The following is a 71,872-nucleotide window of genomic DNA, read 5'->3' as shown; positions in this document are numbered from 1 at the left end:
TCCGGTTTGGCCAATGTATATGGCAAAGGGGTATTGTTGGCACATGATGGCATATATCACGTTGGTAGATGTGCAGGTGAACGAGCCCCTGATGGCGTGGCTGATGTGATTAGGTCCTGTGATGGTGTCACTTGAATAGATATGTGGACAGAGTTGGCATCGGGGCCACTATGGATGTAGAAGCCCTCTACACCAACATTCCACACAAAGATGGACTACAAGCCATCAGGAATAGTATCCCCGATAATATCACGGCAAACCTGGTGGCTGAACTTTGTGACTTTGTCCTCACCCACAACTATTTCACATTTGGAGACAATATATACCTTCAAGTCAGCGGCACTGTTATGGGTACCCGCATGGCCCCACAGTATGCCAACATTTTTATGGCTGACTTAGAACAACGCTTCCTTTGCCCTCATCCCCTAATGCCCCTACTCGCGCTACATTGATGACATCTTCATCATCTGGACCCATGGAAAAGAAGCCCTTGAGGAATTCCACCATGATTTTAACAATTTCCATCCCACCATCAACCTCAATGCTGATCATGGTGGAATTCCTCGAGGGCTTCTTTTCCATGGGTCCAGATGATGTAGATATCATGACAGCCAAACTAGTAGCAATAATGCTAGCATGGAATTAGATCTGGGATGTACTCCCCAGCAGCAGCGATAATTTTTTCAGATTCAATCTCAGGCCTTCTGGCAATAAAAAAGAGTGTCTCAGTACGCAGAAGTGATTTAATCAATGAAATGATATTTCTAATAACAGAGTTAGCACAGATGGACATACATGTAGCATTAGCTTGGATCCTAGAGCATATTGGGATGACAGGGAATGAAATGGTGGACAAAGCAGCTAAAACTGCTGTAAGAAATGGAAGGCTGGACATAGAAATGCCCTTGAGTAGCAGAAATTCAAAAGCCCAGCACAGAAAAATGTAAAAGACGAATGGCAGAAATTTGGATTAATGAAAAGAGAGGAAGAAGAATTTTGGAATTGTGCCCTGAAATTGAGGACTACGCCAACATACTTCAGGGCCTGGATAGGACTAATGAAGTGCTTTTGTTTAGAGTACTAATCGACCATAGTGGCTTAAACAAAAATCTTTTTCAATAAATAGACAGAAAGATGGCCTATGCATACTCTGTAAGGTAGAAGAAACAATTGATCACAGTTTATGGGCATGTAAGGGCTTTGGTAAAGAAAGGGAAAATATATTTGAGCAATTCAGACATTTTAAGATAAAAAAAATTACATTATTTGATTTAGTAAAAACATTGGGAAAGTGGAGTATTATTAAAAAGGGGCTGTTACATTACTTGAAAGACACAGGTCAGAGTGAGAGGATAAAAACCTCTGAGAAATGAGGGATTATAGTTGGTGGCTACTATAAACTATTCAGTCAAGTCTGCTTCACCATAAAAAAGAGAAGAAGAAGAAGGAAAAGAAAGAAAGGGGGCTTCAGAGAGAGAGTTTAGAGTTGCTCTCTGGGCACAGAGAGGGTGGGTAGGAGGAAACCCAGGGGGAATTAAAAGCCCTGGGATCCTGTTCCTAATGGAAGGGGTTTACCCAGTGGAGTTGTGGGGAAGAAAGCCTGTGGAAGGCAGAGTAGGAAGAAGCCCAGGGAAAAAGCAGCAAGGGCTGAGACTGTGTAGACCTTGGCTGCTGAGGACAGGGTCCCTGGGCTGGAACCTGGAGTAGAAGGTGGGCCCGGTTTCCCCCACCAGCCACTGGGAAAGTGGCTCTGGACGGACCAGAAGACTGACTGACGTGGCATACAGACAGTTTGTCCAGTGAGACTCTGACATCCCGAAGGGGAGGACTAAATAGTGGCCTGGCCGAAGGGCTGACTCACGAAGAAGGAGCACCCTGCATTCCAGAGAGAGAGGACACTGTGTGAGCAACTGATGGAAAGGGCCACCAGAGTGGGTGAGAACTTATCCCCAGACCCAGCCACAAGGGGGCGCCCTAGCAGTGAGTGCACCCTGTTACAAATTGGTGGAGAAGTGGGCATGACAATCATTCCTGATACAAGGGAAGTGTGAGGGACTCTACAAGACACCCACTCAACAGGAGGGTGATTTACCCTAGGAGAAAAGTGAAGGGAAAGAGACAATGGAGCCACAGTGTGTAGAGGCCCTTGTTGCTGAAGACAAGTACACTTCCCCAAGTTGGACCCCAGAGTTGCCTCGCCCATGATAAACAACTAAAAGGGATCCAGGCACTGTTTACGCAAGTCTTAGGGTATGTCTACACTGCAATTCAAAACCCATGGCTGGCCTTTGCTAGCTGACTTGGGCTAAGGGGCTGTTTCATTGCAGGGTAGATGTTTGGGCTCGGGCTGGAGCTGAGTTCTGGGAAAAGGGCAAGGCTGAGGGAGAGAAACAGAAGGGAGTGCCAGTGGGGGGAGTTAGTCTTGATTGATAAAGTACTACTTGCTGATAAAGCCCCGCTGGTGGAGAAGCCAGGTAAGGTATAAAGCCAGGAAGTTTGCAGCAGAAAGGGGACTGCAGGGAGAGAGTCTGCAATCACTCTCTGGGCACTGAGAGGCAGGTAGGAGGAAACCCAGGGGGAAGCAAGAGCCATGGGTTCCTGTCCCTAGCGGAAGGGGTTTACCCAGAGGAGTTGTGGGGAAGAAAGCCTGTGGAAGGCAGAGCAGGAAGAAGCCCAGGGAAAGAGCAGTAAGGGCTGAGACTGTGTAGACCTTGGCTGCTGAGGACAGGGTCCCTGGGCTGGAACATGGAGTAGAAGGTGGGCCCGGTTTCCCCCACCAGCCACTGGGAAAGTGGCTCTGGAGCAGGATGTGGACCAGAAGACTGCCTGACACGGCACATGGACAGTTTGTCCAGTGGGACTCTGACACCCCAGAAGGGGAGGACTAAATGGTGACCTGGCTGGAGGGCCAAGTCATGGACAGGGAGCACCCTGAGTCCCAGAGAGTTCACTGTGCGAGCAACCCACGGAAAGGGCTCCCAGACCAGATGAGAACCAATCCCCAGATCCAGCCACAAGGAGCCGCCCTGGCAATGAATGTACCCCATTGCAATGCCCCAATCTTTCACCCTTTGGAAAACAGTACAGCTCCCCTGGTTTTGTAAAAATGGGGGGAGGGCAGATATGTAACTTCAACTTCTAACATATTCCAACTTCTTCAGAAGACATCTACTGTACATGCTGTGCTACTGAATAAGCTAATTATTTAGAGTTATTGAAGATACACTTAGAATAAAACAAACTTGGAAGACATATTTCATGTACACTAAAATGACGGAGAGGCATTTCTCAAGTCAATCTAGTTAGTCTATTTGGGAGTCTTCCAGGCTGCACGGCCAGAGATGAGTCTCTTTCACGCTCGGAGATCTCACCAGAGGCATTGCTTTCTGTGGACATGGGTCAGTTAGGCATCATTTGACTAAAAGCTTGGGAAATGTTATCTTGGGTCTGAAATGGTTGGTAACTTTTGTTCTGGGTGATTTTGGTGTAATCAGTCTCACTGAAAAGCAGATTTATTTTCTTCTCTGTGACAAGTGGCCTTGGATGTTTGACTTTATGTATTAAAAAGACCCAACAACGTTGGATGATTTGGAACCATTCACTGTTATCAAGCTGTGCAAGAGCTAACCTGTGTGACTAAGGGACCTCATTGTTTTGTTACTCAAGTCCTCCCTGAGCTGCAACTGTTTACCACAAGCACTTGTATCTTGCTTCATAGTATAAACTAGGTGTCTTAGGGGTGGGGACCACGTCTCTCTCCGTAGAACGCCCAACACAATAGGAATCTGAGGCCTTTTCATGCTACACAATTAAATGTTACTATTATTTTTATTATTACAACACACTCGCTGTTTTGTACATGGCTGCTGTGATTGAGTCAGGTGTGGCCAGCGTTCTGTTTGGCTCAGCCTCCAATTGTATCTTGTTGTTTTTCAGTTGTCCTGTCATCTAATTTCACTGTGTTGGTGATGTGCATTGATACAAGTCTGTCAATGGTATACTGAGTAGCTACACTACCAACTATGTAACAGCTGATGAGATTTGTGAAAGAATGATGGCTTTTATGAGAAAAGGATGAATTTTGCCAGAACCTTAGGGTAGGACCCAATAAAGATTTTCAGGTCTGGGGCCATTGCCATCTCATACAATGCTGGCTGTGGCAGCCATTTTAAATTCCGAATGCATTTTTTGTCTACTGCTGTTTTTCTGATGCTGATTGTTTATGGTATTAAATCATCCCAGCAGGTTTTTATTTTTGTACTTCTGTATTCCCATTGTTTTAGGTATCCTAACAACTAAAGCAATGAGTTGTGATGACTTGAGATTGTACAAAAATATTAAGAATTAACATGCTCTAGTAAATTCTTCCTGGTGACACACTACAAAGTATTAATTGCACAGAAAAATAACACAATAAGTTTACAAGTTTCCATTTAGGAACAGAAAGTTATATTTCATATGCATAACAGGATATTGCCCTGTCTCAAAAAGACTGAATGGGCAGCTTACATAAATATGTAGCCAAAAATGTAAATTATGAATTATGTCTTTCACGGTCTTCAATATATTGAAACAACGCATTGTGCACCATTTTTCAAGGAGAGCTGCACTTTGGTCTTGGAGATGTCCCTTGCAGGAGGCTTGCTGTACAAGGAGAGTTTATTTTCCTTGATAGGCTCTGTTAATGGCTTGGTTTTATCGTGCAATCTGTGCTACAAATACGGTGTAACAAGGAGACAATCACAGAAGGGTTTGCAATGTCTTTGGTGTCTAGTTTAACAAAGTCTACACTCTTTTCGGAGAAGGGGTTGCCCACGTCTTCTATGACCTCAACCAGTAGCTTGACATGTTTTGCAAAGGAAGCCTGGACACTTTTCACCAGCTCATGGTATTTTGTGTTAGACCCTTTCTCTGCTGCGGCTCCAAACTCCTTTCAACCTGGCCACCTCTGGTCCTGCTCTCATCCAGTGCTGAAGAGCCTCTGGATTTTGTGATAGACCAAGTGCCGCCATCCCCCTTCACTATGGCATTATTTTGCTCATGAGCTTGGTCAAGGATGATTGCAGAGAAAGCGTGCTATGTCTGGCAAACTGTGAAGTTCCCCTTTCGGAACTCTTTAGCTATGTCTGGATGCACTGTGTGAAGGCTTACCGTAACTGGGAGGTAAACAGGCACCTAACAAGTGAAATTAGTATCATCTAATGCAAAGAACCAGGGTCACAGCTTCCCAAGGCGTTCAGTGTAGAGAGGGAAGTTTGCCCGGCAGATTGACAGCACGTGGGTCAATAAAAGAAGCTCCAGATGAAGTGTGCTATGCCAGAACTGGGACATTGGGTTTTCTAGTTTTTGCTTATCACACAATGTATCATACCCCATTCTGACATATCAGGTACAATCCAGACTAATGAGCCACTGTGCTACCCCTGCCCTGCAAGCTTGGGTGCCTTACAATGCCTTGCTGAAGTAGCTCCCACTTAGGCCATTCACAAACAGCCTTCTAGCATGCAAGCCCCACGCTGATTGTGCAACTGCCGCCTGCCAGCCACACTTGGGTTAGGCTCTGGCTCTCACCAGCCTTGGTTATACTGCAGGGTGACCCCCAACAACCCCCAGTCCCTGATTTCCCCCCAGAAATGTATGTCCTGTGCTGCCCAGCCCTCTCCTGACAGTACCAAATATTTCAAATCCATTATTCCTTAAAGGGACTAATATGCTATTTTACAATCTCAAATAGTTATTCAGATACTTGAATTTAAACACACTGGATTAGATAAAACAATAAAATGAATTTATTTAACTACAAAGACATTTTAAGTGAATATCAGTAATGTGGCATAAAAGTCAGAAATGGTTACAAGAAAAATAAAGATACGCCATTTACTAATACCTAACTTAACAAACTATATCAGATTCAAGCAAAATGTCTCACCATACACTTTTAATAGTCTAACTAACAAACCTCTGTAGGTCAGGACCCCTCCCACAGAGTCCAAACGATGCTTCCTTTATCTCTTTAGGTGTAGTGAATTTGATTGGTGGGGTGGGGTGCATTGGGGTGTTTGTCCCTCCTTTTTACAGTCTCCGTCTCCAAGTGCCCAGCTTGATGTGTATTTCAAGAGAGGGACTAAGAGTTTATGTGGAAGGATGTTCCCTGCTGTTTTTTTCTCACCTTTTTGAGCTTTCTTTGTTTCCCTTCTTGCTTGATGACTCTGTTTGAGGCTTAAATGCAAATTAAGCAGAGCACACATTCCTTTGTTTAGGACAGACCTGTTTGTCAACCTTAGTTTGGGCAGGGCTGTGGAATTTGGGAACATGTGTTTATAATATCATATGGGGAAATATTATAATTTACATACATTGTTGCCATACGGTGTCTGGCAACAATGTCTCTGATGCAAGAGACTGCCCAGTGTGCACCAGCAGTGAGGCTCTCCCACTAAAAGCTAAAATCACTGAGAGCTGTGTTAAGTGGTGGGCCCTGAAAACATCTTGGTGAGTGGCCAGCAGGGTGGCTGGCGAAGAGGCACAGCGAGTGGCCAGTAGGGCAGCTGGTAGAGAGGTGTGACAATTGGCCAGCAGGGTGGCTGGTGGAGAGGGCCAGAGCGGAGCCCCGCAGAGAGGGGTAGCGAGTGAGTGCCTGAGCAGCAGAGTGAGTAAGGTGCCTCCTTACCCGTCCCCCACCCCCACCCCAGGTGGGAGGTGAACTCTGCAGATACACCTCTGAACTCTGGGCCTCAATGCTACTTCAATCCATGACCCTTTTCCTGGGACCTGTGGGGATCACTCCCTTCCTTTTAAAAGGATGAAATCCTCATGAATGGTTGTTTGACTTCAAAACCACAGAACAGAATTAATCATCTTCATTTTCTTTTGAAGTAAAATGTTCCTCAGTTCCACCAGTCATTTTGTCTTATGCATTATCTCACAGCAGTCAGTACAGACCTGTTAACAACTTGTTTCCAGATTCCGTTATGGTTAAAGTTTTTCTGGAATGTTATCAATGATAATGCCTGACATTTATTCAGCAACGGACTTGTGCTAGTGTTAAGGTCTAGTTTTAAAGAGTATGAAGGTCCATTAAGTATCAGGGGGTAGCCGTGTTAGTCTGTATCTACAAAAACAACAAGGAGTCTGGTGGCACCTTAAAGACTAACAGATTTATTTGGGCATAAGCTTTCGTGGGTAAAAACTTCACTTCTTCAGATGCATAGAGTGAAAGTTACAGATGCAGGCATTATATACTGACTCATGGAGAGCAGGGAGTTACTTCGCAAGTGGAGAACCAGTGTTGACAGGGCCAATTCAATCAGGGTGGATGTAGTCCACTCCCAACAATGGATGAGGAGGTGTCAATTCCAGGAGAGGAAAAGCTGCTTCTGTAATGAGCCAGCCACTCCCAGTCCCTATTCAAGCCCAGATTAATGGTGTTAAATTTGCAAATGAATTTTAGTTCTGCTGTTTCTCTTTGAAGTCTGTTTCTGAAGTTTTTTTGTTCAATGATAGTGACTTTTAAATCTGTAATAGAATGACCAGGGAGATTGAAGTGTTCACTTACTGGCTTATGTATGTTACCATTCCTGATGTCCGATTTGTGTCCATTTATTCTTTTGCGGAGGGACTGTCCAGTTTGGCCAATGTACATGGCAGAGGGGCATTGCTGGCACATGATGGCATATATAACATTAGTGGATGTGCAGGTGAATGAGCCCTTGATGGTATGGCTGATGTGGTTGGGTCCTCTGATGGTGTCGCCAGAGTAGATATGGGGACAGAGTAGGCAACGAGGTTTGCTACAGGGATTGGTTCCTGGGTTGGTGTTTCTGTGGTGTGGTGTGTAGTTGCTGGTGAGTATTTGCTTCAGGTTGGGGGGTTGTCTGTAAGCGAGGACTGGCCTGCCTCCCAAGGTCTGTGAGAGTGAAGGATCATTTTCCAGGATAGGTTGTAGATCGTGGATAATGCGCTGGAGAGGTTTTAGCTGGGGACTGTATGTGATGGCCAGTGGTGTTCTGTTATTGTCCTTGTTGGGCCTGTCCTGTAGTAGGTGATTTCTGGGTACCCGTCTTGCTCTGTCAATCTGTTTCCTCACTTCCCCAGGTGGGTATTGTAGTTTTACGAATGCTTGATAAAGATCTTGTAGGTGTTTGTCTCTGTTTGAGGGGCTGGAGCAAATTCGGTTGTATCTTAGGGCTTGGCTGTAGACAATGGATCGTGTGATGTGTCTTGGATGGAAGCTGGAGGCATGTAGGTACGTATAGCGGTCAGTAGGTTTCCGGTATAGGGTGGTGTTTATGTGACCATCACTTATTTGCACTGTAGTGTCCAGGAAGTGGATCTCTTGTGTGGACTGGTCCAGGCTGAGGTTGATGGTGGGGTGGAAATTGTTGAAGTCCAGGTGGAATTCTTCAAGGTCCATTCAGATTCCTTCCTAACATCTACAGTTAGTGTAATATGCTGTTTTTATTTAATAGAAACATCTAGAAAACAAAAATACGTGTTGCATCTGTTTCTTGTGCTTTGGTGACTGCAACAGTTGGCGATATCGCTGGGGCAGATCCCTTGATTTTCTTGGTATGTCTTGCTCGTCTAGTTTTTTATAATTTCTTCTTTGCTTCTTTTCTCACATGAAAGAAATGTCTTCAGGGCTCCGACGCTGCAAGTATAATTGTAGCATCTGTACGTAGGCGAGCCTCGTGTACTCCCTTATTTCACTCAAGCTATGTGTCATACTCTGCTACTAGACTGGTAATACTGTCCTGGTGCTTCAGTCAACCACTGTGTTTCCCACACTTTTTAATTAGGCCCAAGGTGTTGGGAGTGATTATCCAAGCAGCATGCCATTTGACATTTTTGTATTAAATGAGCCCACAAATTTTCTCATCTTCATTTGATGTATTTTAAGAGTCTGAGTCAGCTTCTATTCAATTAAACTTTTTGAAATTGTGTCTTCTGTTGGGCTGTGTCTTGTCTGAAGCCTTGAAGTTTGAATGTGATTACCAGGGACCCTAGTTTTCCATGATAAAACCTCCCCAAAATTCTCCGATTAAAAAACCATAAAAATCTGCATTTAAAATGAAAGGTTGAACTTTAGTTTCCCTAGCCACAATATATATCAATATCAGTTGACCACAATGTTTTATTTATTATATTTATAATTTTTTAAGCTGAGAGCCTGAACCCCACTCATTCTACTGATTATCCACCTTTTTGACTATCTGATCTGGCCCCGGTCCCAATTAGGTCAGATAATTGGGGTTTCAGTGTATATGTTTTTATTTTTTCACAAAAAGTAAGAACTAAAGATTCTCTGTAAAAACACAAATTCCACTCTTTTCCATGGCAAATGGATTTTTAGGATCTCTGGTGATTACATATCTGTCACTTGACTTCTTGCTTTAACACACTGATGCAGAGATTTCTGCCCATGAATGTGTCAGGTTTCCCTTTTTGCAGGACAACAATCTCCTTCACAAAGAAACGGTTTGCCATATTTGTATTAAGTGTTGTTGCCTGTTTTCTGCCAGGTGGATGATTTGTCTTTTCTGGCTTATGTGTCTTTATTGCCCATCAGTAATTTGGACAGACACCTTGCCACTCCTGTCTATCTAAAGTATTTACAGAGTCCCAATCACTGCAACATCTAGGCACTGAGCACAATAAGAGGACATGAGGTTTAGACAAAAGCGGATTCCACTCCTGCCTTCCTGGGGTTCAGGAGCTGGGGCTCTTTAAATGTATTTCTCATCACAGCTCTTCTTCTTACCAGATCTTTCACACAGAAGGTGGGTTTCACGCTAGGCTCTGAAGGTGCCCAGACTACAGCAGTCTGATTCTCCACCAGGATGTTCCACCACCTAGAGCCTAGCTCTGAAAAGGCCCTGCCTCCATGTTCCTGCATTCTCACTCTGGGAGGATCTAGTTTCACTGAGTGAATCGACAAAGCCACCCCTGAAGTAATCTGATCCTACTGGGCACCAGAGGACTTCTGAATCAGGGGGTGCATTTTAATTTTTAAATTGCCGCCTCCTTCCACAATGAGAGAGAGAGAGCTCTTCCCATAGCTTCGTTAACACAGTACTGAGCCCTTTCACCGCCCCAGCTGGAAAACTCCAAACAGCCGTCTTCTCCAGAGCTCACAAATGTGAATGTAAGAGGCAAGGCTCAGGAACAACTCTGGCCACCGAACAGCAAAGTTCCCCTGGAAGACAACATTGGCGAGATCTCACTTCAGGCAGTCGCACTCCTTCTTGGAGCTGCTCCATGTGTATGGCCTGGGCTGAGCAATCTACGCCCCCAGCACAGCAGCCCCATTCCTCACGGTGGTGGCCCATAATAGGTTTATGTTAAAGTCTTTTTTTTTTAACATAAGTAACTCCCCCACAGAAACTTTAAGCGAGAGTTAAGTGTGGGTCGGAACCACCCTCACCATTACACACACTCCAAACGTTCACACATAAAGGAATCACAAGCTGTTTTAATAAACAATTCAGACCCCAAGCGTAGTAACCCACAGTTGACAGGCTTGTACTAATAAAGAAAAAAATTCTCATTAGCCAGCACCCAAATAACCTCAACTTTGTCTTTGTAGTTCTGTTAAACTCATGTCTTACAACTCCCTTCCTTTTAGTAGCGCACATGTAACAGGGTGGCCTGCCCCTTTAGGGGCCAGGAGGCTGTGGGTCAGCCAGCCCTTTCCAATTAGCCCTGCCCTGCTACACCTGCACTGGAAGTGAGATTTAAAGAGAGCTCTTATGGGAGCCCATGGGACTGCAAGTAGTGCTGGGAGTGCCAGCAGGACAGAAGCCTGAGAAGCTGCAGCTGGTAACCACATTGGGAGTGACCTATCTCTGCCTCCTGTCACTGGTCTCTGAGTCTAGCAAACTATTTCTGTGGAGTCTCCTCTCGCCCTGTGGGGTTGGCCTCCAAATCGTTCTGTCCCTCAGTTCTGTGATGGTCTTTGTGTGTCTGCTGGCTCTCTCTGGGTGTTGTCTGCTGGCTTGTTTCCTGTTCCTTCGGATCACTTGTCCCTCTAGCATAGTTAGAGTGACCAGATCGCAAGAGTGAAATATCAGGACACATTGGGCGAGCGGGGCGGGGGGAGGGGAGAGGACGACAATGACAGACACAGGTGCACAGAGCCATGAGAGGGGGCCCTAGGAAGCTGCGAGAGGGGTTGTACGGCCCCTGCTGCAGCCCGCACCACAAGCCACAGGGCAAGGACACCTATTGAATTCAATGAGAATTTTGCATGTGAATTGATGTACCTAGTTCTGAGATTATAAAACCAGAAGGGATCCGGTGATCACCTGGTCTCACCGCCTGTATAGCACAGACATAGAACTTTCCCAAAATAATTCCTAGAGGATAGCTTTTAGAAAAAGCTTTTAGAAAAACACCATGACCCTTAGTATATTGTTAATCGTTAATTACTCTTACCATTGAAAAGGTATGCCTTATATCCAGTCTGAATTTGTCTAGCTGCAACTTCCAACCGTTGGCTCATGCTCTACCTTTCTCTGCTAGACTGAAGTGCCCATTATTAACTATTTGTTCCCCATGTAGATACTTGCAGTCTATAACCAAGTCACTTCTTAACCTTCTTTTTGTTAAGCTAAATAGATTGAGGTCCTTGAGTTGATCACTATAAGGCATGTTTTATAATCCTTTAATCAGTCTTGTGACTCTTCTCTGAACACTCTCCAATTTATCAATATCCTTCTTAAATTGTGCACACCAGAACAGGACACAGTATTCCAACAGTGGTTGCACCGGTGCCAAATACAGAGATAAAGTAACCTCTCTACTCCTGCTTGAGATTCCCCTATTTAGGCATCTGGTCACCCTATTTCTGTATGCATTTCCCCAGGTTTTTTTGTAAAAATCAAAACTGAACTGCCCCAGAAATTCTGGCATGTGGCATCATCGTGAAACTCGCATGGCTCCAACCCTGCCGATGAACCTTTAGATCCACTGCACAGACTTCTGCCACTTGAGCTAATGGAGTAAGTGATGGCAGAGGCAGTAGGTTGTCATCCTATATGTGATAGATCAGCTCTATAGGGGGATGAGACACTTTTTTTGCCACTGGGTTTCACAGATATCTGCTGACAGAAGAGGAACTGTGAAACTCAGGAATCCTGGGTCTATCCCAGGCTCCTGAATGGAGTGGTCTCTAGTAGTCAAAGACCCTTCTTCCCATCCCCTCCAGTCTATGTCTATCCTATTGCTGTCTAACCCGCCCCAGCTCCTCATCTGATTTCAACTGCCCCCCACTACCGCTCTGGATTCCTTGTCCCAGTTTCCTGGTCCTGTCTCACTCTCCTCTCTCCCCGCCCCCATCCCTCAGATGGGATGTTCATTCCAGACTGGCAAAATTATAAGGCTTCCCAACATTTCAACACTTCCCATTCTAAATTTTCGGTTGCTTAACTATAGGCTAGCTCTGCCTACAACAAAGCATATTCAGAACCTCTGATTAAGGGGATTATAAGTGTAGCAACCTCCATCATAGCTAGTCACCAAAGATTGAACCTGAGCCATCCAGACTTAAAAGCATGAGCTTCTACTACTTGAGTTCAAGATATAACTCCCTTAGCTGGTAGCTATACAGTTATCCTCTAAAAATCCACCAGAGGAGGGCACAAAACACAGGTTGGACAGTGAATTACAAAAGTGCCAAATATTATTATTAGACCTGCAATACTTTTCACAATGAACATCAGCAGGGGATAAACTGGGAGTTTAAGAATATTTGGAAAACAATTTTAGAATAACATTCAGTGCTGTGGTTTAAAAGAAAAAAAACCTGTTAAACTCATAACTTAGCAGTATTCAGTGTTTTTAAAAAAAACAACTTCTAGGAGCTATGGGATACAAGTTAAGAATATTGAAACAGGAAGATGTTATGCTTAGTTACCACTTGGGCAAGGCGGCGTGCTATGTAATACTTGCAAGATTTCACTGTAATGTTTTACAATATATAGCAGCGCAATGCTGATTCCATTGATATTGTTGAGCAATTCATGCTGATTTTATTTCAGCCCACATCTTAATAGTTTTGAATACTATAGATCACAATTTTCAGCTCAGTTGGTCTGAACATGCAGAGCTTTACAACTGCTATGCTCTAAACTGTATATTAACTACAATTTTATAAATCTGCATGTCAGAGAACTGTGTGCCACTACTACTAGACAGTGGCACAAGGCAATTCAGTGTGAATCACAGCAATGTAGGACTGGAAGGGATATCAACAGGTCATCTAGTCAAACCCCTGCACTGAGGCAGGAGTGAGTAATAACAACACTAGACCATCCTTGATAGGTGTTTGTCTAACCTCTTAAAAAAACTCCAATGACTGCTATTCCATAACCTCTCTAGGTAATTTGTCCAGTGCTTAACTACCTTTACAGTTAGGAAGCTTTTCCTAATGTCTAACCTAAATCTCCCTTGCTACAATTTAAGCCCATTGCTTCTTTTTCCTGCATGTCCTGAGTGGGACGGGGGTGAGTCCAGGCAGTGGGATTGGGGGGAGGGAGGTCGAGGAAGTCGGTGGGTGTGTGGGGATGGACCAGGGGAAGCAGGGTGGAGGAACTGAGGGGGACAGGACTGGGAGAGTCGGGGGGGCTGAGGGGGATGGGACAGGAGTGGGATGGGGGGAGTAGGGTAGGGGCTGAGGGGAGCATGAATGGGACAGGGTAGAGGCTGAGTTAACAGGGTCAGGGTGGGGGCTGAAGGCAGTGGGTCGGGTGAGATGATCGGGGGGAGGGGAGGGACTGTGGGGGAGGCAGAGGGAACAGGGTCAGGGTGGGGCCTGAGGGCAGTGGGTCTGAGGGGAGCCCCCCCAGAGGGACCTGCCAGGGGGCCAGGTGAGCCCAGCAGTGCTTACCTGGAGCGGCTCCCAGGAAGCATCCAGCAGGCAGGTCCCTCCCAGTCCCTCTGGCCCCTTCCTAGGGTCGGGTCGAGGGGAGGGGGGCAGGGGCGTGGGGGGGGGCTCTCTGCCCGGCAACCGCTGCCTGCTGCCGGAGTCTACAAGCCCCGCCCCGCTGCAGCACGCAGGGGAATGAGACCTCCCTGCCTCTCCGTGTGCGGGGCAGGGGCAGGGCTGCGCTCTGCAGGCTCCTGCCGGCCAGGCGGGGGGCTCCGTGGGCTGGCGCCACCGCGCCGGGAGCTCAGCTGCGCGCTGCCCCAGGGCCCAGGGAGGGAAGGTGAGTGGCGCCGGCGGCGCCGGCTTGCCGCGGTCCCCCTCATATAGGGTGACCAGACGTCCCGACCAATGTAAGGTCGGGACGCGGGACAAGTCCCCTAAAATCGGGACTGTCCCGATAATATCGGGACGTCTGGTCACCCTAAGCATAGTCAACTCAGATGACCTGGGTGCTACTTCATCTCTCAAAACTCAGTTCTATAGTCCACTTCTTCAGATGTCTCTCTAATGGCTGGGTCCTCACAGGAGTGCTTGTCTCCAGGGCCAGTAGGTCCTTGGTTGACAAGTTGTACTCTTGTGCCTGCTTTCTATGATTGTTGGCCATCTGCTCTGACAGGTGTTCCCATCCTTTTCACTGCAACAAGTCTCCCCTCACTGGTAGCAGGGTTTTGTCCTTTGTCCCATCAATGCCTGGGGCGGAGAAGCAAGCGGCGGTGCGCTCAGGCCCAGGGAGGTGGAGGCGGAGCAGGGGTGAGCCCCAAGCAAAAAAAAAGCGAGGGGGCGCGGCTGGAGGAGCAGGGGGGGCGGGGCGCGACCGGAGGACCAAGGGGGTGGGGCGCAGCCTGGCTGCAGCGCGGCCGGAGGTGCCGGGGGTGGGGCGGCGCAGCCAGAGGAGCCATGGAGGGGGCGGCATGGCACGGCCAGAGGAGCCAAGGGAGGGGGCGCGGCCGGAGGAGTGAGGGGGGCCGCACGCAGCATGGCCGCAGCGTGGCCGGAGGAGCTGGGGGGGGGGGGGGACACTGCGTGGCCGCAGGAGCCGGGGGGGCGTGGCCAGAGGAGGAGCCAAGGGGGTGTGTGGCATGGCCGGAGGAGGAGCCAAGGGGGGCGCCTTTTTTTATGTGTTTGCTCCCCCTGCTTTTAGAACCTGGCTACGCCACTGCTCCCAGGGGATCCTTCCCATCTGTTCCCTGAGGGAGTCCAAGTCTGCGTTTCTGAAGTCCAGGGTCCGTATTCTACATTTCTCTCTTCTTCCTTTTATCAGGATCCTGAACTCAACCATCTCATGGTCACTGCTGCCCAGGTTGCGACCCACTTCTATTTCCCCTACTAATTCTTCCCTGTTTGTGAGCGGCAGGTCAAGAGGAGCACGGCCCCTAGTTGGTTCCTCCAGCACTTGCACCAGGAAGTTGTCCCCAACACTCTCCAAAAACTTCCTGGATTGTCTGTGCACTGCTGTATTGCTCTCCCAACAGATGTCCTCTATGAGAACCAGGGCCTGTGATTTGGAAACTTCTGCTAGTTGTCCAAAGAAAGCCTCGTCTACCTCCTCCTCCTGGTCTGGTGGTCTATAGCAGATGCCCACCACAACATCACCCATGTTGCTCTCACCTCTAAACTTAAACCAAAGACTCTCAACAGGCTTTTCTCCAGTTTCATACTGGAACGCTGAGCAATCATACTGCTCCCTTACATACAGTGCAACTCCTCCACGTTTTCTCCCCCCCGTCCTTCCTGAACAGTTTATACCCATCCATGACAGTGCTCCAGACATGTGAATTATCCCACCAAGTCTCTGTTATTCCAATCACATCATAGTTCCTTGACTGTGCCAGGACTTCCAATTCTTCCTGCTTGTTTCCCAGGCTGCTTGCATTCATATACAGGCACCTAAGATAACTAGCCAATTGCCCTACTTCAGGGGTGGGCAAACTTTTTGCCCCAAGGGCCATATCTGGGAATAGAAATTGTATGGCGGGCCATGAATGCTCCCTAAATTGGGGTTGGGGTGGGGAGAGGGTGAGGGATCTGGTTGGGGGTTGAGGGTTCTGGGGTGGGGCCAGAAATGAGTTCAGGGTGCAGGAGGGGACTCTGGGCTGGGGGTGGAGTATGGGGTGGGGTGAGGGCTGCGGCTGGGGGTGAGGGCTCTGGGCTGGGGCTGGTGATGAGGAGTTTGGGGTGTAGGAGGGTGCTCCGGGCTGGGATCAAGGGGTTTGGAGGGCGGAAGGGAGATCAGGGATGGGGCAGGGTTTCGAGTGCTGGGAGAGGCTCAGGGGTGCAGGCTCTGGAAGGTGCTTACCTCAAGCGGCTCCTGGAAGTAGCGGCATGTCCCTTCTCTGGCTCCTACGTGGAGGTGCGGCCAGGTGGCTGTGCACGCTGCTCTGTCCGCAAGCACCACCCCTGCAGCTCCCATTGATTGTAGTTCCCGGCCAATGGGAGCTGCCGGGGGCAGAGCTTGGAGCCCCCTGGCTGCCCCTATGCATAGGAGCCAGAGGGGGGCCATGCTGCTACTTCTGGGAGCCGCGTGGAGTGGCCCCCGACCCTGCTCCTTACTGGAGCGCCAGAGTGGGGCCATGCCGCTGTTTCCGGTAGCCACGTGGAGTGGCCCCCGACCCTGGTCCCCGGCTGGAGCTCCGGTGTAGGACAAGCCCCAGACCCTGCTCCCCAGTGGGAGCTCAAGGGCCGGACTAAAATGGCTGGCAGGCTGGATGCGAGCTGCGCACTGTAGTTTGCCCACCCCTGCCCTATTTTCTCAGTATGAATCAGGAGGCCTCCCCTGTTGCACCCTCCTCTCTGTGTTTCCTCCTGGTATCCCACTTACCTCTGGGCTTAGGTCACCATCCCCCGGCGAACCTAGTTTAAAGCCCTCCTCACTAGGTTAGCAAGCAGGGAAGTTCTTTGGCCCATGTTATACAGGAGATAAGATTAGATGAGCACAATGGTCCCATCTAGCCTTGGAATCTATGAACCTCTGAAAAACGGCTCTTACCTGACAGATATTCCATATTTTCAACATTACAGCCAACACTGTCAAAACCAGCTACAACATCACTGTTAAACGGTAGCCACATGGAGGTTTTTACCAGTATAACTATACTTGTTTAACTATAGCAGTAGAGCTGAGTTAAATTTTTTGGATGAAGGCTTTTTTTTTTTTTTTTACAAAAAATCCATAATTGGATCAATTGCAGCATCTAGCAAATTTGTGTCAAATTTGCCAAATTGTTTCAGCTGAAAAAGAAAAGAGGAAAAATTCAGAAAAAGTCAAAATGTTTTTATTTTTTCAATTCAAAATAACATTTCATTTAGAATTTTACTTCCATTTTAGTAATAAAAAAAAGTAAAAAAACAAAAACCACACAAATGAAACAAAACATTTTGTTTCAGGTCAAATAAAATATTTTGTTTGACCTGAAATGATTTTTTTTCTGTTTTTGCTTAGATCAACCTGAAACAAATATTTTATTTTTTGTTAGTTTTTGGCTTGGCCACAGAATTGAAAAAAATCAGTTATTTGCACAACTCTACATACCAGTATCATTATTCCAGTATAACTGGTAAAACTTTCCTAGGCAGACAACTCCGTAGGCTGCTATTAATGTATCCAATGTTAGCTACTCTTCTTGGGGGGACAGATGAGCCCCCCTCAAGACTGCAGTGAAGAATTGAGAAGGAGGAAGGGGATATTGGTTCCGGTTTCTCTGTGTTTTATGAATGATGCAGAGCCAATAGGGAGTGCTGTCTGGCTTTTTAATATATTTATATTTTTGAGTCACAGTTAAAGTGCAGCTCGCTGAGCCCCCCACAACTCCCCCACCCCATTCTCCACCTGCCAGACTGCAGTGGGGAGCTCAGAACCTCTTCCTTGCAGTGGGGTTCTGGGGCAGGGGCTTCTGCCCAGTGAGAAGAGGGGTCTTGGGGCTTCTCCCCACAGGGTGTGTCGGCTGGGGCTCGGCATCAGCAGGAGTGGGGCAGAAACTTCTGAAGATTGTCGTATGTGGCTTGGAGGGTCAGTAAGTTTGGCCACCCCTGGCCTATGGGTTGCAGTGGATCACAAACTGAGTATGAGTCATAAATATGATGTAGCTGCAAAAAAGGCTAATACAGTAACTCCTCACTTAGGATAAGAGTCCTTGAACAGAAGGAGCCCAAGTTCCAGAAAAAAGAGAGATTGTCTGTTCTTGGTTAATTGCTGAGAATGCTTTCGTAGGGGGTAAGAACTCTTATGGGACTGTTAGATCACTGATTCCCCTGATACCTTAAAAACCAAAACAAAACCGAGCTGAAAGCTACAGTGGAAGCAGAGGAGTTTAAAGCATCCGTCTACACTGGCCTAAAGACTTTGGTGAGGTCTCCCTGTCCTAGCTACTGAAACCGTTATAGCAGGAGGTGGTAGAGCAAGCAGGAATGGATTTGCCTATCAAAGGTGCCTAGATTGGATATAGGGGCCCAGATTAATGGGTGGGGACTTGAGCCAAATTTAAGCAAATTGTAGTGAATCATCTAGAAAGGCAGCACTGGCCCTTGCTGCTGCCGATGCCATTGGCCGAAGGGTTACAGTACTCCGTGCCATAGATTTGGGGAAGGTACATTGTACTCCTCGTACATAGCAAAGAGGTTTAGCTTTAAACTTTAAAGTTCCGCTTTAGGCATAAAACTCAATTCATTCTTAACTATGGAGTTACAGCCTGGGAATCCTGGACCTACTGAAGTTAAGGTCAACCCCCCACTGATTTCGTAGGTCAGGGTTTTACTGCAAGCCTCCATAATAAACATAAGAGCTTCCACATGACTGTTCTGGTGAGCCTGCATTTTGTGAACTCATGTAGCACCCATGAGGCATGACACCATAACCAGAGCTAGCACAGAAGCCAAAACAAAACTACTCAAGGTTATGGAGAAGGGTTTACCTTTTGGGACCTTGCTTGCTCGAATTCTCTTGCAATATCACTGAATACAGGCTGAGGAGAATGTAATGGGCTGGACACACAGCAAAAGCATTGCAGTCAGACTTTAGGTGCATAAGGCACTTCAAGGTGGAAAGGTTTATTTGTTTATTTTATTACTCAGTGTTCCTGGAATGCTAATTGGGCCTTTAAACAACAAAAAACAGCAACAACAATAAGCAGCACTAGATGTGCACCTACCATCTCCAGGAACGCCGGCTCCATGTGGTGCTTAAGGATGATAGTCATCACTTTTGTGTCCAGACCAGGGCCCCAAGACTGGTGGGACTGAATTTTGAGACCCAGAATATCCAGAATTTGCTGCAGAACTTCAGAATGAGACCTCCAGAGTGAACTATCCCCGCTATCCAATCACCATGGAAAAGCATGGACATTGGCCCGTGGGAGCTGACTAGGGTGACCAGATGTCCCGATTTTAAAGGGACAGTCCCGATTTTTGGGTCTTTTTCTTATATAGGCTCCTATTACCCCCCCACCCTCATCCCGATTTTTCACATTTGCTATCTGGTCACCCTAGAGCTGACTCACCTGGGTAGTTGCTGGACATTTGGACTGGGAAGTCCGCAGTGGGTGCTGGTGTAATGGAGGTGGGCGTAACTATACAGAGTGCACCCATAGGGATGTGACCAGTGTGGCTGAGATCATAGGAGGATACAACTGGGCATCCACAACTGGGCATGAGTTACTGATGGAACCCATGTGCCCATTCAGTGCTGCCTTTCCTGCATTAGGGCTGGATTTAGGGGCAGGCAACCCAGGCGATCCTAACATGCAAATTTATCATCTTATATGACAGGGATAAATCATGCATGCAAATTGTGGATCCAAGTCATGAAATGGGTTACAAATGCAATAAAAAATAAGGTATTCAAAAGTTTAACAAATGGGGAGGGGTGGTGCCAAAGACATTCCTTGCCTGGGACACCATTTGGTCTAGGGCTGGCCCTGCCTACAATATTACAATAAAGAGTTACATACCTAGAATCATAGGCTATCAGGGTTGGAAGGGACCTCAGGAGGTCATCTAGTCCACCCCCTGCTCAAAGCAGGACCAATCCCCAGACAGATTTTTACCCCAGTTCCCTAAATGGGCCCCTCAAGGATTGTTCTCACAACCCTGGGTTTAGCAGGCCAATGCTCAAACACTGATCTATCCCTCCCCCAAAATATATGGAGATATACCTATCTCATAGAACTGGAAGGGACCTTGAAAGATCATTGAGTCCAGTCCCCTGCCTTCACAAGCAGGACCAAGTACTGTCCCTGTCTCAGTACCAGCAGGGGTTCTGGGTTGCATGCTGCGGCCCGGCCCCCATTCCCTCAGTACCAGCAGGGGTCCCAAACCATGATCTGCGGCCCGCCTCCTCCTCCTCCCCCAGTACCAGTGGGGGTCCCGGCTGCACGCTGCGGCCCGGCCCCCTTCTCTCAGCAGGGATCCTGGGTCACCTCCCCAAGCACCCGTGGCACCCCCGGACCCTTCCCCCCGGAGCACACACACCCCCGCCCAAGTTTTAGTCACAGTGGGTATTTTTAGTAAAAGTCATGGACAGGTCACGGGCCGTGAATTTTTGTTTACGACCTGTGAACTGTCCATGATTTTTACTAAAAATACCCGTGACTAAAACATAGCCTGTGGGGACGATTCCTTCCCTTCCATGCACTTGAGGAAATCCCCAGCACCAAGGCTGGCTGGCTGGCTGGGCTGTGTTTTGGAGGCAGGATTTGGGACTGAGGTCTTGGCTACACTTGCAGATGTACAGTGCTGTGAGTTAAACCTGACTTCGTACAGCTGAGTAGGGAAAGCGCTGCAGTCTGTCCACACTGACAGCTGCCCAGCGCACTGTCGTGGCCACATTTGCAGCATTTGCTGCGCCATTGGGAGCAGTGCATTATGGCACCTCTTCCCATTCTGGTGCCGTGGGTTGTGGGAAGGGGGCGTGGGTGCGGGGCATTCTGGGTCCCAATGCCCCGTGATGCATCGCTTCGCATCCCAGAAATCCCTTTCTTTCCGTCCACCTTTGGCACCATCTTTCAACGGTTTCTGTGCAGCGCGAACTGTTGTCTGCGGGAAATGGAGCCCGAACTGCTGAGGCGTATGCTGACTATCTCGCCAGCATGTCACGTTTGGCTGTCGAACTATTCCTTAAGATCCAAAGTGACAGTGAGAGTGAGGAGTCCGACGATGCTATCGAGCCACGTAACACGTACAACACGAAATTGCTTGTGGCATTCACGGACATGCTCAGCACCGTGGAACGCCGCTTTTGGGCTCGGGAAACAAGCACCAAGTGGTGGGATCACATCATCATGGAAGTCTGGGATGATGAGCAGTGGCTGCAGAACTTTCATGGGACTGTGTGAGGAGCTCGCCCCCACCCTGCGGCGCAAGGACACGAGACTGAGAGCTGCCCTGCCAGTGGAGAAGCGGGTGGCTATTACAATCTGGAAGCCGGCAACTCCAGACAGCATACCGGTCGCAAACCAGTTTGGAGTGGGAAAGTCGACCGTTGGAATCATGTTGATGCAAGTTTGCAGGGCCATTAATCGCATCCTACTCAAAAGAACCGTGACTCTGGGTAACGTGCAGGAAATAGTGGATGGCTTTGCACAAATGGGGTTCCCTAACTGTGGAGGGGCGATAGATAGGACGCACATTCCTATTCTGGCACCACCCCACCTGGGATCCGAGTACGTTAATCGGAAGGGGTATTTCTCTATGGTTCTCCAGGTGCTTGTGGATCACCGTGGGCGTTTCATTGACATTAACATAGGCTGGCCCAGAAAGGTGCATGACGCACGCATCTTTCGGAACACTTGGCTGTTCAGGAAGATGCAGGCCAGGACTTTTTTCCCAGAGCGGAAGATCATGGTAGGGGAAGTCGAAATGCCCATTGTGATCCTTGGAGATCCCGCTTACCCGTTAATGCCGTGGCTCATGAAACCCTACACAGGGAGCCTTGACAGCAGCAAGGAACGGTTCAACTACAGGCTGAGCCGGTGCCGAATGACTGTGGAGTGTGCCTTTGGCCATTTAAAGGGCCGCTGGTGATCTCTGTATGGGAAGCTGGACTTGGCCGAAAACAGCATCCCCGCGGTTATATCCGCGGGCTGTGCCCTCCATAATATTTGTGAAGGGAAGGGTGAAAGCTTCACTCAGGCATGGATCTCTGAGGTTCAACACCTGGAGGCTGAATTTGCACAGCCAGAGAGCAGGGCTATTACAGGGGCCCAGCCTGGGGCTGCAAGGGTTAGGGATGCCTTGAGGGAGCAATTTGAGGCTGAAAACCAGCAGTGATATCTGGTGCCCTGCACGGGAGTGAAGTGCAGTAGTTCCAATCTTTAGGAATCAGTGTTTGCTAAGCAGACAAGCATACTTGCAGTGCCTGTTTATTTCCTGGGCTAAGGAGTCTTTTACTTTATGCAATAATAAAGAATGTTTTCAAAGCCAAAAAATCCATTTATTGAAAAGAAACAAGGGGGTGGAGTGGGGAATGGTACAATCACAGATTCGCGTATGTCCTGTCTCGTGTGCTGTGCAGTGAGTGCTGCACTTCAGGATAGCTATACTGCATGGTGATGGCGGTTGAGTGCAGAGGGTAAGGGTCGTGGTTTTCAGGGCTGGGTGGTGAAGATACTGGTGTTGGAGGCAGCTGGTGGTGTGAAGAACACGGAAGTTGGGGAAAGTGGGTTGGAGGTGACAGTGGGGCACAACGGAAAGAGTTTTGGGACAAGGGCTGTGGGGCGGGTGGCGTTTGCGCTTGCAGTACTGATCCTCTTTCTGCATGGCTACGAGCTCCTGGATAGCGTCTGCTTGGCGCTCCAGTATGCTTATGAGCCGATCCGTGCTTTGCTGCCGGTGCTCCGTGCTTTGCCGCCAGTCCGCTGCGTTTTCCTGGCGGATCCTGCTTTCTCTCTCCCTCCCGTTCTGTGCTTTCTCATTCTCTTTAATAGATTGCCGCATCACTTCTTGCAGCATGTCTTCTTTGCTTTTGTGCGGTCTCTTCCTGAGTATTTGCAGTCTCTGAGCAGGCGATAAGAAGGACGGCTGAGGTCTCAAGGTTGATGCAGCTGTATAGGGAAAATGCAACATTTAACAGAGGCAGCATTGTTTATACCAGACAGAGTAATGATTCCCCCCCGCACTTAAGGAGTAGAAAACACACAGGGTCTACACAATAGCATAATTTTCCTGTCAGAAACAGAGCACACATATCCCACGGGAGCCTCAAAATGGTGAGTAAGGGGGACTGATTGTTTCAGGGCTGCACTGTCTTCTGGGTTTCTGTGCCTTGGGGAGAGCCAACAGCTTCAGGGGGCACCTACACTGAACACTGTCCCAACATTTTCCACAGGAGTTTGTCCTGGACGATATCTCGCTGCTGAGGGTGACCTGGGAAGGTCTTCTACTGCAATGCAGCTTCCGCCCTGGCCCATATGCAGCTTGCCTGTGTGCAGCAATGGTCCCCCCACCCCTCACGGCACAGTGGTGCGGACACGTTAGCCTGGCTGGGACAAGGACCACGGTGGCTCTCCCGATAAACCTGCGCATGCGCATTGCACACGTTCTGGATGAGACATTCGAGGAGATTACCGAGGCCAATTACCGCGATGTGATAAACCACATCAATGCACTATTCCGCATCTAGGCATGCATGCCTAACCCTCCTTCCCAAAGAGCCTGCACCGAAAAAATTCCTTCCCGAAAAAAAACCACTTACCGGGAACCTGCTCTTCTGTTTGTCCTCCACCAAGTACCGGCCGCTGCGACTGGCTACCTTCCCCCTGGCTCGAGAAGAGCTCCTGGCTGCATGGCTCCAGGGATTCCGGGGTGTCTCCATCCACCCAACCACCCTCACTCCCGTTTTCCTCCTCCTCCTCCTCCCCCCCCCCCCCCCACCGGCTCTGAAGTGTCCATGGTGGTGCTCGGAGTGGAGGTGGGGTTAACCCCAAGTATCGCATCCAGCTCTTTGTAGAATTTGCAGGTCGCAGGAGGAGCACCTGAGCGGCCGTTTGTGTCACGGGCTTTGCGGTAGGCACTCCGCAGCTCCTTCACTTTAATCCTGCACTGCAGGGCGTCCCGGTCATGGCCCCTTTCCATCATGTCCTTTGATACCTTCCCGAAGGTATCGTAATTCCTACGGCTGGAGCGCAGCTGGGACTGGACAGCTTCCTCCCCCCAAACACTGATGAGGTCCAGCACCTCGCCATTGCTCCGTGCTGGGGCTCGCTTGGCGCATGGAGGCATGGTCACTTGGAAAGATTCGCTGATAGCACTCCACGCCATGCCAGGCTGAGCAAACAGGAAGAGGATTTTTAAAATTCCTGGGGAATGTAAAGGGTGGGTCACATGGTTGGTTACCTGAGGCCAGGGCAGTAGAGTTTGAACTGATGACCAGAGTGGCTAGAACAGGCATTGTGGGATATTGCCGAATACTTCTGGAGGCCAGTCACAGCGCATTGGGCGGTCACACTGGCGCCGCAGCGCTCCAGCGGCAGCACAATACACGCTATTCCTCTCAGGGACGTGGAGTACATGCAGCGCTGCAACCACGGAGATACAGCACTGCAAATGCCTTGCCAGTGTGGACGGGGAGTGAGTTACAGCGCTGGGGGCGGCTTTACAGCGCTGCAACTCGCAAGTGTAGCCAAGGCCTGAGTTCACATGTCATCCTCTGCTCTTCATCCTCTGCCCCTAGCCTCAGACACTAACCTGACACTCCGTGCCCTGCAAATGCCCCTGCATCTGCCTCCTACCTTAAAGAGGCTGTTAGACCACCAGAAATGACAAGATCCTTTCTTTCTGTAAACACTCAGCTTTAATTCATTAAAAGGTTTTGTTAAAAATAGGGCTGTCAAACAATTTTTAAAAATCGCAAGATTAAAAAACTAGTCATGGTTAATCACAGTTTTAAGCACACTGTTAAACAATAATAGAATACCTATTTAAATTTATTATAATAGTTTTGGGTGTTTTTCTACATTTTCAAATATCTTGATTTCAATTACAACACAGAATACAAAGTGTACAGTGCTCACTGACTTTTTAACAATGCAAATATTTGTAATAAAAAATAATATAAACAAAATAAATAGTATTTTTCAATTCACCTCATACAAATAGTATAATGCAATCTTTTTATTGTGAAAGTGAAATTTACGAATGTAGAATTTCTTTTTTACATAACTGCACTCAAAACCAAAACAATGTAAAATTTTAGAGCAGAGAGTAAGCTGATTGTGGGCCGCGAGACATTTTGCTGACATTGACCATCCACAGGCATGCCCCCCCCCCCCGCCACAGCTCCCAGTGGCTGCGGTTCGCCGTTCCTGGCCAATGGGAGCTGCAGGAAGCAGTGGGCCACAGGGGATGGATCACTTGATGATTACCTGTTCTGTTCATTCCCTCTGGTGCACCTGGCATTGGCCACTGTCGGATGACAGGATACTGGGCTAGATGGACCTTTGGTCTGACCCAGTATGGCCGTTCTTATGTAAATACCTTGCAACACCTGCTAAAACAGTGCTATGTGAATATCTGTTCTCACTTTCAGGTGACATTGTAAATAAAAAGTTGGCAGCATTATCTCCCATAAATGTAAACAAACTTGATTGTCTGAGCAATTGGCTGAACAAGAAGTAGGACTGAGTGGACTTGTATGAGGTGAACTGAAAAATACTACTTCTTTTGTTTATCTTTTTTTACAGTGCAAATATTTGTAATAAAAATAATAATATAAAGTGAGCACTATACACCTTGTATTCTGTGTTGTAATTGAAATCAATATATTTGGAAAATGTAGAAAAACATCCAAAATATTTATAATAAGTTTAAATTGGTGTTCTATTATTAACAGTCCAATTTCAACAGAGATTAATTGCGACTATTTTTTTGTAATCTAGTCAATTTGTTTTGCATTAAACGCATTCATTAACTGTGATTAATTGATAGCCCTAGTGTGGCAGGGGGGACTAGTTCTGGAGGCCCCCTGCTGGAGGCCTTGCTGCCCTGCGTCACCCTGCCCCAGTATAGAGCAGCGAGAAGTCCTCCAGACAGCCTAGAGTGGCTGCAGAGGAACAACCAATCAGAGGGGCTGATGGAGCAGCTAATCTGGGGCCAGAAGGACCCTATATAAGACAAGTAACAGAGCAGAAAAGTCAGTTGCTGGTTAGAGCTTGAGGAGTGAAGACGGGGTGACTGGCTGGCTGGAAGAGCAGCAGCTCTGTGGAGAGCTCACTGCAGACAGGACTGAAGCCCAGGGAAGGCTTCTGAAAACCGGGTGCCTGGCTAGTGGGAGGAGCAGCAGGACCAGTGGAAGGTCATTATGGGCAGCCTGAAGCCCAGGGGGACTGAGCACAGAACCTGGCCATGCCAGCGAGGGTACCAAGATGGGCCCCGTGGGTCTGGTTGAAGACTGAGCCAGGGAGGCCTGCTGAAACACCACCAGCTGCGGGTACCAAGATGAGCCCCGGCTGGGTGGTTGCAGAAGGTAGTGCCTCTGGGAGAAGCTTTAGAGCTACGGCCCCATACCAGGGCTGAGCTAAGAACTTGGACTTTAAACCCTGGAAGGGGAGACAGTGTATGTGGCTCGGCTGGAGGACTGAGTTGCTGAAGACCCCCTGAGAGAACCATCGGCAGGGGGGTGGGGGGGGGTGCTGACCCTGTTACACCTAGTTAAAAATGTTACTGTATGCTGGTAAACTTTACTGCATTGGAGGCAATGTGTTCCATTCGTAGGGCAGGAAGTACTCTGCATTAGTCAGTAGCACGCTAATGAAGGACTAGTCTTAAGGGAGTCCAAAGGGAATCCTGTCTCATCCATGACAGACAAATGTCAGATGCAACAGGGGAGTACCCAAAAGAGTAGGGATGAACAGAGGGATCCTTAAGACTCCCAGATGGAAACACACAACTTAAAGGGTGAGGGAAACCACTCCTCCTGCCAAAAAGAATTTGAGGGTTTTTACATTTTTTTTCCCTCAGAGTAAAACCTAAATTCTCTTTCCAGCTGAAAGCACCAACCATCCTTAGTAAGTTTTTGTGCATCCAAAAAAACAATAGTTTTCTTTGCGTCTAAGTTTTACTTTAAATGCGGTAATTATTACTGTGATTTATCATTTGTATTAGGATAGTACCTAGAGGTTTCTTTGTGCTAGGCACTGTACAGATACACAGTAAGAGACAGTCCCAGCCATGAAGAGTTTACATTCTAAACAGGCCAGGCAGACACAGTGGGACAAAGGAAATATTCTCATCATCTTTCATAGAATCTCAGAGTTGGAAGGGACCTCAGGAGGTCTAGTCCAACCACCTGCTCAAAGCAGGACCAATCCCCAGACAGATTTTTGCCCCCGATCCCTAAATGGTCCCTCAAGGATTGAACTCACAACCCTGGGTTTAGCAGGCCAATGCTCAAACCACTGAACTATCTCCATGTCATAGTTTGATAACAATCTATTCCATTTCTCAGGGCTGTGTGGCTGTGGAGTCTGTGGGTGGACAGGTGACTTGACTGAAGTGCTGATGTGCGCTGGCTAGTCTCTGCTTCCTACAGCCTAGACAGGGCTATGGGAAACTAAGTGTAAATTAGCTGCTTTCCTTTGGGAACAAGAGGCTTTTAGGTTAAAACCAAATTTTTTGTCTGAACTATTCATAATCTAGCCAAGCAGCGAATGTGATCTGTTCCCTACCTTACATCACAATTCACTCTGCAATTCCCCAAGCAAAATAACCACACCCTCATCCCTTGACTTCTATTCACACAGCCCAAATCTCCTTTCTCACAGTAACATAGAGCGTGTACTTGATATGAGGCACCAGAGGCAAGCACTTTTCAAGAACTAAAGAGACAGGAAGTAATAAACATTAAAGAATAAAAGATTCCTCTTTTTATTAACATAATGTTACTATTTTGTATACAATACACAAATTATAACAATCATTTGCAAGGGCAAATTACAGGGTTATCGTGCACAAAACACAATATTTTGAGACAGTTTAGTGGCAATTCCTCCCATAGTCGCTTTACTCTAACATAACACAGTCTCTTTGGAATAGAAACCTCTTAACACTTTTCTGGGCTGAAAGTGAAAGGAACGTGTGTAATGGAGGAAGGAAGGTGTCGTGTACAGGCATAGCATAATAACCCTTTAAATAGTTTGTGAGCCTTTTTGTTCCATTCCCCATGTTCAGGTTTTTTTAGAAGTTGCCAGAACCCAATCAGAGCAGCAATGTGTACATGGAGGAATGCCTGGCATGTTGCGTATTTCCAATAAACACATGTTTGGACCCCACTGTACACATGTGGTTCCTTCATATTACGTTTGTGTAAAGAGAAAAAGATAAGATCAAAACTGGAATTACACTAAACTATAAAGTACAGATTGGGCCAGATCCTCAGCTGGCGTAAATAGGCATTGCTCCGTTGAAGTCACGTTAGATCAGTGGAAGATGTGATCCATTTTTGTTTACCAAATCTCCTGAAATAATGCAGGTAAATCTCTGTCAATAGCATTGTCTGCAGCATGTACAAGCAAATGTGAAGTGTACTTCAAAATCTCTTCTCGGAGAAGGCATTGGCTTGGCCCTGAAGGAATACCCAGGAAAAGTGCTAGAAAACCAAACCACACCCTGCTGGCTCAGAGCACTGAGTTTCCCATTTAAACAGCTGCAATAAGCTCATATTATGTGTTGCAGTGACAAGTCTGCCAGGCTCTTGCTACCCACATGTAATCACGCTATCTTGAGCATTCCGTTACACATTTGCTATGTGTACCAACGCGCGACAGGGATCTACACAGTGCTGACGGGTAAACGGCCAATAGTGCTGATAGCATCACTTCAGATGATCTCAAGGAGACTCTGTTAAAGAATGAAGCAGACACAACACTAAGGCCAGGCCTAAACTACAGGCCTATATAGGTATAACTACGTCGCTCAGGAGTGTGAAAACTCCACACCCCTGAGCGACATAGTTATACCGACCTAATGCTTGTGTAGACAGCGCTATGTCGTCAGAGCTTCTCTTGCCAACACAGCTATCGCCTCTCAGGGAGGTAGATTAACTATGCTGACAGGAGAAGCTCTCCCGCCGGGGTAGGAACATCTTTCAGTTAAGCACTACAGCCTTCCTAAAATATATGAGGAGAACTTTGCAAAACACTGCACTTATCTTGGGACAGCCTGGATCTGGTAGGGGTGTGGGGTGAGTGTCGCGGCAAAGTGTCCATCCTCTCGAGGCCTGGCCTGGCCCTCAGGGAGATGGAAGGTGAAATGCTGCAGCAGGCTAGTGAAGAAGAGGAAGAGCTCCATCCTGGCTAGTTGTTCCCCCAGGCAAACACGACGCCCTACAAGTGTGGGAGTGAGAAAAGAGGGAGGAGGCAGAGAGGAGGAGGATACAACACCACATGTAAATGACTAGTCACTGAAGGAGTAAGACCCTTACTGCACACCCACAGGTTGGAGTGAACAGAGAATCTGCCTCCCTATGCAGCAGATGGTGAGTCTCCCTATTCTCAGACCCTGTGTGAACAGGAACAACTAGGAAATACTTCTCCAGACCAATCAATGTTCTATTTAATCCAATTCCCTGTCTCTGATGGTGGCCAGCACCAGACGCTTCAGTGGAAATCATAAAACCTAGGACTGTCAGTTGATTTGGAGAGGGGAATTACTGCCTACTTAGCCTGACTCAAAAGGGTCAGAGACACTCTAATACACAGGGCTAAATCCTCAGCTGGTTAAATTGGCATAACTCCACTGACGTAAAAGGATCTATGATAATTTACACCAGTTGAAGATCTGTCCCATACACTCTCCGTGGAATTCTTGCCTTCTAGAATCGAAATGGGCAAATAAATGCCTTTAGATACTCGTACAAACAGGATCACCTCACCGCCAGCCTGAAAGACATCACTGGTTCCATAATCTACTCCCATAGCCACTGCAAAATCCTTCTCTTGGTTGTCAGGAACCTTAATGACAACACCCCCATCTTCCTCTTTGGACTGTTCTCTTTGAAGATAGTAAAATGAAACTTTGAAGTCTATAAGCTGATACCTGAAGTGAATGAGTTATGGGTCAGACCATGTTATGAGCTGAGTGAAACCTTGTGCAACACAGGGCCAGAAAGGGTTACACAACTAGCCGGCTAATTGACCCAGATTCAACCTTTAGAAACATATTAATAGATAATAATTGTGTTTTTATGTGTTTAGATATATATCGTCAACCTCTGTATGTATAATGATACATATATATATTGTATGTATAATGATCTTTTAACCAATACACACTCTTTTTTAATAAATCTTAGTTTCGTTAATAAGAATGGGCTGTAAGCATGTATTTGGGTAAGATCTGAGATATTCATTAACCTGGTGGGCAATGTGTCCGATCCTTTGGGATTGGTAAGCTTTTTATATGATGAACAAGGTTTTCAGTAATCTTCATCGTATCTGGAGACTTGGGTGTCTGGGTGGGAGCTCAAGGGTGGGTTGCATTAAGGGAACTGTATTTTGGCTTCTGGGTAACCAGTAAGGTATTGCATTGTAGAAGCTGTTTTGTTGCTGGCTTGGTGAATCTAAGTATTACATTAACCCCCACTTTTGGGGATTGTCTGCCCCATTCGTTGCAGTTTGCCCTAATTGAGCAATCTCCGCATGCCCCAGTCACACCTTGTTATGGGTTGACTCAAAACCTCATTCAAACTGATGTGTGAACGTGCCTGTCACTTACAATAGTTGTAAGAAATACTTAAGGGGCTACACCTAATACAAGGCCTAATGAAATCCACCCAGAAACTAGCATCAGGTGGGTAGGGAGTTCCACTTGCTAGTGTGACCAAGTTGGGGGGGGGGGAGCGCAAGAGCGCGAGTGGAAGGGGGTTGCGAGTCTGTGAGAGAACACACAGAAACTGAGAACAGACAAAAACAGAGCGAGGCAGAGACAAAAGCAAGAAGGACAAGCAGTAGAAGCCTGTGAGTGCTGTGAGACCCTAGGAAAAAAACTTTTGCATCTGTTGGCAAAAGAGGCTTTGGGCCATAAGCTAAGCAATTGCTCCTTTTGTTACAGGTTCCTCCTGAGTTCAGAGAGCAGGACTTTGTACGTTCATTATAAATAAACAAGATGGCATCAAAGAAAATACCTGACTCCATCAATTTCTACTTCCAACTGGAATGTCCCCAGGGCCCTAAAATTTGACAAACATAAGAACAGCCATCCTGGGTGAGACCAAAGGTCCATCTAGCCCAGTATCCTCTCTTCCAACAGTGGCCAATGCCAGGTGCCCCAGAGGGAATGAACAGAACCGGTAATCATCAAGTGATCCATCCCCTGTCGCCCATTCCCAGCTTCTGGCAAACAGAGGCTAGGGACACCATCCCTGCCCATCCTGGCTAATAGCCAATGATAGACTTATCCTCCATGAATTTATCCAGTTCTTTATTGAACCCTGTTAAAGTCTTGGCCTTCACAATATCCTCTGGCAAAGAGTTCCACAGCTTGACGGTGCGTTGTGTGAATAAATATTTCCTTTTGTTTGTTTTAAACCTGCTGCCTATTAATTTCATTTGGCGACCCCTAGTTCTTGTGTTATGAGGAGTAAATAACACTTCCTTATTTACTTTCTGCACACTAGTCATAATTTTATAGACCTCAATCATATCACCCCTTAGTCATCTCTTTTCCAAGCTGAAAAGTCCCAGTCTTATTAATCTCTCCTCCTATGGAAGCCATTCCATACCCCTCATCATTTTTGTTGACCTTTTCCAATCCCAATATAGCTTTTTTGAGATGGGACGACCACATCTGCACGCAGTATTCAAGATGTGGGCATACCATGGATCTATATAGAGGCAATATGATATTTTCTGTCTTCTTATCTATCCCTTTCTTAATGATTCCCAACATTGTTTGCTTTTTCTGACTGCCACTGCACATTGAGTGGATATTTTCAGAGAACTATCTACAATGACTCCAAGATCTTTCTTGGGTGGTAACAGCTAATTTAGACCCCATCATTTTATATGTATAGTTGGAATTATGTTTTCCAATGTGCATTACTTTGAATTTATCAACATTGAATTTCATCTGCCATTTTGTTGCCCAGTCACCCAGTTTTGAGAGAGCCTTTGGTAGCTCTTCACAGTCTGCCTGGGACTTAACTATCTTGAGTAGTTTTGTATTATCTGAAAATTTTGCAGCCTCACTGTTTACCCCTTTTTCCAGATCATTTATGAATATGTTGAAGAGCACTGGTCCCAGTACAGACCCCTGGGGACACCACTATTTACCTCTCTCCATTCTGAAAACTGACCATTTATTCCTCCCCTTTGTTTCCTATCTTTTAACCAGTTACCAATCCACGAGAGGACCTTCCCTCTTATCCCATGACAGCTTACTTTGCTAACGAGCCTTGGTGAGGGACCTTGTCTACATGCTTGTTGACCCCCTCAAAGAATTCTAGTTTCAACTAGACATTCAGATTGGAAAGGGGCAACGCTTATCTAGTGTGGCTGTGGAGCAAATAGGAAAGGTAGAGGTGTTGTACTTTGCGCTGCTAAGGTACAAATACAGAGCTAGCTAACAAAAGTCCATTCTTGAATTACGTGAGGCTCTAGATCAGCGGGTCCCAATTTTTTTGCCAATGTGACACTGTTTTAATGCACTATTTCCTGCTGGAACCCCAGAAAACATGGAGGAGTAAAACAGTGTCCTCTGCACACAAAGGATTGCCACGATCCCATGTGCTGATGGCACCACCCCATTTGGGGTTGTGAGCCATATTTTGGGAACTGCTGCTCCACAGAGAGTGAAAGGCAGGCACTGACAAAGAGTGCAGGGGAGACACTCATTGCACTGCAGTTTGGCACAAATGGAAGGTGGCTGCTCAATTACCTGTTTACTGACTAAAATAAAATCATAAAACGAAAATCAAAATTGGCTTTTAACCAAGGGTACGTCCACACTTTGAGCTGGAAGGTGTAATCTCCAGCTCGAGGAGACGTGCCTCCACTCTGAGCTAGCTAGTGTGCTAAAAACAGAAGTGTAGCCAGGGGGGCGCAAGCAGCGGGAGGGGCTAGCCACCTGAGTAGATACCTAGTATCTTCGATGGGATCATCCTCAGGGTGACCAATCCCTCCCATTGCTCACGCTGCAGTGGCTACACTCCTACATGCTATCGCTGAGTTAGCGTGGGTATGTGTACCCAACCTGGAACATACACCCCCAGTCTGAAGTGTAGATGTACCCACTGAGCCAATACCTAGCTCAGTTTAGTACCCAGACACAGATAACCCCGCCCCAGTACTGCAGAGTATTCTGGAAATGCGTTAGTAGCTGCCTAACTAACCAACCCCGCTCTGTAACTGAAACGGTTGGCTGCATTGAAACAAACCTAGAAAGCACCAACCACCCTGCTAAGTGTTCGTCGATTTTTGGAGGTGATCCGGTCACTGGGAAAGGTTCTGTGGAAAAGCTATAACACTGCTCAGTGCATAGACCCTTCTGTCTAAGCCCTCACGTTTCCCACTGCTGGAACTCCTGGGCTGCACTGGTACACGCCCGGCAGAGGCTGTGCCCCACCAGTTCAGAAATCCCTCTGCTGTTGATGTGGTGACCAGAGGGGTTAGGACAGACCCTACAGCCCCTCCACCAGCCACAGCTGGCCTCCTTTGGTGTCTATCAGAGAATCAGTATTTCCCTCTTCCCATCTCTCTGGTGAGTTTGGAGCATATGGGAAACTGGGAACATCCATCTCTCCTTTATCCCCTACTGATCCATGTACCCCATTGCAGTGATCCCAGGGCCTCCAGTAACAAACGCCTTCCTTTGATCAGGGTGCCTTGCAACAGATAAAGAAGTATGTGGCACACAACAATTTTGATCATGCTTTAACAGAAATCCTTAACTATGACCTCATCCTTTTCCCAATAATACACACCTCACCTGTGTGCACACTGTTTCTAAACAGATTCCTGGGCTTGCAGTTAAGGTTTTTTGTTATAGTGCAGAAGCGATTAATGTGTTGCATTCAGTATGTCCCTGTGTCTATTGAGTATGAAGTAATTTCTCTGGGGAGATGCAGCATGCTCATGAAGAACACAGCCTAACATGATGGATGGGTGTATAGGCTTAAGGGACGAAGGTCCTCCTTAACCTGGCAGTTCTGCGCTCCTCAGGGATTAGGTAGGTGGGTTTGTTACATAAGCAACCGGAATTGATTTTTAATAAGTTTATTTTCTATTTAAATAACTACAGCGGTAGAAGATGAGCAATGAATTAATTAAGGTGAGGGTTGCCCAATTTACTGCAGAGTACAGAATAGAGGCCTGCTTCCCTTTGGCCGAGTGGTTTACACGGGCCCTGGGGCAAGCTGCTCAGGCTCTCAAGGCCTGACCCTAAGTACAGCATTTCAAGGCCAGAGTTTCTGCGCTGGAGAAATAGAGAGAGGGAGTTATTTTGCAGAGGTTGCATATACTGGTACCACCAGGGCACTGTAGAACAGACCCAGCTCAGCACACGCTGCACTGATCTTCCACATGAGGAAGCTGCTCTTATGATGAGAGGGACATCTTGCTTTAGAGGAGACTCACTTTCCATAACAGTAGTGGGTCATTTCTCATGCACTGTGCCTCAATTCCACAGGGACGGCCTCTCCCAGTTGCCCCTCCCCTTGGATTTACCTGCAGAGAAAGGCAGGAAGGCCTCTCGCTTCACAAACTGCCCATCTGCATCCAGGAAGTGCTCCGGGTAGAACTGGTGCGGCTTCTCCCAAACCGTTTCATCCTTCAGCACCGAGGACAAGTTAGTGATGACTGTCATCCCCTGATCCACCCCAGAGAAGAAACGGGGTACATAAGAATTGTCACATCAGAACAGGCAAGTCCCTCTGCATTCAATTTCCCATCTCAAGTAGTGGCCATTGTAGGATGCTTCAGAGGAAGGCACAGAACCCACCTCAGATACCTAATTGTATAATCATAGCACAATGGAGTGGGACACTTTCAAGGCCCTCGCCAGTGCACGGCATATGCTCTGAAGCCTGTCGCCCTTGTACATTGCATGCTAGCTAGACTAAGAGTATGCAAGTGGTGTTTTCAGGGTCTAATGAGGTTCATGGGATGAAAATTGCTTCTACTCCCCAATTTTAGCTCTGGTAAGAGTGTTCTGATTGAGAGACTCTGAACTACAATTCTCATTGTCTTCACAGAAAAAGCGAGATCTTTCCCCTCTCACATGTCTTAGACCTGAGCTAGAGGAGTTTCTTCTAAAGGCGAAAGTGGAATTGAGTATTGTATGGCTTTGGTCTCTCCAGTGAGACTGTCACCAAGGAAGGCAATAATTGCCCGTCATTGTCTCTTGTCTACTTGGAACTGGACTGAGATGCACAGTGGCCTCTGAACAGCCTTCAGATAATAGAGTTTTAGTTGCTACTGTACTGGATTTGAACTCTTGACCTAGCAGGTAGTTTCTATACAGTTAATCAGCATTACCTTTCTCCACCTTCAAGCAGATATACTGAATGTTATAAGGTGCCCAAGACAAAATTACAGTCTCCCTTGTAATGATAAGAATCCTTAGTTGTGTTTTAGCTCGATTTGTTGTTTTTTCAGATATCCAAAGACCTGTTGAAGATGGAGCTAGCCACATAAACAAGGCTCTCTGAGGCCCAAGCCCTTTCAAAACTGCACATTTGATAACTCGACAATGGTTGTGAGATTCAGGGCCTGGTGCTCCACCCCCCTCTGCACGGAACCTTGGGGAGATTCACATATGGAATGTCTGCAGCTTCAGGACATAAGTCTGCAAGGGGAGAAGATGTCTGCATCCCCTGCCTGGCCATAGATACCTTTGGAATGAAGTAGCCTTGGAGCTCGGTGTCCCGGTATGTCATGTGAGGCACTCCAACAGGAACAATATCCCCATAACGTTGAGTTTCATGGATCACAGCATTGGTATAAGGCATGTTCGCTTGGTCCTCCATCTTGGGTGACCTGTCCCTGCCAATCACCTTATCAATTTCCTCATGGACTTTACCTGGAAAAAGACACTTTACATCCTCCTCAATATAACATAATGATGTACATCAACACTGTAGAAATGGGGAACCTGCAGATTTACCCTTAAGTTTTAAACACTGTGGGGCAGGGATTGTCTGTTTATTTGTACAGCGCTGGGTTTATATTCTGTGAGTTTGTTAGCCACCTTCCTATCAATCACTGAGCAGTTTACAAGTGAGTCATCTCTAAGAAGTGGGTGCAGTGTTTGGGAGGTGTCTGGGGCACTTGGTCAAAGGTCAGGAATGATATCCAGCAGTGAGGAGAGGGCGTGGACAAACTTCTGATTTCTCTCATCTCCACACAACCAGAAAGCCTCTTTGATACCCCAGACATGTACTGCTCTGCTTCCCAACTGCTAATTCCTGACCTCGCAATCAGGTCTTGTGTATTTGTTGAAAGCACCTGAAAGCAAGAGTGCAAGGGAGGCAGAGTTTACCTGGTTGGGGGTAAGGGGGCAAAGTGAGCCCTGTAGACAGTGGGAAAGAGAAGAATGCAGAATTAGGCGCTGAAGGAGAGCACATTCATCTTCGGTCACTCAGCCCAATTTACATAGTCATCCTCTGTGCTATGGGTTAATAAGCTCATTGTTAGAGACATCCCACCTTCTTCATACGGTATTTGACCCACTTTGTGCCTCCGGTGTTGGCACATTTAAGCAGGTTAGCATTTATCCCTACGGAGACCCTAAGAGAAGGAAGAGTTACCAAGTAACTCTCAAAGTGCACTTGTCATGAAGAAAAGTGGTGAGCGCTCCCCCTGACAATGAAATCTTTAACAGGGGCTTTCTCTCTTCCTTGCCACAGATCTTTGCTCTCCCTCTCAGAGTTTTCCAGTGGAATTATTTCCCCAATCACTGCTGTGACTGTTGCTACGGCAGTGTCATATGCCCAGAACACAAAGGTGACAGCAGATGCTAAGAAGTTCTCAGTGTAGGGTGACCAGACATCCGGATATTATTGGGACAGTCCCGATTTTAGGGGACTTGTCCCGTGTCCCGACCTTACATCGGTCGGGACGCCCTTTGTCCCGATATCGGGGACCGCAGCCACAGCGCCGGAGCCACCGCTTACCGCCTCCTGGGAGAGCTCCAAGGTCCGCCCCCTGGCAGGAGCGCCGCGTGCTGCAGGGGCGGGGCTTGCAGGCGCCGGGAGCGGGCAGAGAGCCCTCCACCCCCCCATCCCCCGACCCGACCCGCCGGGACGCCCCACCTCGCCCCCTGGCAGGTCCCTCTGGCTCTTAGGGTGGGGGGGCTCTGCATGCTGCCGGCACCTGCAAGCCCTGCTCCGCAGCTCCGATTGGCGCTTTTCCCGGCCAATGGGAGCCACGGAGCTCGCGCTTGTGGCGGGCGCAGCACGTGGAGAGTCTGGAGACCCCCCTCGCTGCTCTCACCCTAGGAGCCAGAGACCTCCCAGCAGGGCTGGTGAGTGCGGCCAGAGAAGGGGGCAGGGTGTGATGGAGTGAGTGTCTGGGAGACTGTGGGGGGTGCTGGGCTGTGAGGGTGTGGAGGGCACTGGGCAGTGGGGGAGGTCTGTGTGTGTCAGGGCCCTGGGCAGTGCAGGTCTGTGTGGGGCATTGTTTAGTTGTGGTGGTGGGGCTGTGGGGAAGGGCACTGGGAGGGAGGGAGGGGAAATCTGTGTGTATTGGGAAACTAGCGAGTGGGGGGTTGTGTGTGGGGTGCTGGGCAGCTGTGGTGGGGCTGTGGGCAGGGGGGCGCTGGGCGGGGTGTGTGTGCACAGCACTGTGCATTTGTGGTGGAAGGGTTGTAGGGCGGCTCTGGGCATAGTGGCTCCAGCGGGCGCTGGGCAGGGGAGCTGTGTGGCGCAGCATGGCCCCACCCCCAACAGGAAGGGGCACACTGGTAGCACAGGGCCAGGCGGACCAGTGTGCCTCTGGCTCCGGTCAGGGCTGTGCACCTGTCTCTGTCTCCTCCCCGCCCCCCGCTCGCCCAATGTGTCCTGATATTTCACTCTTGCGATCTGGTCACCCTATTTCAGTGGAAGATGCAGGGTTGGGAGAACCGGTCCCATCTCCACCAGTCCTCTTGCTTACACTGGATGTCAGGATGGAGAAGCATGTACAGCAATGCCCAGCGCAGGGTGGTGGAGGTGGTCTCAGTGCCAGCGGTAAACAAGTCAACTGTTACCATACGAAGGTTGTTGTCACTGAAACTGCTCCCCCCATGCTCTTTAGCCTGAAGGGAACAAAAGAGAGCGTGATTTGACCTTGGATTTTTGTTGGGGAGAGAGGTGCAGACGGGTAGATAGTGGTAATTCATATTCTCAGACTGAAAGGTTGAATTGTTTGCAGAGTGCAGCATAACACGTGCATATGACAACACACGCCGTAAAGGCTCCTTGGTCACATACATTTCAAGGTAATAATGTGTCCCACACACCATGGACTTCATCCGGAATAAAGCTCAGGACCTTCTGCTCCAGAAACACAGGGTATGTCTAAACTGCAATATAAGCCCAGGGTTAGTGGCACTTGACTCAGCTGACCCTGGGTTAGAGAACCCAGAGCTTGAGCATCTACACCGGGGCAGTCAATAGGTGGACGGCAGGCCAAATCTGGACTGCTAGATGCTTTTGAAGAGACCCTGAAATCTTTTAATTTACTTATTATTATTGTTAATTTTTCTCTGCAGTTGGGACCTTGCCTATACCTTGACCAAGAAATTATTGACTACCCCTGCAGAAGTCTATGCTGATTGTTCACCCTACGTTAAGAATATTCTAGGCCAGGCGTGAACCTCTGACATCCACACCGTAGCAGACAGACCCGAGTCAAACCAACCATATCCCAGGCTCCCTAGCACCCTCCCAGAATGTGGCCGCTCTAGCCTTGACTGTGGGAAAGCTTTACTGCCCATCCTGCACGTTACAGGAAGTTTGACCAGCCTGCCAATACTGCCTGCCGAGCAACATGGAAGAGGCCCCTTTTCAAGAACTTTTCTTGCTTGCGCTGTCCCGCCTGTGTCAGGAATGGGGCAGAGTTTCCGTGAGGCACTGGTGGACATTTCCGCGGCACTTTCTGACCCACCAAAGTCCAGGGGTGCTGGATGATGGAAACCATGTATTTGGTGTTTGTTGTTACTGCTTCAAGCCAGCGGTTGCGGCCAGTTCCAGTTCCAGCACCACTGCCAAAGGCACCTGAAAGAGCTTGTGGTGATGGAGGAGGAGGAGTATCCAGGCACGGCAGACACTCACTGGCTGATGCTGCTCAGTACACTCAGCATACACGCTGGAAACTCTGCCCACAGTCTTACCACCATAGTTAAAGGCGGGTCTCCAGTCAGTTTTAGAGATTTGTGCCTCTGCAACTACAAGAGGTTAGTGTGATCACTCACACTAGATCGGGTCAGAAATTCCATGTAGTAGCATAAGGGTTTCTTATCTAGATTTTCTCAGAGCAATTCTATAAATTTGGATGTAGACTTAACATGGGCAATAACTAATATACTATTTAAGAGCCAATGAAAATGTAATTTGCTTTGTTTAAGAATCAGAACAAGATGTTGACATTTAGAAATTTCCCACAAAATGAAAGTTTTTAAAAAAAGGTTTCAGGTTAATCAAAATTTTAAAAATACTATAAAAATAAAACAAACCACAAAATAAATGAAAAATTGAAATGTGCTGTTCTGACAACCTCAAAACAGAATGTCAAGTATCAGAGGGGTAGCCGTGTTAGTCTGAATCTGTAAAAAGCAACAGAGGGTCCGTGGCACCTTTAAGACTAACAGAAGTATTGGGAGCATAAACTTTGGTGGGTAAGTGAGGTTCTTACCCACGAAAGCTTATGCTCCCAATACTTCTGTTAGTCTTAAAGGTGCCACAGGACCCTCTGTTGCTCAAAACAGAATGTTTCAAGCCTATCAAAATGTTTCATTTTGATTTTTTCTAAATGAAATGTTGTCAAAAGCGACATGTTTCATTGTTTCAATTTTGCAACCCGCTGTTCTAGAAAGATATAAAAACAGATCAGGTTTTTGTTCTGGAACATGTTTCCAGCCATGGAATTCCCAGCAGCCTGCCTTTGAACGAAGCTGTGACTTGGGAGGATGAAGGAAGTCTTCACTGTGATCTTTGCCAAAACGATTAAAAAGTGTCTCTAAACTGTACATGGTCGGCTTATGTCAGGGCTGTTCCACGGCCAAGAGAGCGAAGGACCCAGATACGGCACCCACTAGAGTGCGGCACTGCCTCAGTACAAAGTTCCAACTATCAGCCTATTCTTCAGCTGATTTCTGAGCATGAACTCATTAGACTCACTAGATAAGGGAAAACCAGAAGAAATAGAACAGGGAGCTGTTCATAGCAGTTCTATTAGCAATAGGATTTTGCTTGGAAACTTTACAACGAGGGAAGCTAACAGGGAGTGTTCCCATCACTAATATATTCACGGAGTCAAAGAGACCTGCCCGTCTCCTCCTACCTTCTCTATCTCTTGTAGAAAAGCATCGGTGAAGTCTCTCTTTTGGGTAGGATTCCAGGTCGTCCTGTGCTCCTTCACAAGCTCATCTGTGAAGTCCAGGACCTCCTTTTGGGATCGGAAGACGCTCTGTGGCACTCCAGGGATGCGCAGCAGCCAAGGTACTACGAGAAGGAGCTAAGATAATACAGTGAGAGAGAGAGAGAAAACCACACCCTATGGCTCCCAGAAAAGAATCACTAAACTACAATCTTCCTGATCAATCAAATGGCAGCTTCTTACCGACCAAATTATACGTGCTGAGTTACCTGCGGCAGGAATCCACCTTCTTCGTTCAAGGCCTGTTCAATCAAATGCAGCAACCTCTGAAATTTCTTATTGTCATAGTCAAAGCGCTCACTATAGACGAGGGAGCAGATCACATTGCTAACTGCGTTGTTTATAAGAAAATGTGGATCAAAAGGACGACCTGAAAAACATACAGGACCAACCAAAGACATTAGGAGTCACAACATCATTGTAGCCTGCCCCTCGCTGCATGGAACATACTGAGCAAGAACCTCTAACATTTCAAGACTGCTTATGGAACAAACCAGTTTAAAGTCCATGCTCATGTAACCTGGGGAAGTTAAAGATGCCTCATATACTAACAGGGCTGGGCCTGGTCAATACTTGGAAGAGAGACCACCATGGAAAACTTAAGAATTTCAGGTTTGTGCTGCTGCAGATTCAGTCAGTGGTACTGTAGGGATAAGGCCTTTGTCTGCAGCCATATTAGGAAGCAGCAGCCATTAGCTAAGAAGTCACATCCTCACATTCCATCTAAAATACATTAAAACAATGTAATATCGGGCTGTTAAGAAGGCGATCCTGTCCTAATAGCACCCACTATCACCAGATAAAGAAACAGATCTTAAGATGGTTAAAGAAAACTTAGTCTGATAGCATCCTGTCTGGCATGAAATCACTTATCAATAGTTGTGGTTGTCAAATCCTCATTTCTTTCTTGTTTTATCTTTATGGTCCCCACTTCTCTATTGTTTGTGTGTATGATCTCTGTCTGGTTCTTTGTTTTTGTCTGTTACATAATTAATTTTGCTAGGTGTAAATTAGTTAAGGTGACGGGGTCTGATTGGTTAGAGAATTTTGTTACAATATGTTAGAATTGGTTAGTAAAATGATTGGTTAATATAGCTAAGCAGGACTCAAGTTTCACTATATAAACTGGGGTCCAAGAAGGAGACCAGCAGAGAAGGAACAGAAGGATAAGAAGGAGGAAAGACCTGGAAGAAGAACTCACCGCTAAGACACAGCCTAAGATCAAAGCTGCAAAGAATCCTCTGCACGACCGTGACATGCAGCAACCAGAATCCAGACAAGACTGCCCTTGCATGGCCAACGGGGGGAAAGTCCGCCTGCCTGACCAGGATTGGTGAGCATAGCACTGTATGCTTAGCATGTGTATTCTGCTTGGTAATTGTTAATAAATAGAGATTATTACTGTGTAAGGCTCTTTCATGGGTAAAAGGTCTTGCAAACCCGCAAACAGTACGCTCTGAGCCCTAGGAATAGGGGAAGGGTGGGTGTCTAAATTAAGAGGGTTACATCTTGAGCCCTAAGAACTGGGTAAAGTGGGTGCCTCTAGAGTGTGGGAGTAACAGAGAACTGTGTGCCGGTAACAGTACTCATCTCTGCCTCAGTACTGAACCCGTGCCTGCTGTGTACAGACAGATGTTACTGGGCTGCTACAGACATTTTTTAGTTGAGGCATAAAAGTGATATCCTTAAAGACTTCATGGCATGTTTTGGAAGCATGTTAGTGTTGATGCCTTCACCAGATTCCAGCTGAGGTAATTACATTCTACCAACCTAAAATTCCCCTTGCACATTCAATTGGAGATGTTGGGTTGTTTGTTTGGTTTTTTTACTTCCCAACACAAACTCTCACGTTAAAACATCTGTCAGGCTATCATATTATCCTTTCATTTCCTTATGTATGGAAGTCACACTGGTCCCCTGCCCCATCTCCCTTGATGCTACAAACCTTGTTCAGAACAGATCGCAGAGCATAGAAATCCAGCTTCCTCGGTCACACGTTGCTCCAGGGATTTCTTTCCCATCCCAAAGTTCCTCAAGGTGGAGAGTGCAAATCTCCTTTGCTCCTTCCAGGCATGACCATATCTTGCAAGCACCAACCCTGGAAAATATTAATAAACAAGAGACATAATCACCTCTGGGAAGCACTATGCAAAATTCACTGGAGAGCAACAAAATAGGGCTGGAGGGACTGGCTTCTGAGGAAGGATAAAAGGAACCAAGTATAGCTTGGCCAAATGGCAACTAATGGGAGCTATTATTGCATCCTTCAGAGGTGTAGGTGGTTAGTGCAGAAGGAGAGGGATTATTCAGGGAGCTCCAAGATATAGCTAGGAGTAATGGCATGAAATTCAGGGCCAGATCCGCACCTGGTATAACCTGATGTAGTTAATGGAGATAAGCCATGCTATACTCTAAGGGTGTGAGCCTCAGGTTGGATGTCAGAAAACATTTCCCAATTATTAGATCTATTAAACTACTCAATAGTCTCTCAAAGGAATTAATGGATGCCCCATCACAAGTCATTTAAGATTGGATTGGACAAAGCACTGGAGAACATACTATAGGGAGCATCCCAGCACTGGCCAGAGTATGGGCCAGGGTGACTTTGAGAAGATAGGTGGTGCGTAATGGAGGCTGGGGGAGGCTAAGCCTCCCCAAACCTCTGCTAATACTCCCCGCCATGGCCCCGGGCCAGTGGGAGGACTCAGAACTCCTCCAGCCAGCCTGGGCTCGGGGTGGCTCAGGCAGGCGGTGGCTTGGGCGGGGCTTCTCCAGCCGCAGTAGGGAGCTTGGGGCAGGGCAGGGGACTAGTCTCCCCAAATGGGGGGTTCACACACTGCCCATGGTTGAGAAAATGTGACTCTATAGATATTTTTCCAGCTCTAATCTTTGTTATGAAAGTGCTTTGGGATAACCCGAGATTATTCCAGCCCAACAAGCCTCCCTTTTAGGTTGCATTTCTTTCTACCCTCCCCCACTTTCACTCTTGGGTCCTGGAGGTTCCTCAGAAAGAGGTGATTTCTTTTACAAGCCGAGGAAGGTACATACATATGGTGAGGGATAGGAAACTGCCCGTTCTGACAATGGCAGCCAATCGGTATTGATTAGCATGTACATTCTACTGAACATTTCAGACTGGCCACGTCTTAGTAGTTGTTGCAGCGCTGCAGTTGGGAAGGAGACTCCCCATTTTCATCTAACCTGACTTCCTCCTCATGAGAGGTAGTGTCAGGGGAAGACTTCAGCAAAAGCAACATCAGCAGAGGGACAAGAAAGGGAGGCAGTTCACTCCTTAAGTCCCCTTTAACCTCTCCAGGAGCTCAAATGATAAAGCCAGTCCCCCTGCAACACTGCCAGAGAACTATGGTAGTTTCCAAGGTACTTGCCTTCGGCGTTCTCTCCATAACCCAAGTGCTCATATATAGGAAAGTATGGTCGGGCAGCAAAGTCCTCTGATTTCTGGACCAATGCTTCCTTTACTGCTTTGAATCCATTCACTACTATCAGATTACTCCAGCAGTTCTGAAGACTAAAGACATTTCCATATTTTTTACTCAGCTGCCAAGAAAAGAAAAAGGGAAAATAAATTGTTGGAAGCCAGATGACACTTAAATTTGCTGGAAAGCAAGCCTGAAAAAATCATCTTGCATTTCTGTACGCTCTCTAACTTCGAAGGATCTCAGAGCACTCTATTGGGCTTGTTAGCTAATCACTGATGTGCAGCCACTTCTGGAGTGGAACAACTCACAGCAGCACTACACAGCCACTTACACAGGGAGAGAAGAATACCACCATTGTCAGCTGAAGGTGCAGGAAGAGTTTATGTCAACAGAACGTAACTAACCAAGTTGAAATTTGGCCAGGGATCTTGTGAAAGTGACGTGGGGTCTTTAACAACTACCAGCAGTCAGGATCTCTTTCGGTGTCTTCAAGAATAACAGACCCAAGCGTACATTGTTCCTTAAAACCATGGTGTGGCACTGGTTTAACCACCGACACAGAGAGCCTTCTACACTAATTCCTGCAGCACATGGCTTTGCACAGGAGATATCCCATTCAAGTACTGAGCAGGCCCAACCTTGCTTAGTTTATGAAATCTGATATTATCACAGAGGGTGTAGTAATGCTGGCTACAGATACACACAAAATAAAAATTACTGACATAAGGGATTGGGGGCGGTGGAGGGCGTTTGCTGTGATGCTGGCAAATGAGGTGCCAGCTCTTGCCCAGGCTGCAGGCATTAGCTAAGAACTAACAAACTCATCGCTTGAGACCAGACCAGTTCACCTATATGTTAGTTTGCTCAAAATAGGTATTAGTCTTACAAGAATGTATTTAGTGTTTAGACTCTGTGAAATGCTTGTGAGTTGCTGCAGGCATTAATCTCACTTGCAATGTCTCTGTTCCGCACCATAAGAAAATATGTAAGTTTTGCTTTATAACTTTGCAAATGGCTGCTCTGAACTTGTGAACCCAGGCACAGGAATCCTCCTTCACCCCATCAAGAAGGGCTGTCAAAATCAGCTGGGTCAAGGAATATTGCAAACAAAGGATTGGCTAATGGGCCTATCGCACCTTGGAAATGCCATGTGCAAGGAAGCCTGTTCTGTGGACTTGGAAGCTGAATGAAGGAAATAAAACAAAGTCACAGGAAAATTTTCCATCTGTTTGGCTGTCTGAACTCTGACAGGGCGAGAGTCCCCATGACACCTCTGCACTGACATTCGTTCGTCTACATGGAGCTATTTATCTAGGTTTCTCAGTTGGTGCCCATCACCACAGTATCTGAGGGCCAAGTATCTGAGTGTCATTTGTCCTGTGGGGAGGCAATCTCTGTTCCCCCATAACAAGAGACTGACTTTTTTGTTCTAATTCAATATAAAGGTGCACGAGTGATAGTGAGCAGGGGCTTGTTTACACTAGAAAGTTGTAGTGCTTGAGCTCTACTAGTATAGTCCAAGCAGTACAACCCCCCTAGTATGGGGACAGTCCTATCAGTATAACGGTGCTTTATACCAGTACAGTGAGGGGAATAAGCTATATTGGTGTAAGACACTTGTATGAGGCTATAACTGTGTGCACAGTAGAAGTTGTGCTGGGACAACTATTAAGGGAGATGTAAATAAATGCATCCCTACCCAAAATAGTTATAGAACTACCAAGAACTGTGTGCAGACCAGGCCTTTAAACGTTAGGAAACACCAGAATGAAGGTTGCTTGTACGACCTTAGCACGGTGTCGTTGTGCGTATGTCTTACGATACAGACTCACAGGTGTGGCCTTGGGGTCAGTTCCCTTCCCCTCTCTGCATCAGTTTCCTCCAAACTACCAGGGGAAGTGGTGGTTTCTCCATCTCTTGATGTCTTCCAATGAAGACTAGATGCCTTTCTGGAGTGTGCTTTGGTCCAAAACTAGCCACTGTGCTATACAAGAGGTCTGTGCTATCTAGCCACTGTGCTATACAAGATGCTATGCAAGAGGCGGGGGGAGGGAGGGGTCAGATTATATGATCTAATGGTCTCTTCTGGCCTTAAAGTCTAGAAATCTCTGAAAACCGGAGTGTGGCACATTGAGCAGCCTCTGATATTTTCATGAGTAGCCTGATTGATCCCAGAGCTAACAGTGAGTGTGTGTGTGTGTTTGTGTGTGTGTGTGTTTGTGTGTGTTCTCCCTCATCACTGAGCAGTGGGCCTACCCTGTCCTTGGTCTTCCTTGTGCTCAGGGGCGGCTCTAGGCACCAGCAAAGCAAGCACATGCTTGGGGCAGCCCATTTGCAGGGGCGGCAGGGATCCAGCATGGGAGCTGAGAACCAACAGGGGGCCCTGGGAGCTGTAGTTCCTTGGTTAGCTCCCTGCCTATAGAGCCAGCCCTGGAGCAGGGAAAGAACTACATTTCCCATCATTCCCTTGGCCACTACCAACAGGAAAGAGGGGGAGGGAGTGAGGTAGCTGAGACCTCATGCTGCTGTGAATGGAGAGCTGCACTGTGAAGGTAGGGATACCATATTTTAACATTCAAAAAATAGGACACTCCACGGGGAGGGAGGGTAGCCCCACCCTGCCACCATCCACTCCCTCCGACTGCCCCCCACAGAAACCCCAACCTATCCAACCCCCCCTGCACCCTGTCCCCTGATCACCCCCTCCCAGGACCCCTGCCCCAACTGCCCCCCAGGACCCCACCCCCTACCTGTCACCTGACAAACCCCTGGGACTCCCATGCCTATCCAACTGCTGCCTGTCCCCTGACTGCCCCCCCAACCCCTGACCCATCTAACCCCCCCTTCTCCCTGCCCCTGACTGCCCCCCCAAACCTCCGCCCCATCCAACCCCCCTTGCTCCCTGTCCCTTGACTGCCCCCCGGAACTCCCTACCCCTTCTCCAACCCCCCAGCCCCCTTACCGTGCCACTCAGACCAGCGTGTATGGATTCGCGCAGCGCCAGACACGCTGCTGCATACATTCTGCCGTGCTCCCCTGCGGAGCCACAGCCCCCCCAGCACCTGCCTTCCAGATTTGAACACCTCAAAATTCAGGAGTGCTCAAGCTCAGTTTTGGCAGCTGTTACTTCATTTCTCCCAAATCAAATATACTGATCCACTGTAACTTGCTATAGAAAAAGTAGGATAAAATTGAGCAAGAAATGCTTCCCAGTGGTTATTAGGACTGGAATTGCTATTTTCAATAGCCATTGCCTTTTTTTTGTTTGTTTGTTTAAAAGGAAGACAGTGAAATTGCATTGGCAAATTCCCCATAGAAAGAAAGAGTGGAACAAAAGAATAATAAAGGCACCTCAACTTTTCCTCATTTATGTAGGACAGTCTTGAGCTGCTCCCCCTGTATCGCCCGCCCCCCCCCCCCACACACACACTCACTGTTAGCTCTGGGGATCAATCAGGCTACTCATGAAAACATCAGAGGCTGCTCAATGTGCCACACTCCGGTTTTCAGAGATTTCTAGACTTTAAGGCCAGAAGAGACCATTAGATCATATAATCTGACCCCTCCCCTCCACGCCTCTTGTATAGCATCTTGTATAGCACAGTGGCTAGATTTGGACCAAAGCACACTCCAGAAAGGCATCTAGTCTTCATTGGAAGACATCAAGAGATGGAGAAACCACCACTTCCCCTGGTAGTTTGGAGGAAACTGATGCAGAGAGGGGAAGGGAACTGACCCCAAGGCCACACCTGTGAGTCTATATCATAAGACATATGCACAATGACACCGTGCTAAGGTCGTACAAGCACCCTTCATTCTGGTGTTTCCTAACGTTTAAAGGCCTGGTCTGCACACAGTTCTTGGTAGTTCTATAACTATTTTGGGTAGGGATGCATTTATTTACATCTCCCTTAATAGTTGTCCCAGCACAACTTCTACTGTGCACACAGTTATAGCCTCATACAAGTGTCTTACACCAATATAGCTTATTCCCCTCACTGTACTGGTATAAAGCACCGTTATACTGATAGGACTGTCCCCATACTAGGGGGGTTGTACTGCTTGAACTATACTAGTAGAGCTCAAGCACTACAACTTTCTAGTGTAAACAAGCCCCTGCTCACTATCACTCGTGCACCTTTATATTGAATTAGAACAAAAAAGTCAGTCTCTTGTTACGGGGGAACAGAGATTGCCTCCCCACAGGACAAATGACACTCAGATACTTGGCCCTCAGATCCTGTGGTTTTGGGCACCAACTGAGAAACCTAGATAAATAGCTCCATGTAGACGAACGAATGTCAGTGCAGAGGTGTCATGGGGTTGCTGGTCCCTTTAAGTGGAGTCTGGGCCCAGGCTCCGTATGGGAAGCTAATTTAAAAGCAAAGAGCCCATGTAGGGCAGATGATTGTCTGTCAGGCACCTGGCCCTGATCAAAGGCCATCAGGACTCAGTGGCAAGGAGGGGCTCTTGGGACAGGCCCGTTCTGTTGCTGCAGGAGGAGACCTACAGCCTGTTTAACTCTCTAAGCTGTCAGGTAAACTGATGGAGTAGAAAGGGTCCAGCTTTAGCCCCCAGCTCAGCCAATCAGCATTGAGACTCTGCGGGACGGGAGGCTGAGGGGTCTCACCACATGGCCCAAAGGATGGCCCAGCTCACCAGTGGGGATCACTGTCAGAGCACTCTTCCTGTCCCATGGCTTTGTGAGGGCCTCCCACAATGAGGGCTGAAGAGCAGCCCCCTCCTCGCCTGTGGAGGGAGGGAAGAAGGGAAAAGGGAAAACAAAAGAGACACAAACCCCAATGTCCCCAGTGACTCTAAGGGACAAAGGCCTAAGTGGGGGAAAAATTCTCCCACCTTAACCTAGTGTTTTCCATGCCTAGAATTTGGCCGGCACCAGATGGCTCAGGCTGAACAGGTTCCAAACCGCTCTGAGGCTCTGACCTTCTCAACAGGGACGGCTGTTTCCAGCTAAATCAGTAGTGGGAAAGGGGGAAACTCCGAAGAGGCTCCTCCTCGCGCTCACGTACCTGAACCTGAATTCTACCTCAGGCCTCAAGGGGAGACCTCGGGAAGGAGACTGGCTGCAGCAAACCAAGGGGGGTCTCTGAGATTGCCCCTGCCATGCAGCCTGTCCTGCCTGCCCGTTGCCATGGACTCTCTGTGAGGTCACCGCCTCCCAACCTCTTCTCACCAATCAGCCGAGGTGCTGCAAAAGGCCCTTGTGATGTCACTGCCACACCCACCCCTGCCCTGTGGGGCTAATGTCCTGCTCCTGGCCAGCCCCTTTGGATGTTTGAGCTGCTCCCCCTGTATCGCCCTCCCCCCCACACACACACAAACACACACACACACTCACTGTTAGCTCTGGGGATTAATCAGGCTACTCATGAAAACATCAGAGGCTGCTCAATGTGCCACACTCCGGTTTTCAGAGATTTCTAGACTTTAAGGCCAGAAGAGACCATTAGATCATATAATCTGACCCCTCCCCTCCCCGCCTCTTGTATAGCATCTTGTATAGCACAGTGGCTAGATAGCACAGACCTCTTGTATAGCACAGTGGCTAGTTTTGGACCAAAGCACACTCCAGAAAGGCATCTAGTCTTCATTGGAAGACATCAAGAGATGGAGAAACCACCACTTCCCCTGGTAGTTTGGAGGAAACTGATGCAGAGAGGGGAAGGGAACTGACCCCAAGGCCACACCTGTGAATCTGTATCATAAGACATATGCACAACGACACCGTGCTAAGGTCGTACAAGCAACCTTCATTCTGGTGTTTCCTAACGTTTAAAGGCCTGGTCTGCACACAGTTCTTGGTAGTTCTATAACTATTTTGGGTAGGGATGCATTTATTTACATCTCCCTTAATAGTTGTCCCAGCACAACTTCTACTGTGCACACAGTTATAGCCTCATACAAGTGTCTTACACCAATATAGCTTATTCCCCTCACTGTACTGGTATAAAGCACCGTTATACTGATAGGACTGTCCCCATACTAGGGGGGTTGTACTGCTTGAACTATACTAGTAGACCTCAAGCACTACAACTTTCTAGTGTAAACAAGCCCCTGCTCACTATCACTCGTGCACCTTTATATTGAATTAGAACAAAAAAGTCAGTCTCTTGTTACGGGGGAACAGAGATTGCCTCCCCACAGGACAAATGACACTCAGATACTTGGCCCTCAGATCCTGTGGTTTTGGGCACCAACTGAGAAACCTAGATAAATAGCTCCATGTAGACGAACGAATGTCAGTGCAGAGGTGTCATGGGGTTGCTGGTCCCTTTAAGTGGAGTCTGGGCCCAGGCTACGTATGGGAAGCTAATTTAAAAGCAAAGAGCCCATGTAGGGCAGATTCCTAGATTCATAGATTCTAGGACTGGAAGGGACCTCGAGAGGTCATCGAGTCCAGTCCCCTGCCCGCATGGCAGGACCAAATACTGTCTAGACCATCCCTGATAAACATTTATCTAACCTACTCTTAAATATCTCCAGAGATGGAGATTCCACAACCTCCCTAGGCAATTTATTCCAGTGTTTAACCACCCTGACAGTTAGGAACTTTTTCCTAATGTCCAACCTAGACCTCCCTTGCTGCAGTTTAAGCCCATTGCTTCTTGTTCTATCCTCAGAGGCTAAGGTGAACAAGTTTTCTCCCTCCTCCTTATGACACCCTTTTAGATACCTGAAAACTGCTATCATGTCCCCTCTAAGTCTTCTCTTTTCCAAACTAAACAAACCCAGTTCTTTCAGCCTTCCTTCATAGGTCATGTTCTCAAGACCTTTAATCATTCTCGTTGCTCTTCTCTGGACCCTTTCCAATTTCTCCACATCTTTCTTGAAATGCGGTGCCCAGAACTGGACACAATACTCCAGCTGAGGCCTAACCAGAGCAGAGTAGAGCGGAAGAATGACTTCTCGTGTCTTGCTCACAACACACCTGTTAATACATCCCAGAATCATGTTTGCTTTTTTTGCAACAGCATCACACTGTTGACTCATATTTAGCTTGTGGTCCACTATAACCCCTAGATCCCTTTCTGCCGTACTCCTTCCTAGACAGTCTCTTCCCATTCTGTATGTGTGAAACTGATTTTTTCTTCCTAAGTGGAGCACTTTGCATTTGTCTTTGTTAAACTTCATCCTGTTTAACTCAGACCATTTCTCCAATTTGTCCAGATCATTTTGAATTATGACCCTGTCCTCCAAAGCAGTTGCAATCCCTCCCAGTTTGGTATCATCCGCAAACTTAATAAGCGTACTTTCTATGCCAATATCTAAGTCGTTGATGAAGATATTGAACAGAGCCGGTCCCAAAACAGACCCCTGCGGAACCCCACTCGTTATGCCTTTCCAGCAGGATTGGGAACCATTAATAACAACTCTCTGAGTACGGTTATCCAGCCAGTTATGCACCCACCTTATAGTAGCCCCATCTAAATTGTATTTGCCTAGTTTATCGATAAGAATATCATGCGAGACCGTATCAAATGCCTTACTAAAGTCTAGGTATACCACATCCACAGCTTCTCCCTTATCCACAAGACTCGTTATCCTATCGAAGAAAGCTATCAGATTGGTTTGACACGATTTGTTCTTTACAAATCCATGCTGGCTGTTCCCTATCACCTTACCACCTTCCAAGTGTTTGCAGATGATTTCCTTAATTACTTGCTCCATTATCTTCCCTGGCACAGAAGTTAAACTAACTGGTCTGTAGTTTCCTGGGTTGTTTTTATTTCCCTTTTTATAGATGGGCACTATATTTGCCCTTTTCCAGTCTTCTGGAATCTCTCCCGTCTCCCATGATTTTCCAAAGATAATAGCTAGAGGCTCAGATACCTCCTCTATTAGCTCCTTGAGTATTCTAGGATGCATTTCATCAGGCCCTGGTGACTTGCAGGCATCTAACTTTTCTAAGTGATTTTTAACTTGTTCTTTTTTTATTTTATCTGCTAAACCTACCCCCTTCCCATTAGCATTCACTATGTTAGGCATTCCTTCAGACTTCTCGGTGAAGACCGAAACAAAGAAGTCATTAAGCATCTCTGCCATTTCCAAGTTTCCTGTTACTGTTTCTCCCTCTTCACTAAGCAGTGGGCCTACCCTGTCTTTGGTCTTCCTCTTGCTTCTAAGGTATTGATAAAAAGTCTTCTTGTTTCCCTTTATTCCCGTAGCTAGTTTGAGCTCATTTTGTGCCTTTGCCTTTCTAATCTTGCCCCTGCATTCCTGTGTTGTTTGCCTATATTCATCCTTTGTAATCTGTCCTAGTTTCCATTTTTTATATGACTCCTTTTTATTTTTTAGATCATGCAAGATCTCGTGGTTAAGCCAAGGTGGTCGTTTGCCACATTTTCTATCTTTCCTAACCAGCGGAATAGCTTGCTTTTGGGCCCTTAATAGTGTCCCTTTGAAAAACTGCCAACTCTCCTCAGTTGTTTTTCCCCTCAGTCTTGATTCCCATGGGACCTTACCTATCAGCTCTCTGAGCTTACCAAAATCCGCCTTCCTGAAATCCATTGTCTCTATTTTGCTGTTCTCCCTTCTACCCTTCCTTAGAATTGCAAACTCTATGATTTCATGATCACTTTCACCCAAGCTGCCTTCTACTTTCAAATTCTCAACGAGTTCCTCCCTATTTGTTAAAAACAAGTCTAGAACAGCTTCCCCCCAGTAGCTTTTTCAACCTTCTGAAATAAAAAGTTGTCTGCAATGCAATCCAAGAATTTGTTGGATAGTCTGTGCCCCGCTGTGTTATTTTCCCAACGTATATCCGGATAGTTGAAGTCCCCCATCACCACCAAATCTTGGGCTTTGGATGATTTTGTTAGTTGTTTAAAAATAGCCTCATCCACCTCTTCCACCTGATTAGGTGGCCTGTAGTAGACTCCTAGCATGACATCACCCTTGTTTTTTACCCCTTTTAGCCTAACCCAGAGACTCTCAACACTTCCATCTCCTATGTCCATCTCTACCTCAGTCCAAGTGTGTACATTTTTAATATATAAGGCAACACCTCCTCCCTTTTCCCCCTGTCTATCCTTCCTGAGCAAGCTGTATCCATCCACACCAACATTCCAATCATGTGTATTATCCCACCAAGTTTCAGTGATGCCAACAATGTCATAGTTGTATTTATTTATTAGCACTTCCAGTTCTTCCTGCTTATTACCCATACTTCTCGCATTTGTATATAGGCATCTAAGCTACTGGTTTGATCTTTCCTCCCAGTTTTGTCCTGACCCTCCTTTCTCTCTGCCAATATAGCCCACACTCCCTCTCGTTTCCGACCCATCTCCCAGGTCTCCATGTTCCCCACTTACCTGCGGGCTTTGCTCACCTGTCCCCGTCGAACCTAGTTTAAAGCCCTCCTCACTAGGTTAGCCAGTCTGTGTCCAAATAGGGTCTTTCCCCTCCTCGAAAGGTGAACGCCATCTCTGCCTAGCAGTCCTTCCTCAAATAGCATCCCGTGGTCTAGGAAGCCAAAGCCCTCCTGGCGACACCATCTTCGCAGCCAGGCATTCACCTCCATGATGCATCTGTCTCTGCCCAGGCCCCTACCTTTGACAGGTAGATGATTGTCTGTCAGGCACCTGGCCCTGATCAAAGGCCATCAGGACTCTGTGGCAAGGAGGGGCTCTTGGGACAGGCCCGTTCTGTTGCTGCAGGAGGAGACCTACAGCCTGTTTAACTCTCTAAGCTGTCAGGTAAACTGATGGAGTAGAAAGGGTCCAGCTTTAGCCCCCAGCTCAGCCAACCAGCATTGAGACTTTGCGGGACGGGAGGCTGAGGGGTCTCACCACATGGACCAAAGGATGGCCCAGCTCACCAGTGGGGATCACTGTCAGAGCACTCTTCCTGTCCCATGGCTTTGTGAGGGCCTCCCACAATGAGGGCTGGAGAGCAGCCCCCTCCTCGCCAGTGGAGGGAGGGAAGAAGGGAAAAGGGAAAACAAAAGAGACACAAACCCCAATGTCCCCAGTGACTCTAAGGGACAAAGGCCTAAGTGGGGGAAAAATTCTCCCACCTTAACCTAGTGTTTTCCATGCCTAGAATTTGGCCGGCACCAGATGGCTCAGGCTGAACAGGTTCCAAACCGCTCTGAGGCTCTGACCTTCTCAACAGGGACGGCTGTTTCCAGCTAAATCAGTAGTGGGAAAGGGGGAAACTCCGAAGAGGCTCCTCCTCGCGCTCACGTACCTGAACCTGAATTCTCCCTCAGGCCTCAAGGGGAGACCTCGGGAAGGAGACTGGCTGCAGCAAACCAAGGGGGGTCTCTGAGATTGCCCCTGCCCTGCAGCCTGTCCTGCCTGCCCGTTGCCATGGACTCTCTGTGAGGTCACCGCCTCCCAACCTCTTTTCACCAATCAGCCGAGGTGCTGCAAAAGGCCCTTGTGGTGTCACTGCCACGCCCACCCCTGCCCTGTGGGGCTAATGTCCTGCTCCTGGCCAGCCCCTTTGGATGTTTGAGCTGCTCCCCCTGTATCGCACCACACACACACACACAAACACACACACACACTCACTGTTAGCTCTGGGATCAATCAGGCTACTCATGAAAACATCAGAGGCTGCTCAATGTGCCACACTCCGGTTTTCAGAGATTTCTAGACTTTAAGGCCAGAAGAGACCATTAGATCATATAATCTGACCCCTCCCTCCTCCCGCCTCTTGCATAGCATCTTGTATAGCACAGTGGCTAGATAGCACAGACCTCTTGTATAGCACAGTGGCTAGTTTTGGACCAAAGCACACTCCAGAAAGGCATCTAGTCTTCATTGGAAGACATCAAGAGATGGAGAAACCACCACTTCCCCTGGTAGTTTGGAGGAAACTGATGCAGAGAGGGGAAGGGAACTGACCCCAAGGCCACACCTGTGAATCTGTATCATAAGACATATGCACAACGACACCGTGCTAAGGTCGTACAAGCAACCTTCATTCTGGTGTTTCCTAACGTTTAAAGGCCTGGTCTGCACACAGTTCTTGGTAGTTCTATAACTATTTTGGGTAGGGATGCATTTATTTACATCTCCCTTAATAGTTGTCCCAGCACAACTTCTACTGTGCACACAGTTATAGCCTCATACAAGTGTCTTACACCAATATAGCTTATTCCCCTCACTGTACTGGTATAAAGCACCGTTATACTGATAGGACTGTCCCCATACTAGGGGGGTTGTACTGCTTGAACTATACTAGTAGAGCTCAAGCACTACAACTTTCTAGTGTAAACAAGCCCCTGCTCACTATCACTCGTGCACCTTTATATTGAATTAGAACAAAAAAGTCAGTCTCTTGTTACGGGGGAACAGAGATTGCCTCCCCACAGGACAAATGACACTCAGATACTTGGCCCTCAGATCCTGTGGTTTTGGGCACCAACTGAGAAACCTAGATAAATAGCTCCATGTAGACGAACGAATGTCAGTGCAGAGGTGTCATGGGGTTGCTGGTCCCTTTAAGTGGAGTCTGGGCCCAGGCTACGTATGGGAAGCTAATTTAAAAGCAAAGAGCCCATGTAGGGCAGATTCCTAGATTCATAGATTCTAGGACTGGAAGGGACCTCGAGAGGTCATCGAGTCCAGTCCCCTGCCCGCATGGCAGGACCAAATACTGTCTAGACCATCCCTGATAAACATTTATCTAACCTACTCTTAAATATCTCCAGAGATGGAGATTCCACAACCTCCCTAGGCAATTTATTCCAGTGTTTAACCACCCTGACAGTTAGGAACTTTTTCCTAATGTCCAACCTAGACCTCCCTTGCTGCAGTTTAAGCCCATTGCTTCTTGTTCTATCCTCAGAGGCTAAGGTGAACAAGTTTTCTCCCTCCTCCTTATGACACCCTTTTAGATACCTGAAAACTGCTATCATGTCCCCTCTAAGTCTTCTCTTTTCCAAACTAAACAAACCCAGTTCTTTCAGCCTTCCTTCATAGGTCATGTTCTCAAGACCTTTAATCATTCTCGTTGCTCTTCTCTGGACCCTTTCCAATTTCTCCACATCTTTCTTGAAATGCGGTGCCCAGAACTGGACACAATACTCCAGCTGAGGCCTAACCAGAGCAGAGTAGAGCGGAAGAATGACTTCTCGTGTCTTGCTCACAACACACCTGTTAATACATCCCAGAATCATGTTTGCTTTTTTTGCAACAGCATCACACTGTTGACTCATATTTAGCTTGTGGTCCACTATAACCCCTAGATCCCTTTCTGCCGTACTCCTTCCTAGACAGTCTCTTCCCATTCTGTATGTGTGAAACTGATTTTTTCTTCCTAAGTGGAGCACTTTGCATTTGTCTTTGTTAAACTTCATCCTGTTTAACTCAGACCATTTCTCCAATTTGTCCAGATCATTTTGAATTATGACCCTGTCCTCCAAAGCAGTTGCAATCCCTCCCAGTTTGGTATCATCCGCAAACTTAATAAGCGTACTTTCTATGCCAATATCTAAGTCGTTGATGAAGATATTGAACAGAGCCGGTCCCAAAACAGACCCCTGCGGAACCCCACTCGTTATGCCTTTCCAGCAGGATTGGGAACCATTAATAACAACTCTCTGAGTACGGTTATCCAGCCAGTTATGCACCCACCTTATAGTAGCCCCATCTAAATTGTATTTGCCTAGTTTATCGATAAGAATATCATGCGAGACCGTATCAAATGCCTTACTAAAGTCTAGGTATACCACATCCACAGCTTCTCCCTTATCCACAAGACTCGTTATCCTATCGAAGAAAGCTATCAGATTGGTTTGACACGATTTGTTCTTTACAAATCCATGCTGGCTGTTCCCTATCACCTTACCACCTTCCAAGTGTTTGCAGATGATTTCCTTAATTACTTGCTCCATTATCTTCCCTGGCACAGAAGTTAAACTAACTGGTCTGTAGTTTCCTGGGTTGTTTTTATTTCCCTTTTTATAGATGGGCACTATATTTGCCCTTTTCCAGTCTTCTGGAATCTCTCCCGTCTCCCATGATTTTCCAAAGATAATAGCTAGAGGCTCAGATACCTCCTCTATTAGCTCCTTGAGTATTCTAGGATGCATTTCATCAGGCCCTGGTGACTTGCAGGCATCTAACTTTTCTAAGTGATTTTTAACTTGTTCTTTTTTTATTTTATCTGCTAAACCTACCCCCTTCCCATTAGCATTCACTATGTTAGGCATTCCTTCAGACTTCTCGGTGAAGACCGAAACAAAGAAGTCATTAAGCATCTCTGCCATTTCCAAGTTTCCTGTTACTGTTTCTCCCTCTTCACTAAGCAGTGGGCCTACCCTGTCTTTGGTCTTCCTCTTGCTTCTAAGGTATTGATAAAAAGTCTTCTTGTTTCCCTTTATTCCCGTAGCTAGTTTGAGCTCATTTTGTGCCTTTGCCTTTCTAATCTTGCCCCTGCATTCCTGTGTTGTTTGCCTATATTCATCCTTTGTAATCTGTCCTAGTTTCCATTTTTTATATGACTCCTTTTTATTTTTTAGATCATGCAAGATCTCGTGGTTAAGCCAAGGTGGTCGTTTGCCACATTTTCTATCTTTCCTAACCAGCGGAATAGCTTGCTTTTGGGCCCTTAATAGTGTCCCTTTGAAAAACTGCCAACTCTCCTCAGTTGTTTTTCCCCTCAGTCTTGATTCCCATGGGACCTCACCTATCAACGCTCTGAGCTTACCAAAATCCGCCTTCCTGAAATCCATTGTCTCTATTTTGCTGTTCTCCCTTCTACCCTTCCTTAGAATTGCAAACTCTATGATTTCATGATCACTTTCACCCAAGCTGCCTTCTACTTTCAAATTCTCAACGAGTTCCTCCCTATTTGTTAAAAACAAGTCTAGAACAGCTTCCCCCCAGTAGCTTTTTCAACCTTCTGAAATAAAAAGTTGTCTGCAATGCAGTCCAAGAATTTGTTGGATAGTCTGTGCCCCGCTGTGTTATTTTCCCAACGTATATCCGGATAGTTGAAGTCCCCCATCACCACCAAATCTTGGGCTTTGGATGATTTTGTTAGTTGTTTAAAAATAGCCTCATCCACCTCTTCCACCTGATTAGGTGGCCTGTAGTAGACTCCTAGCATGACATCACCCTTGTTTTTTACCCCTTTTAGCCTAACCCAGAGACTCTCAACACTTCCATCTCCTATGTCCATCTCTACCTCAGTCCAAGTGTGTACATTTTTAATATATAAGGCAACACCTCCTCCCTTTTCCCCCTGTCTATCCTTCCTGAGCAAGCTGTATCCATCCACACCAACATTCCAATCATGTGTATTATCCCACCAAGTTTCAGTGATGCCAACAATGTCATAGTTGTATTTATTTATTAGCACTTCCAGTTCTTCCTGCTTATTACCCATACTTCTCGCATTTGTATATAGGCATCTAAGCTACTGGTTTGATCTTTCCTCCCAGTTTTGTCCTGACCCTCAGATACTTGGCCCTCAGATCCTGTGGTTTTGGGCACCAACTGAGAAACATGGGCTCTTTGCTTTTAAATTAGCTTCCCATACGTAGCCTGGGCCCAGACTCCACTTAAAGGGACCAGCAACCCCATGACACCTCTGCACTGACATTCGTTCGTCTACATGGAGCTATTTATCTAGGTTTCTCAGTTGGTGCCCAAAACCACAGGATCTGAGGGCCAAGTATCTGAGTGTCATTTGTCCTGTGGGGAGGCAATCTCTGTTCCCCCGTAACAAGAGACTGACTTTTTTGTTCTAATTCAATATAAAGGTGCACGAGTGATAGTGAGCAGGGGCTTGTTTACACTAGAAAGTTGTAGTGCTTGAGCTCTACTAGTATAGTTCAAGCAGTACAACCCCCCTAGTATGGGGACAGTCCTATCAGTATAACGGTGCTTTATACCAGTACAGTGAGGGGAATAAGCTATATTGGTGTAAGACACTTGTATGAGGCTATAACTGTGTGCACAGTAGAAGTTGTGCTGGGACAACTATTAAGGGAGATGTAAATAAATGCATCCCTACCCAAAATAGTTATAGAACTACCAAGAACTGTGTGCAGACCAGGCCTTTAAACGTTAGGAAACACCAGAATGAAGGTTGCTTGTACGACCTTAGCACGGTGTCGTTGTGCGTATGTCTTACGATACAGACTCACAGGTGTGGCCTTGGGGTCAGTTCCCTTCCCCTCTCTGCATCAGTTTCCTCCAAACTACCAGGGGAAGTGGTGGTTTCTCCATCTCTTGATGTCTTCCAATGAAGACTAGATGCCTTTCTGGAGTGTGCTTTGGTCCAAAACTAGCCACTGTGCTATACAAGATGCTATACAAGAGGCGGGGAGGGGAGGGGTCAGATTATATGATCTAATGGTCTCTTCTGGCCTTAAAGTCTAGAAATCTCTGAAAACCGGAGTGTGGCACATTGAGCAGCCTCTGATGTTTTCATGAGTAGCCTGATTGATCCCCAGAGCTAACAGTGAGTGTGTGTGTGTGGGGGGGGCGATACAGGGGGAGCTGCTCAAGACTGTCCTACATAAATGAGGAAAAGTTGAGGTGCCTTTATTATTCTTTTGTTCCACTCTTTCTTTCTATGGGGAATTTGCCAATGCAATTTCACTGTCTTCCTTTTAAACAAACAAACAAAAAAAAGGCAATGGCTATTGAAAATAGCAATTCCAGTCCTAATAACCACTGGGAAGCATTTCTTGCTCAATTTTATCCTACTTTTTCTATAGCAAGTTACAGTGGATCAGTATATTTGATTTGGGAGAAATGAAGTAACAGCTGCCAAAACTGAGCTTGAGCACTCCTGAATTTTGAGGTGTTCAAATCTGGAAGGCAGGTGCTGGGGGGGCTGTGGCTCCGCAGGGGAGCACGGCAGAATGTATGCAGCAGCGTGTCTGGCGCTGCGCGAATCCATACACGCTGGTCTGAGTGGCACGGTAAGGGGGCTGGGGGGTTGGAGAAGGGGTAGGGGGTTCCGGGGGGCAGTCAAGGGACAGGGAGCAAGGGGGGTTGGATGGGGCGGAGGTTTGGGGGGACAGTCAGGGGCAGGGAGAAGGGGGGGTTAGATGGGTCAGGGGTTGGGGGGGCAGTCAGGGGACAGGCAGCAGTTGGATAGGCATGGGAGTCCCAGGGGTTTGTCAGGTGACAGGTAGGGGGTGGGGTCCTGGGGGGCAGTTGGGGCAGGGGTCCTGGGAGGGGGTGATCAGGGGACAGGGTGCAGGGGGGGTTGGATAGGTTGGGGTTCCTGTGGGGGGCAGTCGGAGGGAGTGGATGGTGGCAGGGTGGGGCTACCCTCCCTCCCAGTGGAGTGTCCTATTTTTTGAATGTTAAAATATGGTATCCCTACCTTCACAGTGCAGCTCTCCATTCACAGCAGCATGAGGTCTCAGCTACCTCACTCCCTCCCCCTCTTTCCTGTTGGTAGTGGCCAAGGGAATGCTGGGAAATGTAGTTCTTTCCCTGCTCCAGGGCTGGCTCTATAGGCAGGGAGCTAACCAAGGAACTACAGCTCCCAGGGCCCCCTGTTGGTTCTCAGCTCCCATGCTGGATCCCTGCCGCCCCTGCAAATGGGCTGCCCCAAGCACGTGCTTGCTTTGCTGGTGCCTAGAGCCGCCCCTGAGCACAAGGAAGATCAAGGACAGGGTAGGCCCACTGCTCAGTGATGAGGGAGAAACAGTAACAGGAAACTTGGAAATGGCAGAGATGCTTAATGACTTCTTTGTTTCGGTCTTCACCGAGAAGTCTGAAGGAATGCCTAACATAGTGAATGCTAATGGGAAGGGGGTAGGTTTAGAAGATAAAATAAAATAAGAACAAGTTAAAAATCACTTAGAAAAGTTAAAAGAACAGGAGTACTTGTGGCACCTTAGAGACTATCAAATTTATTTCAGCATAAGCTTTCGTGCCTGCAAGTCACCAGGGCCTGATGAAATGCATCCTAGAATACTCAAGGAGCTAATAGAGGAGGTATCTGAGCCTCTAGCTATTATCTTTGGAAAATCATGGGAGACAGGAGAGATTCCAGAAGACTGGAAAAGGGCAAATATAGTGCCCATCTATAAAAAGGGAAATAAAAACAACCCAGGAAACTACAGACCAGTTAGTTTAACTTCTATGCCAGGGAAGATAATGGAGCAAGTAATTAAGGAAATCATCTGCAAACACTTGGAAGGTGGTGTGACGTTATGAGTGTAAAATAATATTTCATTGAAAGATGACAGGGCCAGAAAGAGTTAATTAACTCAGACTGGCCTGACCCATGGGTGAATTGTAGAAACTGGTTAGGAAGATATGTAAATGAATAGAGCTTTGAAATGCAAGTCTGCATTGTTAGAGATCTCAAGGGTAGATGTTTGCTCAGGTCTTGTGATGTAAACAAACAAGTCTTGCCTATTGCTGTAACTTTAATTCAAAGATCAAAAAGGAATATTAACATTTATGATGATACTTGAGTGAAATAGTATTATTGTCTCTATGTCTCTTTGAAGGTTGTGGTAACCTGTATCTGAACTGTTTAATGGATAAATTACCCTGTGCTAATTGCCAGGATGTTTGGGAGAAGGAGAGTTAAGCCTATTGTTTTCTCAGGCCGAAAGGCTGCTGGAAATGTATAAGAACCCTGGGACACGATTCTGTTTCGTCTCAGATCTGCTTTGGGTTTCAAGAGGGGGAAATCTTAAGCCACAAGGATTGAGATCCCCAGTCACTGACTGGAGTCACCCTGAATATGGACATTGGACTATAACCTATGGACTATATCTAAAAGGACTTTTGTCAACTGCAAGCTCACCTTTGCTATGTATCTGAACCTCAAGAATTGAATTCAAGTCTGTATGTATATTGATCTTTTAACCAACACTCTCTCTCTTTTCTTTTTTAATACATTTTAGTTTAGTTCGCTTTTGCGAACAGGGGCTGCTAACAGGGAGTTTCGCAAGGGAGTTCTCCAGGTGAAGGAGGAGCAAATACAGGACCCTTGGGGTAAGTGACTGTCTGTAGTGTGTGTTTGTTTGTGTTTGGGGGTTACTTGCTGTGTGCTGAGCTTGTGTTTGTCAGTCTGTTTGTTTGTTTGGTTGTTTGAAGGACCGTGTGCTGTGGCTGGCAGTTGGAAGCTGTGAGCTTCAAAGGAAGGTCTGAAGGCTAGAAGCCTCTGGTAATTGGCTGAGCCTTAATCAGTGGGCGGGGCATTCACCCAGGCCAGGGCTTTATAAAGCAGCGCACAAGCAGGATACTGGGCTAGATGGACCTTTGATCTGACCCGGTACGGCCTTTCTTATGTTCTTATGTAATAAGAATTGGTTATTAGCGTGTATTTTGGGTAAGATCTAAGTTATAATTGGACCTGGGTATGTGGCTGATCCTTTGGGATTGGAAGAACCTTTTCTTTTATATGATGAAGGAAGATTTTCAGTAATCATATATCTGACAGGTGTGTCTGGACGGAGGCCTGAGGCTGGGTACTTTAAGGGAACTGCGTTGTTTGGACTTCTAAGTAACCAGTGAGGTACTATAGAAGCTGTTTTGTAAGTATTGGAATAACCACCAGCGTTTGGGGTTGGTCTGCCCCGTTTTGTTTGCAGTTCACCCTGATTGAGTGACCTCAGCTGGCTCCCACGGGCAGCACCGTCACAGAGGGTAAGGTGATAGGGAATAGCCAGCATGGATTTGTAAAGAACAAATCGTGTCAAACCAATATGATAGCTTTCTTTGATAGGATAACGAGTCTTGTGGATAAGGGAGAAGCGGTGGATGTGGTATACCTAGACTTTAGTAAGGCATTTGATACAGTCTCGCATGATATTCTTATCGATAAACTAGGCAAATACAACTTAGATGGGGCTACTATAAGGTGGGTGTATAACTGGCTGGATAACCGTACTCAGAGAGTAGTTATTAATGGTTCCCAATCCTGCTGGAAAAGTATAACAAGTGGGGTTCCGCAGGGGTCTGTTTTGGGACCGGCTCTGTTCAATATCTTCATCAACGACTTAGATATTGGCCTAGAAAGTACGCTTATTAAGTTTGCAGATGATACCAAACTGGGAGGGATTGCAACTGCTTTGGAGGACAGGGTCATAATTCAAAATGATCTGGACAAATTGGAGAAATGGTCTGAGTTAAACAGGATGAGGTTTAACAAAGACGAATGCAAAGTGCTCCACTTAGGAAGGAACAATCAGTTTCACACATACAGAATGGGAAGAGACTGTCTAGGAAGGAGTACGGCAGAGAGGGATCTAGGGGTTATAGTGGACCACAAGCTAAATATGAGTCAACAGTGTGACGCTGTTGCAAAAAAAGCAAACATGATTCTGGGATGTATTAACAGGTGTGTTGTGAGCAGGACACGAGAAGTCATTCTTCCGCTCTACTCTGCACTGGTTAGGCCTCAACTGGAGTATTATGTCTAGTTCTGGGCACCACATTTCAAGAAAGATGTGGAGAAGTTGGAGAGGGTCCAGAGAAGAGCAACAAGAATGATTAAAGGTCTTGAGAACATGACCTATGAAGGAAGGCTGAAAGAATTGGGTTTGTTTAGTTTGGAAAAGAGAAGATTGAGAGGGGACATGATAGCAATTTTCAGGTATCTAAAAGGGTGTCATAAGGAGGAGGGAGAAAACTTGTTCACCTTAGCCTCTAAGGATAGAACAAGAAGCAATGGGCTTAAATTGCAGCAAGGGAGGTTTAGTTTGGACATTAGGAAAAAGTTCCTAACTGTCAGGGTGGTTAAACACTGGAATAAATTGCCTAGGGAGGTTGTGGAATCTCCATCTCTGAAGATATTTAAAAGTAGGTTAGATAAATGTTTATCAGGGATGGTCTAGACAGTATTTGGTCCTGCCATGAGGGCAGGGGACTGGACTCGATGACCTCTCGAGGTCCCTTCCAGTCCAGGAATCTATGAATCTATGAATGTTTTCCCCACCTAGGCCTTTGTCCCTTAGAATCACTGGGGACATTGGGGTTTGTGTCTCTTGGTTTCCCTTTTCCCTGCTTCCCTCCCTCCACAGGCGAGGAGGGGGCTGCTTTCCAGCCCTCGTTGTGAGAGGACCTCACAAAGCGATGGGATAGGAAGAGTGCTCTGACAGTGATCCCCACTGGGGCTCTGGGCCATCCTTTGGGCCATATGGTGAGACCCCTCAGCCTCCCGCCCCGCAGAGTCTCAACGCTGATTGGCTGAGCTGGGGGCTAAAGCTGGACCCTTTCTACTCCATCAGTTTACCTGACAGCTTAGAGAGTTAAACAGGCTGTAGGTCTCCTCCTGCAGCAACAGAACGGGCCTGTCCCAAGAGCCCCTCCTTGCCACTGAGTCCTGATGGCCTTTGATCAGGGCCAGGTGCCTGACAGACAATCATCTGCCCTACATGGGCTCTTTGCTTTTAAATTAGCTTCCCATACGTAGCCTGGGCCCAGACTCCACTTAAAGGGACTGGGTCCGCCCTGAAAGACACTTTGAATAGACAGATCACTGCAACTCGGTCACTCTTAGATTTAGATGATAACTTATTTGTGAGTATGTTTGCTTGCTTGAACCTGCAAATAACTCTGTTATTTCTTTTTCCTAGTTAACAAACCTTTAGATCATTTATTACAGGGATTGGCTACAAGTGTTGTCTTTGCTGTAAGATCTAGGGTATCAACTGATCTCGGGTAAGTGACTGGTCTCTTGGGACTGGGAATAATCTGAATGCGGTGTGATTTTTTTGGTGACAATTTATCAGTAAGTCCAGTTTGTCTGGGTGGCAAAATAGACTTGAGATTCTAAGGCAGGGGTCCCCAACACAGCGCCCGCGGGCACCATGGCACCCGCCGGGGCGTCTAAGTGTGCCCGCATACTGGCCGGCGGACGAGCATCCGCCGAAATGCCGCCGACAAGCAGCAGCATCCAGAGGCATCGCCGCCGAAATGCCGCCGATGGCGACGCCTCTGGATGACGCTGCTTGTCGGCGGCGACGCCTATTGACGTTGCCACTTGTCAGCGGCATTTCGGCGGATGCTCGTCCACCGCCACGGTCCTCCGTGGCTCGTCGTCTGGCGCCCACCAGACGAAAAAGGTTGGGGACCACTGTTCTAAGGGGACTGTCTGAGACTCCATGGTAAGACTGTTACAGTGATCCATGAGCAGGGGTGCTGGGTGGCTCTTACCAAAGCCAGGCTTGGGCTTCCAGCCTGGCCTGGGGACGGGGCCTCAGGGGAAAGAGAAGGAGCAGGGGGTGGAGGCACAAAGAGGGCAGGGCCTCGGGGGAAGAGGAGAGGAGAGATAGGGCCACAGAGGGGGCAGAGCCTCATGCCGTCCCATACACTTCTACCGAGGTTCCAGCACTCCTGTCCAGGAGTTCACATTAGTTACTGGCTTGGTGAAATCTGCTTATATAACACCACCTATTTGGGGTGTCTGCCCTGTTTTTGACAGTCTGCCTTGAGACAGGCACTCACACTCTTGAGCCCCTCCCGACAGCGTGATAGTTTCTTTGCCCATCTCTGAACCTATGTGGGTGGTTCATTACCCCAAAAACATTAGCCAGAAGATGGCTTATTGCAGCTATGAAATGTAATGCGACTATGACGCAGTTTTCAATGGCCATGAGAGGCAGTTACAGCAGCTGGGATTCTGCAGGTTACAGGGGAACACTGGCCCGTGCCTTGGCTACAGGAAAGCATCCTGTAGGAATTGCTATGCCAGCCTACAGCATCGGATTATCCCTCTGTCCTGGCTGAACACGCTGTGGCTGGCTACACTAGCTTTGAGGCTACTTTGCACCACTCCACCAGCACAGAGTGTGCCTCCTGTAAGCGAGCAGCAGGGCCACTGTACCCTGGTGACAGACAGGCATTGCAGAGCTCAAAGCAGAAGCGTTTAAAGCAATTATCAAATAGTTTACATCCAAAATTTAACCTATTTTCAGCTATTTGTGGGATTTCTTGAGGATTGTCTACACAGATGGGAGAAAATGCCCTTCTGAACCAAGAATTTGGGGAGAGAAAAACCACAAGTAGTTGTTTTATGTGTATGTGAAAAACACAAAAAAACAACGTATTGTGTTCCTGCTTTTGTACAGCAACTTTCCTCAAAGCCACTTGGGCATCAGCCAACAATGCTGATGACACACAAAGAGGCACTGTGTGACAAGCAGATGAGAGTCCTTTTCTATAAGGCACATGTGTCTGTAACAGTGCCTAGCTTAGGGGGCTGGATGAGCTGATTCATGAGGAAAGATAAAATGATATAAATATATAGACTGGTCAAATATCTAAGGAAGGGGACTATGATTCTGCCTGCAAGTATTTGAAAGGTGCAAATGCAAAGGATGGAGGGAAATTGTTTAGGGTTGGGTGAAGGAGTAATGGAATGAAACTAAATAATGGAGAATTTACTCTGGACATCAAGAAACAAATCCTCAGCAAGAGGTCTATCAGACTGGGGAATAGTTTCCTAGGGGAAGTGATGAAAGCCTCATTGCTGGTCATTAAAAATGGATAAAGCCCTCAGGGGCATACCACTGACTAGAAAATAGAGGGGTGGATAAGAATAGACCATTTCTATCTTTAATTTCTATGATTCTGTATGTAAAAGGAGCTGTTTTCGTTTCTGTTCTGTGAGAAATGCAAGAAAGCAAAATGAAATTGTGTGAAATGGAAATAGGGGCAGAAAAGGGAATAATATGTTGTTACTAAAAATGTGGCGTTAAAACAACTACAGGTCAAAAGTGTTGTTGTTAGCATTGTCATTATCCGATTTGATCTGGAAACTCAAAAACTCTTCCTACCACATGGTCAAAACAAGAACCAGACCCAGTTTCCCTGTGGCTGGAGTGTTGAAAGGTACCAGCCTAGAAAAGGGGCCTCTGGAGTTTGGAAACTACAATCACAAAACATAATATGATTTAGTTGCCTCAAGCTACATCAGTAGTTTCCTTGGAGACAGGGCAAAGCATTCACTTGTAACAACTAACCCTGCAGAGGTGGTGTGTGCTCTTGTTAGTGTAGACACAGCCAGCAAGCACAGCCTAAAGTTGTATAGCTGGAGATTACAGTTTTATTCACTTTTGCTGAGACTCTCAATCATTTCTAATGACTTACGAGGAAGCTGTCGTCCATGCATCGACATCCCCAAACCAGAGAATTAATGGATCTGAGCTGAGACAAATGCATTTCATATATAATAAATCTTTCACTAGCCCTTTTCATCCCAGAGGATATAAATGGTACATAAAGGGACCACTTCACCCACCACTGAAGTGCAGACATCTCTGAGGTGGAATGCAGCAGCTGTTTAACAGTGCTAATATTGTGCAACAGCCCAGCACACTACAATGTCTCCAACTGAAATTACAGGGAGAAGGTAAAGAGTGTGTGTCTGGGTGTTCCCCTGTGTGTGTGTGTGTTTGTGTAGTGGGGATCACTCTCCTCCAGCGCTATCACAACATGTGCAGAGAATTCTACTGGACTTGGGAGTGGAATGTTGCCCTCTGGACCCTAGAGCCAGAGCAAAGCCACAGCAGATAATCAGAGAGCGTTAGAGCCCCTCCTCCCCTAGTGGACTGACTGTTGCTGTGTTGGAAAAGCCCCAGCATGTAAAATAACCCCTCCAGCCCGCACCAGCTGGATTAACGAACTACCAGCCCGGGCCAGCTCTGTTCCCCAGCACGCTGTGCTTAGGGTAACCAGATGTCCCGATTTTATAGGGATAGTTCTGATATCCAGGTTTTCTCTTATATAGACACCAATTACCCCCCACCCCGTCCCAGTTTTTCACACTTGCTATCTGGTCACCTTAGCTGTGCTCTCCAGCCCCTCTGGCACTGACCTGGGTAAAGGAGCGGTGCGGGCTGTGGAAATCGATCTGCAGCATGGTCCCAATGAATGGCAGAGAGGTCGGCCCTGGTGGGTAGCGACTCCAGCTCTTCCTGCGCTTCAGGAAATCAAATAGCAGAGCGAAGACTGTGAGGGCTATGCCCAGTGCTGGGAGGTTGTTCCCGCAGGATCGAAGCTGGGACCAGAGCCACAGGAGCAGCTCCATGATCTCTCTCCCCTTTGCCTCCCCCCACGTGTTTTTAACTCTCACCCTTGCCTCTTTTTCCTGCTCCTGTTCTCTCACTCTTTGCTATTTCTGTCTCCCTAGTTTCCTCCACCCGTTCCCCTTCTCTCTCTCTCTCTCTCTCTCTCTGTTTATTTCTCAGACACCCGCCCCTCTCTTGCTAACGTCACAGCTTGGAGCTGCCTGGCCAGAATTTCTCTGTAGCCCCTCCTCTGCCTGGACAATACAAACTCGCAGGGGAGTGGTAAGGAAGGGTGGCCCAGCCCCTGTAAAAGGGAAAGGGCATAACTCCATTTCCAGCATCTGTGGTATGTAACATGAGGGAGAAAGGAGCCCCTGGAGCCTGTGAGCTGTAAGGTTGGGTCCATATGCAAGAATGAGTCTCTCGTAGGGCTCGAATTGCCCCTTGTATTCAGCAGTAGCAATCCTTACCTGGAGTGACTCGATGTCCCCATTTGATAGGGACAATCCCGATATTCACGACTTTTTCTTATATAGGCTCCTACTACCGTCCCCCCTCCCCATCCAAATTTTTCACACTTGCTATCTGGTCACCCTACCTTCACCATTTCTCCTCACTTGGTTGGTTAGTAACCAGTTTTTGCTGAGCCCTCGAGAGGTTGCTTAAAATGGGTTTAACTAGATCTGAGTCCCTCTCTTTCTTATTGGATGATTTTTACATAGAATTTAAGGGAGAACCAGCTACTGAACACTGTCAGGGAGGAGGGAAGCGACGCGTCTCTCTCTCCACCTGGTCAGGTGTGTATTGTGTAGTGTCTGCGTCACAATGGAGCCGTAGCCTCAGGCTGAGCCAAACGCTAATCAAGAGATAGTGAAATCGACAAGAAAGGAGCACACAGGAAAAACCACCCGCGGGTGCTGAGCAGCATCCGGTTTACAAGTAAGGACAGTGGACTGGGGGGTATAACTGAGGGGGCAGAGAAGCACCCTGTGCATCTTTCCACTGAGGAGACAAGCTGACAGCATGGCTTGTCTCATGGAAGATCACAACCAAGCCTGGCTGTAATTCACTGGAAGGGTTTTGGGGGAACTTTGCTCTACAAGACAGAAAAGTATCTAGTTAAATAAGTCTAGGGTCTAGAAAGCATGTTACGATTTTATTTTATATGTAAACCATTTGCTTCCAATACTTCGACTTGCTACTTCTCAACTCACTCTACTTTGTTAAATAAACATTTACTTGTTTTCACTACAAATGTGTCTGAGTGCCGCGTGTTTCAATGGGAACTTGGTTGGGCCCTAAAATCTGAGCGTGAGATTGTTTATGTCCCGGGAGAGTTCCATGCTAGTTTCATGGAGGTTAGGTCCCTCAATGGCTATTAGCCAAGATGGTCAGGGCTGCAACCCCATGCTCTGGATGTTCCTAAACCTCTGACTGCCAGATGCTAGGACTGGATGGCCGGGGATGGAACACTTGATAATTGCCCTGTTCTTTTCACTCCTTCTGAAGCATCTGGCATTGGTCACTGTCAGAAGACAGGATACTGGGCTACACGGACCATTGGTCTGACCCCGTATGGCCATTCTTATGCCAATCAGAATAGATGCCACTCCAGATCCTCCAGTGGGATAGGTGGAGTAATCTGATCCTGATTTGTAGAGTTGTAAGGAATAAATTACAGGTAGATTCCTCATTTATTCCAACGATGCCCAATCTACTAGCAACAGCACTAATACGCTTAGACATGAGACTCATAATGGTACAGTTCTGATGGGTACCATCAATTTATCTGCCATCTGGTAGAGCATTTTGATGGTTTCCGCCATCTGCTGTTTCTGCTGAGGGACTTCTTCATAAAGAATGTCATGTTTTTGACTCTTCCATAGCTTCCTGCCTGTTAAAGAGAGGTAATGTAGAAACAAAAAACCTGGACATAATATATATTTTTTAAATGTTACCATAGGGATAATTACAATAGGCAGGACAGGTTAGGCATTTTAGAACTCACTACACAAAGAATTAAATTTAAGCATAAGAGAGAAATACAAATTATGAAAGGCATAGACCAGTCAAATAACTCAAACAACAGCACTTTGAAAGACTGAAATTACAGAGAATATATGTACATTGCAGGAAATATCAAGAAGTAACAACAACAACAATATAACTATGTGTTGGGAAGTGAGTGTAAGAGAGAGAGACACACACAGAGTGTGTGTGTGTGTGAGAGAGAGTGAGAGAGAGACAAACACACAGTGTATATGTGAGTGAGCGACACAGTGTGTGTGAGAGAGAGAGACACACGCTGCCCCTTTAAGTAGATCGGCACTCACCAGTCTGAAGTCTGCTTGTTCAGACACAGCAGCAGCCACCAGCAAGCTCTGTCCCACATCCCACTCCTGAGCCCTGCAGAGATGGGGTACAGAGGCGGGGCGGGGATGGACACCTTGACATCAGAGCCCCCTTATCCCCCCGGCTTCTTTCTCATCCGACGAAGTGGGCATTCACCCACGAAAGCTTATGCTCCAATACATCTGTTAGTCTTAAAGGTGCCACAGGACTCTCTGTTGCTTTTTACAGATCCAGACTAACACGGCTACTCCTCTGATACTTGTTTATCAGCTGCCTCCACAACGTATTTTAAGACTATATTACAACACACATACATAACTCTCTATACACAACCCATACATACATCACACAATGCTATCCATGACCAGCGTGTCACCAGTTCTATAGGATACCTTACAAAACACTGTTTGGCTAAATATTTGGACATCAGTGAGTTGAGTGTGCCCTTTGCCAGTTAGCACAAGGGGTCTTCAGGTCACATCTCCCCTCTTACAGTGCTGTAGGAGGGTCAGCCATTGGCACAATTTCCATGTCATATTCTTGGAGCCTCATGCTCCACCGCCACAGTTTGGAATTGGTGCCTTTGGTTCTATGTACCCAAATTAATGGAGATTGGTCAGTTAAAGCCCCAAACTCTCTGCTAAAGAGAGAGGACCTTAATTGTTTGATTGTCTACTCAACAGCATAGCCTCCTTTTCCTATGACAGAGTAATTCTGTTCAGTGGGAGTCAGTGTTTTGCTCAAGAAAGCAAGGGGCTTTTGTTACTTTCCCCTGATTGCACTGCTGCTGCACTTAAACCAATGTCTGACACATCAGTACATAGTTCAAACACTTTATCAAAATCAAGACTGGCCAGAACAGGCTTTCTGGACAGAATTTTCGTTTACCTTATCAAAACCCTGTGGACAAGCCTTTGCCCACATGACTGTGTTTGGTTTTATCTTCTTGCACAAGCCTGTGATAGCAGACACAATGTCACTGAACCCAGGCACAAATCGGCAGTAACAATTAACCAAGCCTATGAAAGACTGGAACCCCGTTTTGGTCTGGGATATAAGCCAGTTAACAATGGCTTCCACTTTCAAGGGGTCAGGAAAGATTTGCTTGCTCTCAACCCAGTGTCCCAAATAAGGAACTTTGGCTGCTCCAATTTAATATTTACAATACCGGATTATGTTTAGATGTATGAGCAACAAGGGTGATGTCGTGGTGGGAGTCTGCTATAGACCACCAGACCCGGGGGATGAGGTGAACGAGGCTTTCTTCCAGCAACTAATAGAAGTTACTAGATCGCAGGCCCTGGTTCTCATGGGAGACTTTAATCACCCTGATATATGCTGGGAGAGCAATACAGCAGTGCACAGACAAGCCAGGAAGTTTTTGGAAAGTGTAGGGGATAATTTCCTGGTGCAAGTGCTGGAGGAACCAACTAGGGGCAGAGCTTTTCTTGACCTGCTGCTCACAAACTGGGAAGAATTAGTAAGGGAAGCAAAAGTGGATGGGAACCTGGGAGGCAGTGACCATGAGATGGTCGAGTTCAGGATCCTGACACAAGGAAGAAAGGAGAGCAGCAGTATACGGACCCTGGACTTCAGAAAAGCAGACTTTGACTCCCTCAGGGAACTGATG

General features: G+C 47.1%; 1 protein-coding gene across 1 annotated transcript; it reads right to left on the bottom strand.

Annotated features, from left to right (window-relative positions):
* Window positions 1–29,053: 29,053 nt before the first annotated feature.
* Window positions 29,054–67,910, bottom strand: LOC135874576 (cytochrome P450 2D14-like). Its single transcript, XM_065399453.1, has 9 exons — window positions 67,698–67,910; window positions 43,866–44,037; window positions 42,425–42,577; window positions 40,689–40,849; window positions 40,384–40,557; window positions 37,996–38,137; window positions 35,736–35,923; window positions 34,570–34,711; window positions 29,054–29,232 (listed from the first exon to the last, which is right to left on the bottom strand). Exons 1-9 carry the CDS (start codon window positions 67,908–67,910, stop codon window positions 29,054–29,056), a joined length of 1,524 nt encoding a protein of 507 aa, XP_065255525.1.
* Window positions 67,911–71,872: the final 3,962 nt, after the last annotated feature.

This window comes from Emys orbicularis, chromosome 1 (genome assembly GCF_028017835.1).
Source record: "Emys orbicularis isolate rEmyOrb1 chromosome 1, rEmyOrb1.hap1, whole genome shotgun sequence".
NCBI lineage: Eukaryota > Metazoa > Chordata > Testudines > Emydidae > Emys > Emys orbicularis.
This window is presented reverse-complemented; position numbering and strand designations above follow the sequence as displayed.

Bases quoted from the DNA above. Each gene is read 5' to 3' on its own strand.
- LOC135874576 (XM_065399453.1), bottom strand. From the start codon at position 67,910: ATGGAGCTGCTCCTGTGGCTCTGGTCCCAGCTTCGATCCTGCGGGAAC. The intron at 44,038-67,697 runs GTCAGTGCCAGA...TTTTCTTGGCAG, and splicing joins CGCACCGCTCCTTTACCCAG to CTGAGTAAAAAATATGGAAA. The intron at 35,924-37,995 runs GTAAGCAAGAGG...GTCTTTTTCCAG, and splicing joins TCTCCATCCTGACATCCAGT to GTAAAGTCCATGAGGAAATT.